The sequence below is a fragment of the Oncorhynchus gorbuscha genome, linkage group LG17 (genome assembly GCF_021184085.1).
Source record: "Oncorhynchus gorbuscha isolate QuinsamMale2020 ecotype Even-year linkage group LG17, OgorEven_v1.0, whole genome shotgun sequence".
In the NCBI taxonomy this organism is placed as follows: domain Eukaryota; kingdom Metazoa; phylum Chordata; class Actinopteri; order Salmoniformes; family Salmonidae; genus Oncorhynchus; species Oncorhynchus gorbuscha.
Window position 1 is genome coordinate 27,831,623 of NC_060189.1, and position 71,829 is coordinate 27,903,451.

The 71,829-nt window shown below is 42.0% G+C and overlaps 4 protein-coding genes across 16 annotated transcripts in view; 1 reads left to right on the forward strand and 3 right to left on the reverse strand.

The window, feature by feature from the left end:
• Positions 1–4,890: 4,890 nt before the first annotated feature.
• LOC124001721 (zinc finger FYVE domain-containing protein 21-like) lies at positions 4,891–11,416 on the reverse strand. 4 transcript variants are annotated; one of them, XM_046308733.1, is made up of 8 exons: positions 11,227–11,414; positions 8,332–8,382; positions 7,962–8,130; positions 7,453–7,528; positions 7,170–7,261; positions 6,749–6,802; positions 5,645–5,775; positions 4,891–5,464 (listed from the first exon to the last, which is right to left on the reverse strand). In XM_046308733.1, the coding sequence occupies exons 1-8, from the start codon at positions 11,350–11,352 to the stop codon at positions 5,429–5,431; spliced, it is 735 nt and encodes a 244-aa protein (XP_046164689.1). In that variant the 5' UTR covers positions 11,353–11,414; the 3' UTR covers positions 4,891–5,428. The 4 variants fall into 4 exon arrangements, with proteins under 4 accessions (XP_046164689.1, XP_046164687.1, XP_046164691.1 ...); XM_046308731.1 differs by having other exon boundaries at positions 4,891–5,775; positions 11,227–11,416; XM_046308735.1 differs by lacking the exon at positions 6,749–6,802 and having other exon boundaries at positions 11,227–11,411.
• A 5,062-nt stretch (positions 11,417–16,478) lies between these two features.
• Positions 16,479–60,382, reverse strand: LOC124001719 (kinesin light chain 1-like). 10 transcript variants are annotated; one of them, XM_046308725.1, is made up of 16 exons: positions 59,924–60,377; positions 39,607–39,877; positions 39,106–39,336; positions 38,915–38,993; positions 29,880–30,108; positions 28,705–28,792; positions 27,979–28,080; positions 26,826–26,999; positions 26,579–26,678; positions 26,293–26,345; positions 25,774–25,841; positions 25,573–25,681; positions 25,168–25,332; positions 21,060–21,190; positions 19,389–19,455; positions 16,479–18,523 (listed from the first exon to the last, which is right to left on the reverse strand). In XM_046308725.1, exons 2-16 carry the CDS (start codon positions 39,874–39,876, stop codon positions 18,458–18,460), a joined length of 1,932 nt encoding a protein of 643 aa, XP_046164681.1. In that variant the 5' UTR covers position 39,877; positions 59,924–60,377; the 3' UTR covers positions 16,479–18,457. The 10 variants fall into 10 exon arrangements, 7 of the variants coding, with proteins under 7 accessions (XP_046164681.1, XP_046164682.1, XP_046164680.1 ...); XM_046308726.1 differs by having other exon boundaries at positions 25,195–25,332; positions 59,765–60,377; XM_046308724.1 differs by having other exon boundaries at positions 59,765–60,377.
• Positions 60,383–61,298: 916 nt separating this feature from the next.
• Positions 61,299–68,678, reverse strand: LOC124001204 (cytochrome c oxidase assembly factor 8). The gene is made up of 5 exons (XM_046307827.1): positions 68,388–68,678; positions 62,683–62,880; positions 61,950–62,013; positions 61,752–61,842; positions 61,299–61,450 (listed from the first exon to the last, which is right to left on the reverse strand). Exons 1-5 carry the CDS (start codon positions 68,532–68,534, stop codon positions 61,333–61,335), a joined length of 618 nt encoding a protein of 205 aa, XP_046163783.1. The 5' UTR covers positions 68,535–68,678; the 3' UTR covers positions 61,299–61,332.
• Positions 68,679–69,010: 332 nt separating this feature from the next.
• bag5 (BCL2 associated athanogene 5) overlaps positions 69,011–71,829 on the forward strand; it is a 16,692-nt gene continuing 13,873 nt past the window's right edge. The window contains exon 1 of the mRNA XM_046307823.1: positions 69,011–69,197. Coding sequence (XP_046163779.1) covers positions 69,175–69,197 — 23 coding nt within the window. The 5' untranslated portion in view covers positions 69,011–69,174. The remainder of the gene's footprint in view (positions 69,198–71,829) is intronic.

Below are 71,829 nucleotides of genomic sequence, written 5' to 3' on the forward strand. Positions count from 1 at the left end.
CGGTCTGTTCTATGTATGCAATTTCTATGCTTCTAGTTCTTAAAACAAAAACAAACTATGCAATCGAGTAGCGCAGAGTCATAATACCCATAAAACTTAACGGTCAAACAAGGAAATGGTTCCAAAGGGGATGAAATTGTAGACCAGATAACCAAAAGAGCTTTGAAATGAGATATGATTGATATTAATAAGGTGAGGCCAAATGTAAGATGAGAGCCATTTTGATAGACGTGTGGCAGAAGAGATGGCACTCTGAGCCCAAGGGCCAGCATTTATATGCCCTCCAAAGAAAGGTCAGTAGAACAATATTCAAAAGTCAGATTAGGAAGAAAGTTTGCTCGATTGCATCTAGGACTTTGTACATTGAATTTGTCATTACATCTGGTTGGCAAGCTTGTGAATAGTTTGTGTCTGGAGTAGTCGATGAAACCGTGGAGCATGTGATGTTATATTGTAAGTATCTTAAAGAGAGGGAAAGATTGAAGTGCAGGGTCATTGAGGTTGGTAGGGATTTTGAGAATGGGGAAGGGTCTATTAGAAGTACTGAGTTGGGTAGGAGGATTTAGAAATGTGGAGCTAATGATGTAAACAGTGATTGACCACACCCTCCAGCACAGTAGGTGGCGGCATGCACCTTTAACGTTTGTTTGCGGACTACCATTATATCATAGGAGGAACTGCTTCCAATCGTTTTTCCACCATTCACTTTTCCCATAGGGGATTTTAGAAACACTTTCGTGTAGTCTTACCCTGGCATGACGTTTTGATAACCGTGTAAATCTCTAGGACAAAGTGACTCAAGTGAATCAATATATTCCCCTACAAAATGGAATGCTAATTAGCTAAGTTTTGTATTTTTATTTAACTAGGCAAGTCAGTTAAGAACAAATTCTTACTTACAATGGCGGCCTACACCAGCCAAACCCGGGTTAAACACGAGGCCAATTGTGCGCCTCACTAAGGGACTCCCAATCACGTCCGGTTGTGATACAGCCTGGATGTAGCTATCATAAACAAGTACAAATGCCACGATGGTCTGGACGAGACTGCCGGATCAAAGGTAAGAATCTCTGGATTAACTAATTTTAGCTCAATTTAGTAATGAATAAATTGCCAAAATTCTGTGAACTGTCCTGTGCAAGTTTTAAATAGACACAATACCTGTTAGCAAAGGTGTCAGCTAGAAATGACGTGCGGGAGCGTGCAGGGATTTGTAGTCTTGCATGTCTACTTTGATGCTAATTAGCATTTCCATCAGAATGCACTCCCAGGAATCCCAGTTCCACAATAAATGTTGGTTTTGTTCGATAAAGTCCATTTGTCCAAATACCTCCTTTTGTTCACGCGTTTGGTAAACAAAGTCCAGGCAAAAGTTCAAAGTTCAAAAAGTTATATTATAGTTCATAGAAACATGTCAAACGATGTATAGAATCAATCTTTAGGATGTTTATAACATAAATCTTCAATAATGTTCCAACCGGAGATTCCTTTGTCTTCAGAAATGCAATGGAACTCAAGCTAACTCTCACATAAACGCGCGTGGCCAGCTCATGGCTCTCTGGCAGACCTCTGACTCATTCCCCTCTCAATCACAGTAGAAGCATCAAACAAGGTTCTAAAGACTTGACATCTAGTGGAAGCCTTAGGAAGTGCAATATGATCCCATAGACACTGTGTATTCGATAGGCCAAGAGTTGAAAAACTACAAACCTCAGATTTCCCACTTCCTGGTTGGATTTTTCTCAGGTTTCCGCCTGCCATATGAGTTCCGTTATACTCACAGCCATCATTCAGAGGGTTTTCTATCCAAATCTACTAATATGCATATAGTAGCAACTGGGACTGAGTAGCAGGCAGTTTACTCTGGGCACACTTTTCATCCAAACGTGAAAATGCTGCCCCCTATCCCAAACAGGTTAAGTATATCTATAATTCTGTGCATAAGTTGTCTTTTATCAAAGTTTGAGTATTTCTGTAAATTGATGTGGCTCTGACAATTCGCTGGATATGAGGCACATTACTGACCATAAAGCGCCAATGTAAACTGAGATTTTGGGATATAAATATGAACTTTATCAAACAAAGCATACATGTATTGTGTAACATGAAGTCCTATGAGTGCCATCTGATGAAGATCAAAAGTTAGTGATTAATTTGTTTCTCTATTTCTGCGACTCCTCTCTTTGGCTGGAAAATAGCTGTGTGTTTGTGACTAGGCTCTGACCAAACAATCATATGGTGTGCTTTCGCTGTAAAGCCTTTTTGAAATCAGAAACAATGGGTAGATTAAAAGGTTTATTTTTAATTGTGTATTGCACTTGTGAATGTCTGAAAGTTACATATTTCGAAAAAATATTTTTGAATTTCGCGCTCTGCCTTTTCAGCGGAATGTTGTCGAAGTGTGCCGCTAGCAGAACGCCTAGCCATAAGAATGAAGGTTAAAGAAAGTGTGCTTTAATAATTTACCAGATTTTGCTAACCACTACATTGGACAAATAAAGAATCAAGAAAAAAAAATTGGTTTCAATATTAATTACTGACCTTTCATTTAATAATGCACTTTTCATTGTCATGGGTTGTGATTTGTAAATACAAATGTTACGTGAAGATACCTTTACAAACACTTTCATTTATTGAGTTAACAATAAGAGAACATTGACACACAATTAGAAACTGTAATATAATTACTATTAGGTCAGTGATTGTAAAAAGGGAGACCATAAAGTGCAGTGGTACTTCATAACTTCTGAATGTATCAATTTGACAATGCCATTTAGTGCAAAACTTCCAATTTCAACTTGAATGAACACAATGTAGAGAACAGAAATAATCTAGAGTCTAGCCATCTCAAATACTGCTGCATCATGCAGCAACAGATTCCATGTCCAGCATCAGGGCATTCAAATAGGCCTGTAGATCACGTCGGGAACCATAGGGCAAGGATGTATAAAAGATTACACAATTTCAAATAATAAAATGCATCCTAGAGAACATCCTTGTGAACTAAGCAAAGACTACAAAAGGTCCTTAGTGAATTACCATATTAATGCCATTTCTTGACACACAATGCCTCAAACACATCCAGCAAACACCATTTCAACATGCCTCTTACCAAATTAATACAATTGATTAAGGAGTGTAGCCTTCTTATGTGAGCAGTACTCATGTCAAATTGTCATTTTATCCAAAATGGTAAAACCATAGAATTACCACTAACTTTCTAAATTTGGTCAAAAATGAAAACCTCTTAAGTATTTTGTTTGGTATGTGAAGCATAATAAGCAAACAAAACTGAAGAGTAAAAGTGTTGCTTCACACTTTAGTTTACCCTTATATTAAAGGGCTAGTTTGTTGAGGTTGTGCAATTCATTTAAGCAAAGCCAGCCAACATGAGAACAAAATGTTTAAGTCATCTTGTAAGAAAAAAAAAACAAAGTATACAAGTGCTACAAAAACTATAAATACTTTAGCAGTAAAAAGTACATACACAGCATGTGTTAAAATAGGAATATTTAACAAAATAGTTTATACAAAAATCCAATGCATGGGATTCAATTTAAAGCATTTCATAAACTGTGTATACATACATATACACTACTGGTCAAAAGTTTTAAAACACCTACTCATTCAGTTTCTTTTCGGACTTTTCTACATTTTAGAATAATAGTGAAGACATCAACTATGAAATAACACATATGGAATAATGCAATAACCCCAAAAGTGTTAAATAAATCAAAACTTTTTATTTGAAATATAGCAACCCTTTGCCTTGACAGCTTTTGCAAACTCTTGGCATTCTCTCAACCAGCTTCATGAGGTAGTCACCTGGAATGCATTTCAATTAACAAGTGTGCCTTGTTAAGTTAATTTGTGGAATTTCTTTCCTTGTTAATGCGTTTGAGCCAATCAGTTGTTTTGACAACGTGGTGGGGTATACAGAAGGTAGCCTATTTGGTAAAAGACCAAGTCCATATTATGGCAAGAACAGCTCAAATAAGCTTAGAGAAACTACAGTCCATCATTACTTTAAAAAATTCAAAACGTTTCTTCAAGTGCAGTCACAAAAACCATCAAGCGCTATGATGAAACTGGCTCGCATGAGGACCGCCACAGGAATGGAAGACCCAAAGTTACCTCTGCTGCAGAGGTAGAGTTAGAGTTACCAGCTTCAGAAATGGCAGCCCAAATAAATGCTTCAGAGTTCAAGTAACAGACACATCTCAACATCAACTCTTCAGAGGAGACGGTGTGAAACAGGCCTTCATGGTTAAATTGCTGCCAAGAAACCCATACCAATAAGAAGAAAATACTTGCTTGAGCCAAGAAATGAGCAATGGACATTAGATCAGTGAAAATTTGTCCTTTGGTCTGGAGTTCAAATTGAAGATTTTTGGTTCAAACCGCCATGTCTTTGAGATGCGGAGATAATCCGTTTACCCACACCGCATGTGTATTTCCCACCGTAAAACATGGAGGTGGTGTTATGGTGTGGTGGTGACACTGTCTGATTTATTTAGAATTCAAGGCACACTTAACCAGCATGGCTACCACAGCATGCTGCAGCGATACGCCATCCCATCTGGTTTGGGCTTAGTGGGATTATCATTTGTTTTTCAACAGGACAATGACCCAACACACCTCCAGGCTGTGTAAGGGATATTTTATCAAGAAGGCGAGTGATGAGTGCTGCATCAGATGACCTGGCCTCCACAATTCCCCGATCTCAACCAGATCAGCATATGTAGGAACTCCTTCAAGATGGTTGGAAAAGCATTCCAGGTGAAGCTGGTTAAGAGAATGCCAAGAGTGTGCAAAGCCATCAAGGCAAAGAGGGTGGCTATTTGAAGAATCTCATATACATTTTGATTTGTTTAACGCTTTTTTGGTTACTACATGATTCCATAAGGTGTTACTTCATAGTTTGTCTTCACTATTACTCTACAATGTAGAAAACAGTAAAATAAAGAAAAACACTTGAATGAGTAGGTGTTCTAAAACTTTTGACCGGTAGTGTATTTCACTAGAATCAGTGAATAATCTGTCAGCACTGAAAGCAGAGCATAGACAGAATATATAAAGAAACTTCACTTGAACTATGTGTCACAGACCCTACAAGATGCTTTTAAGGTAATTTGTCACATTAATGGTGGTGAGGGGAAAGGGTTATGCCAAGTGTCTTATGTCTATTATAGCATTACATAGATGGCAGTATTAGGATGGGTTATTGGCCAAATAATTCAAGTGAAGTGTGGCTAAAGTCTGCTGTCTACATTTAGAGAATGAGAGACTTAAGGGTAGGAAAGAAAACACTTGGTCTGTGCCATCTCACTCTCTAGTCATCTTAGCAATGAAAGGGAAAAGGGGGATACCTAGTCAGTTGTACAACTGATTACATTCAACTGAAATGTGTCTTCCGCATTTAACCCAGTCACTGGTCCCGAGCTTCATACAGCAGTTTGGCACCCTGTTAGGGAACAGATGTAGTACAGGCAGAGCTATACAAAATAACTATTTCAGCCATATACACACACAGTACGCAATGGCGGGTCTGAAGCTTGGATATCACACCATACAGTCCAGTAACATTTTAAGTCAAATATAACATTCCTATTAAAAAACAAGCCAGACTGTTATGGTGGTGTACCTTGTGCATGGCAGCAAGCCATGAGGAGGTGGTTTTCTTGTCCTCTGCTGCCTCCATGCGTAGCTGCTTGGGGTCCTGAGAGCCCATTGGTTTGTAGTGGAGCAACATGCCACTGGCCCTGCAGTTTCCACCTGGATACAAAACACAAAGTTAGGCCAGGTTCAGTAACACACTCACTATACTTGCATAGACTCAAGGCTTGAGCAAAGATTGAAACCAAAACAGCTACCGGATGTTCAAACTAATGAACTTTGTGAGAAACGTACATAATAACAAACAAAATGATAAAGAAACCTAGCAATAGACTTAACAAAATGAGAACTTACAGCAAGTGTACAAAACATTAGATACACCTTCTCTTTCCATAACAGACTGATCGGGGGAAAGCTATGATCCCTTATTGTTGTCGCTTGTTAAAATCTACATTCCAATCAGTGTATGAAGGTGAGGAAACTGCTTAAAAAGTTGTGCTTTATTAACCTTCGAGACATGGATTGTGTATGTGTGCCATTCAGAGGGTGAATGGGCAAGAAAATATTAAAGTTCCTTTGAACGGGGTATGGTATTAGGTGCCAGGCACACTGGTTTGAGTCTCAAGAACTGCAACGCTACTGGGTTTTTCACGCTAAACAGTTTCCCGTGTGTATCAAGACTGGTCCAACCAAAGGACATCCAGCCAACTTGACAAATGTGGGAGGCATTGGAATGCTTTCAACACCTTGTAGAGTCCATCCTGATGAATTGAGACTGATGAGGGCAAAAGTCAATGCAACTCAATATTAGAAAGGTGTTCCTAATGTTTTGTATTCTCAATGTACATTTGCTATGGTGTGCCCTAATGAACATGATCCTGGTCACAGGCAGAGGGGCAATGAGATTCACTCTGGGTGTATAATCACACACATTATATCCCCCCCATGGAAGCATGCATACCACAAGGATTTTAAGAATGTTGCCTTTGTTCTACCACTGATATCAAATGCATGTACAATGATGGCAAAGGCATCCTTATCAATAGCAGGGCCACAAACTCTGCAGGCAGATGAAGATAAGATGGGGACGAATAAGGGAGAGTGGGGGGCAAGGGAATATAACAGTGCTAACCTTCAGAGAAAGACTGACTGTCCAGCAGACTGGTGTAAGTGTGAATGTCATTCTCTTAGGCCAAAAGAAGAAGGGCCAGGCCGCCCAGTGGCAGGGTGAGAGGGAGAGAGTGTTAATAATATAGCAGAGGAAACAGTCATGTACCAACACCAACTTACTGTACTTACCATGCTGTTGGATCAGTTATGGGGTTTCAAATCAATACAATGACGAGACAAAGTAATCAGAATTTTACTGTGGACTTATGATTACACTTCGGGTCATAAAGAGGAGAGAGCTAGTTCCTCCACCCACAGGAAGCCATAATGTCTCTTGATCAATAAGCTTTTAACAAGCTGCACTGTATCACTGCTGTACTCTCGTACTGAGGGAGATAAAGCCAGGCTGTGTTAACCAGAGGACATCTGATCCAGAGCCTTACCTTCGGGGGTGGACTCCTCTGTCAACACCTGCATACTGGAGATCCGAGACAGCTCCACCTCAAAATGGCTCTCCCCATCTAAGAAGAGGTACCTGAGGAGAGGGAGAAATAAAATAGCAAGAGAGGAGTTGAGACAAAGGGATGTACTGAAAGTCTTTCAGGTGAAAAATGTGTATTTTTCTAGTGGTTCTATCAAAGCATGTACTTTCAGCATTAACCTAAAAAACTCCATTCTAGATACTTTTCCTGTGTGCCTGTGTGAAATATAAAACACTCACGATACCTGTGGTTGTTGGAGAGACGACACGTCATGGTCTCAGACTTCTCGGAGGTGCCCAAAGTGACAATAAATGTACCACCTGAGTTTGACAAAGTAGTAATGTTACCAATGAGTCAAATCAAAAAAGCATGCCAATCAAAAATCACTAAGAATCCATCAAACTGTAGATACTTCCCAATCCACTGGTGTTATACTAAGAATACAGCATTGATTGACCATGCTTACAGGACCCCATTAGTCCAACATGCTACAAGGCTTTGATTACAGTCCCCCCTCCCCACAGTATGTCCCTGCCACTGCAACCAGCCCCTGCCCTGGATCTCATCATGCCGCTAATGGATTTTTCATTACGAGCCTGGCTGGGTGATGCAGTGTAGAGGAGTCTATTTAGAACCACACTGGCTAGCCCGGCTCACTAACCACCCTATACACACACAGCTGTTAATTAACATAGACAGGTCTGTGTGTTTGGGTGTCCTCCTGACACGATTGATTCTTCCCTTTAAACTCACCTCCCATTAGCACTTTAAGCTGTTTGTCATAGAACTCCATTTCCTTCTGGGAGACCCGGCTGCACTCTCCACACTGCCGGACCGGGTCAACGAAGCACATCCGGGGAAGAGTCACCTTCTTACTGCAGCACTTATCACAGAAACACCGGCCACACCGTCGGCAGTGGTGCTGAACAACAGAACGGGAAGGAATGCAGAGGGAGTGATGAGGGTAAAGAAGGAATGCACAGTCCCATACATTTCAGAGATCTTAACTGTGCAAAAGTATTTAAGGGCTACAAAAACATTTTGGGTCCACAGTCAGGTAAGGCCTAGGCCTATAACTTGTAATTTATCTGATATTATGGGATCATAGTAAAGCAAGTCAAACCTTTCTTGTAAGGAAGTCAAATTTGTTGGTGCACTGCATACAGCTTGGGCACTGTAAGAGGAACAGGACATTAGCCAACTACCAAAATGGATGACCAAAAGACCTCTCCCTTCCAATAACATAATCATCACAAACCTCACAGTAGCATAAACCCAGACTGTAAGGTAACAATGACTGTTTTAAAGTAACTGTCCAATGAAAATATCACTTTTTAAAAAAGTTAATAACTCATACCCAAATAATGTTGTTGACTCATCATTTACTCATATGTGGCCAAAGCAGAAATTGGAGGAAAACCCCCCCAACTCAAACACATATCTCAGACAGATGTTTAAAAAAATGCTTGCTATTTCCTCAGGAAGAGCTGGCCAATCATCAGTCTACTTACATGAATTTTTTCATGACATGAGCAACAGAACAAAAGTAGAAAAATACTAAGCGCACACTTCAACAACTAAACAAGTTAAAGTCGAGCAGTCATATATAAAAGAGGGAGAACATTTCAGCGAGACAACTCAAAGGCGAAATCCATTAACGGCAAGATAAATGGAATTCACTGCCCTTGACAATCAACCGATCTGTCGTGGATGATGTTGGCTTTCGCCGACTGGTCGAGCACCGGTACACACTATTTTTCAGATGTTGCCCTACCGGAGTTACACAGTATTGTTATAATGCACATCTATGAGCTACTTGTTATGGGCGTCACTGGTATTAGCTTCTCGACTGACATTTGGACCAGCGATGGTCAGCCCCATGAGCATGCTGAGTCTGACAGCACAGTGGGTCGACGAGGATTTCGTACAGAGGAAAGTCGTATTGCATGTTTAAGAATGTGCCGTTTCTCATACCGCTGCTGCCATTTCAATGGCATTTGAGAACATGTTTGAAACTTAGAAACATGAACACCCTCCTAGCGCCATTTGAACAACTGACTTGAGAAATAAGCTCAACTGCATCTGCAGCAGACGTGATACCTTCTGTCATGGCATTGAAAGGCCTGCTCAACAAAACTGCCGACAGACTGTGGGGTTAAAACTTAGAAAAGTACTCGAGGCTGTGAACAAGCGATTCGATGCAGACAAGAAACAGGTTTTACGTGAAATGTTACATACACAGCTGGACAATATGGAAATGGACCGAAGAAAAACACACAGAAGAGAGGCCGGACAGAGCTGAAGCTTCACTGCTTGACATGTATGATGAAATCCTGGTTGTGAATGAAACGACTGAACAAATGAACAACGAAACAGCACAGCAAGTAAGTGAAAGAAATAGGTTTTGATTATGATTTACTGGCAATTGGGGCATGCGGAAATGCCAACAAAATAACTTGTTGGTCAGTGTGGTGTGTGTGTAACCTTTATTTAACTAGGCAAGTCAGTTAAATTCTTATTAACAATGACGGCCTACCCCGGCCAACGCTGGGCCAATTGTGCACCGCCCTATGGGATTCCCAATCACAGCTGGATGTGATACAGCCTGGATTCAACCCAGGGACTGTAGTGACACCTCTTGCACTGAGAAGCAGTGCCTTAGACTGCTGTGTGTGTGTGTTAACTATTTAACTGTACTAGAATGCTTAAAAGGCTGTTGAAATTGTAAATATCGGTATCATTCTTTTTGTCAAGGAAAATACCAGAATAGGCCAAAAATGTCATATTGGTGCATCCCTAATTCCATACTGATTTTTATTGCAATTCAATGTTCCAAACATATTACTCACCATATTTCATGAGAAAACAAGTTTTGATGTCATGGAAATAAGTGCTGAAAACTAATTGTCATCCTATTTAAAAAGATGGAGAACATGCTATTTAGAAAAAAATACTGGTGTTTTGGTCCAGGTACAGCTAAATAGCACAAAAATAATTGTTATTGCCAATACATCAAATACCTTTGACTAAAACAATCCAGAGTAACTGTTTTGATTCCCCCCCATTAGTATTCAACATAGTTAATTACCATTATCTGGAGGGGGGGGGGAATGAATTGTAGTTAATTAATCGATCATATTTCATAGAAATGTGGAAACACTCAAAAGTTACTTTAATACCACCACATCTTAAAGCTGTGACCATTCAAACACACATAGGTGTAGAGTCAGTGATGTGTGAAGCTGCTGGGATGGATTACTGTAGTCCATCACACAGCCATGTCCCAAACCCATCCCCCACATTCATTCACGCACACCCTCCATTGTTCCCTTTCTTTGACATTCTCTTGCAGTCCAAGGCAGCATCACTGACAGTAAACAGTGCTTTCAAATGTAGACCCATGATCATGGACCACTGGCATGTGTACATCTCGCAGAGAAGGCGAGAAATAAGGTTAAGCTAACTTGCCGTCATATGAACAGCAATTACTTGCCGAGGCAGGTGGCAGCTTTTGTTCTGGATTTTGGCAGACCCTGTTGGTGTTGCAAAATACTGTTAGCTAACGTTAGCTCCTGTAACGTTAGTGATGGCTCCATGTTGCCTACTTTAGAACGTTAACTGTGGCTAGCTACCGGTAGCTCTTGGCATTTACAGTTAGCCAACTGCAGAGCACTGTTTAAATGAAACCCCGCTATTTCTACAATTATCTTCTTAAAATTAGATTTTAACCTAACCCTAACCACACTGCTAACGTTATCCTTATACCTAAACAAATTTGTTTTCATTATTTATTTTACAATAGACAATTGTGACTGTGGTAACTAGCTAGTGACAACCCTACCAGATTGAACAATGAGTCTGGTCTACTAACTTGGGTTAGCTAGTTATACAAATATTTGACCCTACTGTACTGACAGTGGCCAGCAGCAAGCAAGTATGCAACGCCCAGTTCAGGGGCCAAGTCCGTTTGTCTAAGCGGCGTTGCCCTCTTGTTATTTCAGCCCTAATAGTCACTTACCTCTTTGTCCGGGACCCACTGAGGTTCATCTAACGAAAAAGGGCTGTTAAACGCTCCATTCTCCGGGACCATTCGAAGTCCACTTGGGCTTCGAACCAATTTCTTGCCATCAGGCACTGAAGACATTTTTCCACAACCAGCAATTATAAAAATAAATTAAAAATCCGCCCATACGCCAAAGACACGCCCATTTAATTGATTGACATAGCCGTTATCCAATATAAAGACGTGGAGTAAAATCACGGATGTCATGTGATGAACTGTGTTGTGTTTTATATCAAAATGTGGGTTGGACTTCGCTGTCCATGAGACGAGAACAACATGCTCTCGTGTTTGTCTATAAAGCACTTCTGAATAAGCTACCTTCTTATTTATCATCACTCATCAATATTATAATTAGAATTCCTAAAACCAGGTCTCAAGCATGGATTACACTTGAGGCCCATGCGATTTCCACAGAGTTGGGTAGGGCTGCCTTTTCCTGTTACGCTCCTTGCCTATGGAATAGCCTGCAGACTAAATTTAAACTTGAGACTCTTGTCCCCCTTGCCCATTTTAAATATTTATTGGAGGACTTTTTTGTATTGCTTGTAACTGTTTTGGGTAATGCAAGTTATTGTGTTGTTAGGGAATAACCTATGTGTAAATGTAATCTGTTGCTGTATTTTTTTGTGTTATCTGTGATCGTTTTGTTTGTCTTGTGTAGTTGCTTAATCATTGTACATAAACTGTATGTGTAAACATGTATACGCAGGGCCCAACTGTAAAATAGACCCTGGTCTCAGTCTGTGTTCCTTGTTGAAATAAAGGTACAAAAGTTAACTGGAACAAACGCAAAGTGATGTTGTTTGGCTTTATGACGCCAACCATTGGCTGTGCCAGTCAAAAAAGTCCTGTTTTTGCTCATGAAACAATGTCTTTGCAATATAAAATCCTACATGCTCTTTTGATTATAAGAGATACATTCAAACAATAAATAAAAAAGCAATTTACGGTTTCTATGCCTGTAGTTTTCCATGTGGGCCAATCAGTGAATTCTGAAAAACTATGCAAGGATTGTTCCATGGGGTGTGGTTTTTGGGCAATCTAGAATCCGTTTCTTTTCTTCCATTTGTTATAGTGTTCTAACGATTCATATGTTATTGTTCTTAGTGCCATCCGTTGAAAACAGACATGTGAAAATATTCTGGGGATAAGCATGGGCATGTGTGGCGAGTTGATATGTAAAACTTGGCTATTCAGATTTTTATTTGGCCATATAGTCTGTTAAAAATAAATGAAATATAAAAACTTTGGGAGCCATGCATTCTAAAGATGTTTATTCTATCAGTAAGATTCATGGGAAGATTGTTCTATTTAATTATATCTGCTTTCATGTTGTTGATTAATGGGATAAAGTTATCTTTATATATATGTTGTTTGTTGCCGTCACTTACTAAGCATCCTAAATATTTCATACTTTTTGTGGTCCACTTAAGGGATTGCTGTAGATCATTATTTTTTCCCCCTTATTGACATTATTTCAGTTTTTCCCACTCTAATTTTATTTACTGAGATTTTAGAGTATACTGAGTATACTGAGTAGAGTATACTATACACTTCTTAAAAGGTGCATTGAGTTTTCAATATTAGTCAGTTATATCAGAAGATCGTCGGCAAATAAGTTTAGTTTATATTTATGTTTACCAACACTGATACCTGTTGCGTTGTTTGGGTCCTGTCTGCAAGCAGTTCAAATGCCAGTGCAAACAAGGAGGGGAAGAGAGGACATCCCAGTCTTGTGCACTTTTTTTAATCAGATAATTTATTATTTGTGTATATTTTTGCTTTAGGATATTTCTATAATAGTTGTATATGAAATGTATTATTTCAGCTGTAAAGTTAAAGGCTTCCAAAGTTTTGAATAGAAAAGGCCATTCAAGACAGTCAAAAGCCTATTCGGCATCAACAGCCATTATTGATAAGTCTACATCTTGTTTTTAAGCATATTTTATTATACTGAAACATGTTCTTGTATTTGTTTGTAAGTGCTTATTTTTAATAGATCCTGTTTGATTAATATATATCAAGTCTGGTAAGACTTTTGCTATTCTGTTGCTTATGAGGTTTGGTATTTTACTGTCAATTTAGGAAAGTTATGGGTCTGTAATCTGCAGGGGACTCCAGATTTTTATGGTTTTAATATAACTGGTTGATACATGGAACTCAGAAGCACTGAATTGAGTGACATGTGTGTTGTCATTTGAGTATACGGCCTCTACTTTGTCCCAGGCTGTCAAATAAAATTCTATGGGAACGCTGTCCATACCTGGTGCTTTTCCCCCGGTTAATGTTTTAACAGTCTCTAATATTTATTTTCGGGTGATTTCTATTTTAGTGATAATTTTTTGTCTGCTGATAGTTGCTTCGGGGTTAATGAGCCTAAGACGGCTGTAGGATCAGTCCAACTGTTGTTTAATTCGGATTTATATTGATTTTCATAAGGCTTTTAAGAATTTGATTAATAGTGTTGTTTCTAATTAAAGCATTTGTATCCTTATCTTTTCAATTTATAACAAGTTTATCGTGTATTCATGTTGTAAGGGCTGCTAGGTGTTTACCAGGTTTATTTGACATTAAATAGTATGCTTTATTTGAGTTTAACCTGTAGCTGTTGGCTCTCTTCAAAAGTAAACTATCATATTCCTGCTTAATTTCCGACATTGTATTTTCTTCTACCTTGTAAATAATTTGTTTTTGTTTTCTAAGATAGTGATTTGTTTTTCTTTAATTACAATCTCTAACTTGGATTAAATTATCATTCCCCTAATGTATGCCTTAAAAGCATCCCAAATTATGTCTGTCCTCTATATCCTGTCAGTTAGTGTACTTTCTGTTGCTGTAACTAAGCATGATACCAGAGAATGATCCGATATTACTATGTCCTGGATTTTTAAAACTCAGTATATTGTTGAGTGCATTTTCGGAAATAAAAATGTAGTCACTTACTGAATCGGTTTTCTTATACAAATATATATAAACAAAGGAGTAGTCTTTTGTTGGGAATAGTAATTTCCAGGTGTCTTGTAAATTATTTGTAGAGATCACATTTTTCAGCCTCTTTGGAGGCTCCTTAAATGTGCCTTTTTTTATTGCTATGTCAGTTGCCGAATGTGTGATTTAGGTCTCCTGCTAAAATAATAGTTCCTTTCTGGGTTTGATATACTGTAGCTTGAAATCTATCTAAAAAAAAGTATAGCTAGAAAAGTGTAACTCTTGCAGGAAGACCACAACTGCTTACAATCTCTTTAAATGTTCAATAATTTTATGCTTTTTTTGCCATCATGGAGCCCGTGCAGTTTCCATGTAATATGGAGTTGTTGGCGTTTACTTAAATAGAATCAAAGTTAACCTTGTCTGTTCCGTACATCTTTGAAGAATCAGATAAACTGTTTTATCAGACCTGTCAAAAGAGCACGGTGGACATCTCATGGATATGGGAGTCATAGTATGAATACATAGTTATTGTATACATTACATATATAGAAAGTGTGAATAAGTAGGCTGAGGACACACAAAAAACATAAAGCAAGTTCTTTGTACTTTGAGGCACTGTGCCTTTTTAGGGCTTTTAAGCTCCAACTCCTCTCCTAATGTACCAAAGATTTGTGGGTTATGTCATTGTAGATACATTGTAAATAAACTCAGCAAAAAAAGAAAACGTCCTCTCACAGTCAACTGCGTTTATTTTCAGTAAACTTAACATGTGTAAATATTTGTATGAACATAACTCTTCGATGACCATGGCAGAACACTGACATTCCTGTCTTGCGGGAAAAATCACGCACAGAACGAGCAGTATGGCTGGTGGCATTGTCATGCTGGAGGGTCATGTCAAGATGAGCCTGCAGGAAGGTTACCACATGAGGGGGGAGGATGATGCTGTGACACACCACCCCAGACCATGACGGACCCTCCAATTCCAAATCGATCCCGTTCCAGAGTACAGGCCTCGGTGTAACGCTCATTCCTTCGACGAGAAACGTGAATCCGACCATCACCCCCGGTGAGGCAAAACCGCGACTCGTCTGTGAAGAGCACTTTTTGCCAGTCCTGTCTGGTCCAGCGACGGTGGGTTTGTGCCCATAGGCGACGTTGTTGCCGGTGATGTCTGGTGAGGACATGCCTTACAATAGGCCTACAAGCCTTAAGTCCAGGCTCTCTCAGCCTATTGCGGACAGTCTGTGCGCACTGGTGGAGGGATTGTGCGTTCCTGGTGTAACTCGGGCAGTTGTTCTTGCCATCCTGTACCTGACCCGCAGGTGTGATGTTCGGATGTACCGATCCTGTGCAGGTGTTGTTACTTGTGGTCTGCCACTGCTAGGTAGATCAGCTGTCCGCCCTGTCTCCCTGTAGCACTGTTTTAGGCGTCTCAGTACAGACATTGCAATTTGTTGCCCTGGCCACATCTGCAGTCCTCATGCCCCCTTGCAGCATGCCCAAGGCACATCTACACAGATGAGCAGGGACCCTGGGGCTCTTTCTTTTGGTGCTTTTCAGAGTCAGTAGAAAGGCCTCGAGTGTCCTAAGTTTTCATAACTGTGACCTTAATTGCCTACCGTCTGTAAGCTGTTAGTGTCTTAATGACCGTTCCACAGATGCATGTTCATTAATTGCTTATGGTTCATTGAACAAGCATGGAAACAATGTCTAAAGCCTTTACCATGAAGATCTGTGAAGTTATATGGATTTTTACAAATTATCTTTGAATGACAGGGTTCTGAAAAAGGGACATTTCTTTTTTTGCTGAGTTTACATTGGAGACTGCCACTTAAATACTGTTGTCAGTGTGTAATACCTTGTTAATTAAATGTAAGTATAGTGGCTGGTGGGGCTCTACTTGGGGAGCTTGGGTCCACCGAAATACTGAAGTGAGATGAGTGGAGGCACCACACATACTTCAGGGAAGTGTCTGATGTACTCCCAGCCACCTCATCCCAAACAATCCACCTGCATTCTAATATTGTATATTTTTTCTATTTGTTCAAGACTCATTCAAGATTTTAGATTCCCTAAAACATGATCACTTTTGAAGTGTTTGTATGATGATTACAGATTACAGGGTATTTCATAGTCGTTGGATTTAATGAAAATCCTGTAGGGGGCGCTGAGAGAACAATAATTCTCCTGTGTTTCTCCTTTCTCCACTGCCATGCTCTGCTCCGTGACCATGCTCATTTATCAGACCAAAGAATGATAGAGAGACTAAGAAAAACATTTGTATAGTTTTATTCAAACAATTTATACCATATAATATATTTTCTCAGGACAAACACTTCACCACAGTTCAGGCTAAAGGGATCCAGCCAGCACAGCAGTCATCCTAAGCGAAAGGGTCTGGAAGTTTGGATAGTTACCAATTGTGTTCCTATTGACAGTCTAGCCCAGGACATCGCCAAACATACTCAAGCCCAACCCCAAACAAAAAAAAGTGAACTTGGAAAGTCTGGTGCATTGACCGTGTCACAAATAATAGGGTGATGTCATCATTAACATTTCCCAGCAGTGTTTCACTAGTTCAGGGCGTGTTGTCCTTCTCCATGATTCTGTGCACCACCTCAAGTGACTCAGAAGCTGCGTTCACACTGCCAGCCTAATTCTGATATTTGTTTTATTTACTGGTCTTTTGACCAATCGGATCAGCCCTGAAAAAGATCTGATGTGATTGGCCAAACTACCAATTTGTGGAAAAAAGGTCAGAATTGGGCTGCCTGTGTAAACGCAGCCATTGTACCACTGCTCATAGGATTACTTGCAAATTACTCACTACTCCATGGTTCCCTCTGCTCATGACAACTTGCTTGTTTATCATAAAAATAGGTCCTGTTCCTTGGATAGTGTAACCGGTCTGGTCAATTTAACCCTAATTAGTCATGTTTCACCCCTCTTTAAGTCATCCTGGTGAGGGACTGGGGAAGTTCCTGGGTCTATGATGTCTGAAGTCAAATGTAACAGTCACCTTCCTTACATAAGAGAATGCTATCACACATCCCCATCAACAGACCACATTAACAGTCCACCCAACAAGCAATCCAAACCCATGTCAGTAGGATCGTGACTGTGGACCTAAAAAAGGCACGCTTCGGAAACGAGCAAACGTTAACTTGAAAGTTTTGAGAACAAAGTAAAACAATGTAAATGTGGGAGTGACAGCAAGTCCTATAATGGATCAATAAAAACATTTGTTGAATTTTTTGGTTGGATATTTAAGTCCAAGTACTTCAGCTTAATTTCACTCTTTATACATAGTCTTACTCTTGATTCAACATACAGAAACAGATTGGTACAAATTAGTAAACAATGTCTTTACTCCAGATTGTAACAATATTTTTGTGCTATTACTGGAAAATGCATTTGATTGTAACAAGTTCTTGTGTTAAATATCTAGTGCAGTCAGTGTATATCAAAACTAGCTTCGCTAGCCATCTTCTGTTCTGTGACAATCCTGAGAAATCCACCAGATATACTTAATGTGCCAACAGAACGATCCTGACTCATAACTTCACATACATTTAGAGCAGTCTCTTGAAATTGCAGTAACATCATGAAACTAGAAGCAGAGCTATCCATTTCAAGACCTCTGATACAAAGAAATAAGATTCCCCAGATCAGCATAGGAAATAAAATAAACCATAATTTACACAACCCAAATGTAAAACATAAAACTTAATACAACAAGCACATCTAGCACTTCAATAAGAACACACAGGACATGAATTTGGATGAAAGGGGGTAAGACAGCAGAGTTAAGTACCCTATTGGGACCTCCTGAACTGCTCACATATTCCATTCAAGTGATAACCAAATGATTTAGATCTGTGGAGGTAAGGTAGGACAAAGCAACCACACACACAGAAAATACAAAAATGAACATTCTCTCATTTGAGCACTTAACTATAAAATATAGGTGCATACTTACATCCACACACACGCATTTACACTTGACTTAGCGTTATACATTTGTCGTTCATTATAACTAATCTCATGTTGTTCGACATATATTGATAGAAAAAAAGAGAAAACATTTAAATGAAAACACCTAAGCAAACCAGTGATGAGATCAAAGTGCAATGAGATTGTGAAACCTACGTACTGCAGCCAGCTGTATACCTACAACATGGAGGGGGTTGTTTAGGAGACTGACCCCATGACCTCTGTCACTTCTCCACTGGAACATTCTGAGTTCCGACCTTCAATGCGCCAGGTCAGTGTGGCTGGCACTCAGGTCACGACTCTTTCTCAGATGATTATTTCGCTCCTAGAGTGGGCAGCAGAGAGGGCATAGGGTTCAGAATAGGTTGAAGAACTAAAGGGAAACAGTTCATGTACACATTACAGACAAAATATCCTTCACATTTCCATGGAGAAAAGGTCTGTTTTGCTTGAATATGGAATACAGACATGAAGGGTTCATGATTGATTACTGTTGAAGTATTTGGGGGAATGTAGTATACAATATAAATGAGATGCCAATATGCTGAAATCTGGTGCACTACTGTATTCTGCAGTCACACCCTTATGGCAGAACCAATATCCCACCATGTAGAATGGTACCATGGTCCAGTGATGCATATTCTCAAAGAAATCCAGTCATATTTATCGTGGTGAACAATCGATAGCAGTCAGTTTATAAAAGGATTAACATTGAAGTCAATTCATGTAGAACGTTGCAAGTAGAATTGTGAATGGTTGCTGTTGATCATCTGGTTACAGACTACTATACCTGGTTCACATTAAGTCTAATTTCCTCATTGCAGCCACATAAATCAACTGTCAAAAGGTATCATTTCCTACATCTACCGTGCACATCATTCATTACTGTGAGTTGTGACTAAGGGCTTATAGATTAGTGTACACACGATGAGAAACATGTTAGTCATTACATTAGTGACCAGTTTCTGAGATGACTGCACAGGTGGACAGGGGCAAGGGACAGCTTGACCACAGATCACAACCAAGAGGACCATTGGGGAATTGTTGTTTCATAAAGTCTCAGATAGTGTGTAAGAAAGAGGGAGGAAGATAAACACAGGGGATGGTGAGGGAGAAGAGACCCAGAAAAAAAATGGGTAAAGATTGAGTGACGTGAAAGATGGAGCGAGAGAGACAGTTAGGCTCCTTACTTGGTAGAGGTCTCCGGTAGCCTTGTCCACCACGTTTAGAACACCCAGTGAGCTGGCTCGCTTCATGCTGCACCCAGAACAGTGGCATGCAAGGAGATGTCAGTGAGAGCCGGGTTGAGGGGTCAAGAGTGAGGAGAGGGACATGTGGCCCATGAAAATGGTATGTGGTTTAATAACAAAAATGAGACTCACTCACGGGTTAGTTTCCTCAGACAACGCCCCGACACAAATACATAAAGCCATCTCTACGAGCTAAATCATAACATATGGGTTAAAGGACACACTTAACAAAATTTGAAGAGAGTATGACAACAAATTGATTAAAGGGAGTCGTATTCGGTGCCAAATTCATTGAATTCTATTGATACAGCGCTCTACTGTCTCCTGGATTAGAAAGGTCATCATAATGGGGTTAAATCGTCATTGATAAAGAGTTAGGAACGTTAAAATGGTCTGAGGGATAGAAAGAGCAGAAGAGAGGAAAACGAGTCAGAAAACAGAATGTCAACAAACAGATGAGGCATGCAGTAGCCATTTACTTGGAAAAGTTTATTAGTCAGAAATAAAAACACAGCATAGATATGTATTAGAATAATAAAGTAAAACTAAATGTCCATGCAGACAAAAATAAATTCACCAAAAAAACACTGATATTTGCACCTTGTTTTGAAAATGTAGTTTAAAAATTGTGAAAAAAGGAAAACAAATCAAATATGGCTTTCATATGCAGGCATTTCAAAGCAGGCAATTAGTAGTTGTTTGGTCATCTAGAGCTTTTAATCATTCTCTATTTAGTCCTGTCTCTAGGCCAGATTGTCTCTCACAGCTGATTGAGAGTACTCTGTGTACACATGGCCGCGGGAAGTTGTTTTGCGTTGTGTGTATGTGAGTATATTTTAATAATGGCCTAGTTCACAATTTTTGTGGAAAAACAATTATTATTATTTTTAAAGCAGATGTTACTTTTTATACAAATTATAAGGACATAAAATAGAGAAGCTCACTGCTGACTGAGGCACTAGGAGTCAGAGTCCTCTGTAGTTTCAGAATCAGTCCGACTTGCTCTGCCTGTCAGCTCAAAGCACTTCCCTCACTGGACATATCCACACAGGCACTGTAGTCTGGAATAGTACCCTGTTTCTAGAGCGTGACATTGAGCCAGTAAAAGAGTCTGTACCAGTCACAGTATGTGGCATTCATAGTGTATGAAAGTGAAAATGCACAAGTAACAGGCTCTTGAATGTGTTAGTTAGTGCAACCCCCAGTAGTTCATTAGCTGTGTCAAACAGGACTCAGAGTTACACCAGAGTAAACCCACAGCAGAGTAGAGATCCCTCCAGAAGCAGGGTGGCTTAGTCTTTTCTGGGGCTCCCGAGTGGCGCAGCATCCCAGTGCTAGAGGAGTCACTACAGACCCTGGTTCGATTCCAGGCTGTATCACAACCGGCCGTGATTGGGAGTCCCGTATGGTGGAGCACAATTGGCCCAGCATCATCTGGGTTAGGGTTTAGCTGGGGTAGGCCATCATTGTAAATAAGAATTTGTTCTTAACTGACTTGCCGAGTTAAATAAAGGTTAGATACAAAAAATATTTGTTGTATTTCTAAACTTTATTGTAACCTCTATTTAACTAACTGTGCATGAAGGGGTCAAAGGTGAGGAGAATAGTTACCCAGAGTTTTTGGGGTCCCACTCCCGTGTGCTGCTGCCCTTCAGCTTGCGGACCAGTTTCTCACTGCTGCGGCGAATAGAGGCACGGAGTTTACTGAAGGAGCCGCTCCGCTTCAGAGAGCCGGAACCGTCCTGATGAGAGAGGTCAGAGGGTTACTTTCACACTCACATCTTGCATACACACAGATAGAGACAAACATGCATGCAGAGTTGCACAAACCAACACACTCAGTACAGATATGCACGCACGCACACAATCAAAATACAGAGAATTGGCTCAGCAACTTCTTCTGTCTGCATATGTGATGGACTGTGCATGTGCTTGTTTTTGCATGTGCATCCGATTAGACTCTCTGTTGAGACAAAACATGTCGACCTCATCCGTGCGCTATTCAGAAATGATGCTATAATGAAATTAGAGAAGCCCTTCAAAAACATCGTATAAAGTTATGCTCACAATAGTTCTCTTGGGTCAACAGAGCAGAGCAATGTAAATTCCTTCTAAAGGTTTTCATGCTTTATTCATTCAAGGTAGCAATATCCATCCTGCTATGTTTGATCAGATCTTGGAGTAACAGCTTTTCATCCTCTGTGGTTATTCACACAGCTCTGACCCCTAACCTCTGACCTGTCCACTAGGACACCACCATGGAGAAGAGAAGGAAAAGGACGGGTCACTTTACCATGGTCCCGGAGTTGACCTCTACCATCAAGATTTAGACACACACACACACACACACACACACACACACACACACACACACACACACACACACACACACACACACACACACACACACACACACACACACACACACACACACACACACACACACACACACACACACACACACACAAAGAGGCTACAGGCAAAGATGTGGGTGAGCAAAGACTTACATTTTATTAGAAGTTAAGAGATACATACTATAAGAAGCACAGACAGGACAGAGTAGATTAGTAGGAGCCATGAAGAGAAGTGTCCAGATTCCCCTCTGCAGAGTGAGGCATGTCCCACTCCTCTGTCCTATACCCCCCCTCTACACTCCCCACCCCCTCCCACCATCTGGCTCTGTATACACAGGAGCTGCATTGTCTTCTGACACTCCCTCCTGATCAGGACATGACAACACCGTTAAGTTTGACATCAATAGGACCATATGGAGCATAGGATCAAACACTACTAAAGAAACTCGACAGCAGCCTAGAGCCACCACGGTACTCTGAGGGAGCATACAGGATGATGATAAATGCCACCAACTCATAGAATTCACAGTATGTTAGTTAAATCACTACGAGCAAAAGCAGACCGGTATGCATCATTACTTCTAGTAAATGCTGGAAACGCAACACCACACATACCCCACTGAGAGATAGAACAGATAGAGTGAGGAGACAAGAGTATTTAAGTACAGAAAAGAGCAAGATAAGGTAATGGCAGGAGGCAGGAGTGGCTTGGTTTGGTTCTGAGACATAGAGCCCAGCCCCCCTGGTCCCATTGACAGTGGATAGGAGGATAGAACTAGGGACAGCTTGGCCCAGTAGAGTCACCAGACAGACAGCCCAGAGGAGGAGAGAAGAGCCTGAAGAGAAGACACAACTGCAAAGCTGGAGGGGTGGCAGGCGAGCTGGCGTCCGTCATGCAGAAGACAAGTACTTAGAACCACAACAAGGCATCTGGGATTATGCCTGCCGGTCAGACAGCGTGAAGAGCGGGAGGGAAAAAGAAAGAGAGAGGGAGACAAATTAAAGGAATACCAAGAGAGGCAGAAGAGGGTATTGAAAAACAGAGATGAAGATGAGGTAGAGTAAAGTGAGAAAATGAGGAAGAGAAGGAAAGCAGAGCAAGTCAGACAGACAGCAGAGGTCAGCCAGTGTTTCCCCTACAGAGACAGTATTTCTCCAGGTAGGGCTGTGGCGGTGCTTTACAACTGCAGAAGGCATCAGCGCTCAAAATTAGCAACAGCTAAAGAGATTTATAGGGCAAAGGAAACTATAAGCAACCACACAAATCCAGGGACCAAAGGTAAAGTAAAAACAGTAGCCTAAAAACTAATTGAGGAGTGAATTAAATCAGTCCTTATGGCACTTGAATCCCTTATCAAGTGCATCCAACTGATGCAAAGGCAGCATGGATTTGGAAATGCTCATATGACCTCAGAGCCTAAATGGTCAGTTAAAGTATCTCTCAAAACACTGAGGTCCTAGCCAGTATGAGCTAACCAGTGTCCTGGTCATGATGGTAAATTCGGTAGTTGTGTAATTTGGAAAGTGAATGAATAGAACTATAGTTAATGAATATAACAGGCTCAATTCAGCCGATCTAAAAAACTGTGAAGTTAATCCACAAAACAACCAACAATGTGACTACAACCCCAAAATAAACTAAAACGACTGCCTGTGTGTTCTAACCCAGTTAGGTTTCTATAATAAACATGAGTCAATTCCCTGTACGAAGCCATCAGCCATTTTCCACTGCCAAGTTCAGAGGACCTGAGGCTCATCCATGGGCAAATCAAATCAAAGCTCCGGAAAACCCCAAAAAGACGACAAACAAAAGGAAAATAGGACTAAAGTGGGTGACACCCAAACAAAGCAGAAGTGAAGGGGGTGTTCTTGGAGAGATACTGTGTCTGGGGAACAGTCTGTCTTCTAGCACACTTCAATCATACTTACACACACACACACACACAGTAGTACAGGTTTTACTCAGAGAGGAAACAACAAGTTAGCCCACCACAGCACTGCATGCACAGACAAAAGGATGCAGACAGTAAATACACACTCAGAATCAGCTAGAATAATGGGACAGATTGTACAGGTTGAATGCTGTCCCACCACTCTGGCTGGTAATAACCTGCCACTGGATGCAGAAAAAGACAGCAGGGGTACTGTATCACAATCATCATACATGTTTAAGTCTGTCCATCCATCCTTACCAGTATGTACTATGTGCACTACACACCCCACACACAATGGGCAGGAGAGGCACATAGAGTACAGACAGTACAGTAAACACAAACACACATGATGGAAGTGTCAGAGGGACATTGAAGATGTACAGTACAGAGCCCACATGCATCAGTAGTGATGAGAACATGAATGAGTCACCATGGCGACAGAGGTGTTGTTTAACACACAGGTTAGTGTCTGACTGAGACAGTCCGATAGGTGAGCAGTGCAGTAGAGAGCACAGGTTACAAATGTGCCTGAGCCCAGTCTCCCCGGAGCCTTGAGCTGAGGGCACACCAGGCAGGCAGGGGACTCCAAGGAGGAGATGCTGATTGGTTGTCTTAGGCACTACGGCTACTGTTGCTATGGGAGCAGGGTAGTTCTGAATAGCAGACTACGGCAGAGAGTGTGGTGTGATTTGCAAACATATGCTGTGACCAAGAGGACTTTACTGCAGTAATCGGATAGAGCCAGTGAGAATAGCATACAGTTGTCAGACTAATGCATGGAAAGGACGAGTTTGTTGTGTGCAATATACTGTTTGCTGAAAACAAAATAGAACCATACAAAACATATGGCTTCTATACTAGACACAGTAACTTGCTGGCACAAAGGTCTGATAAGTAATTTTATGTAAGCAGCTTGAGTATTCACTCAGTTGAGGACTATAAGCATGAGTGTAGACTAGAAGCATTAGTGTAGAACAGAGGAGGTGATTATAACTACAAACTGGCCAGACAGTCAATCAGCATTATAACCTTAGCTATCACGCAAATAATATGGAGTCATATAGAATCTAGGACATTTACCACTGGCAACTCAGTCCTCATCAAATAATTGACAAGTTGTAGAGGATATGCACTTTAAGAGTAGGTATGAAATAACTTTAAATGTTCAGTAATATCCTCCTTGACAGAAGCCACTGTTCACTGCTCATTATTAGATTAAATAAATCATCAATTGTAATGTATAATCTTAACATTGATCATTTCAAGAGACGTTTTCAAAGCAAATTGAGAAATCAGACGAGATATTAATCACAAAGCCAATCATATCAAATATTTCCATCCCAATTGGGCTTTTCTCTAGGAGGATCTAAGGGGTGTGTCTGTACCCCTTCCTACTCACTGTGTGTGGCCTGGGCTGTGTACTGTACTTACCCCGTTCCACTCCACGCTCATACTCACTTCCTCGCCCCCGTCCGGGCCACTCTCATACTTGACCGTGGCGTCGGAGGTCAGGCTCTCACGGCTCCACTGCTTCTCCCGCGCCTCTGGCTCACTCAGAACATCCGCCACACGCTGTTTGTGCACCGTGTCCAGACCCTGGCCATGTGGACAGGAAACGCACACACACACTTTCAGTGATCAACATCACATCATGTGTTGGATTTTGTTATGGATTGGTTTACAACAGATGAAAACCAAGACCTGCTAGTATTTCAGTTTAGACAGCTGGACCAACGATTCTCCTCCAGTCTGTTCACATACCCGGTTTCACATGACCCTGGGCTGGCAAATCTATTATTCAGGCAGGTAGGTGGCAGAAGAGGACAGTGGTCACACCTGTTTTCTGGAACGCATAGCGGCCTCTTCTAGGGTCTCTGCCGCCTCAAATTTACCCTGCCGCTTGTAGAGGGCGCCCAGGTTCTTCAGGGTGGTGGTCACTGTGGGGCTGGGGCAGACATTATAAAACACATCATGAACTAATGTAATCACATACAGGACCATAGGCATACCACTATAGTTTCCATACTTAATACTGACCTGTCTACTTTACAGGCTTTGTACCAGCCTCCATACTCTCCGAACGGGGAGCCGTCCAGCTGCTTTCCCTAGAGATGAACCACCACATCCATCAGCTGTCAGGATTTAAGGACTTGAAACGCTAATGACAGAAATCTACCACCATAGTAAAATGGTTGGTCATTAATTAACAGCCTAAATATTCCAGCTAATTCTTGAAAAATGACACGGAACCATGAAAGGAGATTTGGATTACACCAGATATGAAAATATGAAATTAGCTGATTTGAGAGATCGTTAATGCGGCACCAAAATACATGAGTGTTTAGTGGTGGTAAATTGAGAGATTACGGTCGGTCACGATTTCTTCTTCAGCCGTCTAAATCGATAAACCTTTCACACCGTGACGGAAACACTTTCCCCTGTCAGTTGTGAAAGTTAATCCACAGCATCAGCAGTGACTAATACCATGGCTCTTAGTGAAAGTGGACTCTCCATCATCCACACCACACACACACACACACACACACACACACTCACCTTGCTCTGTTCCTCTCTCTCCTCCGCATGCATCCAAATGGGTTTGTTCTCATCTGCAGTCAGAGACAAACAACAACCAACCATCAGACACACGCAGGTCAAAAGAAAATATTGACTGACATTCAGGCAGACAGCAGGGTATGGTCTGGCTCAAACCATTAGAACAATCAACTGAAAGGTCATTGTTGTTTTCAGAAGCTTTTCAACTAAAATGATGACAGCAGCGTGAAAACATTCACCTTTACATCAAACGACAGACGATACTTGATTGCTGTGTGTGTCTTACCGTCTACAGAGCCAAACTCCCTCTCATGTGCACGGGTAAGGATCTCTTTGTACAGAGTTTCAGCCTGCTTGAACTTCCCCTGCTTCAGGTAACAGGACGCCTGTGAGAGGATGAGAGAGACCGAATATGAATATGTAAGAATATGACCTTCAAAACGTCAGAAACTCTTCTTCTCATAACTCATTCTAAAATGTGCAGTCATCACACAAAGCCAGTGATCTCTTAACCCCTTATGTGACCCTCTCACCAGGTTGTTCTTGGTCTTGGCCACGTTGGGGTCATCAGGGCCCAGTTTGGTCTGGTAGATCTCCAGGGCCCGCTGGTAGTAGTACTCCACCTCCTCGTACTTGCCCTGGTTCTGACACAGCAGGGCCAGGTTGTTCAGCTGCTTGGCCACATCTGGGTGGTCCTTACCCAGAACCTGGGCAGGAGAAGATGGGGGGAGGCCATGTTAATATAACAAAACAGTGAGTAATAAAGCAAGAATGGTTCACGCTAATCAAAGCATCTCAAAGTGAAAGGATGAAAAGGGAATATTTATAACAACAGAAAGAGACCCCATCACCATTAATTTGGATAGAATAATAGTCTCAGTTCTGTCCTTTATGTGATCTGGCTGGACCATTAGACAGGCGGGTGAAGTCATAGCATGTTACTGGGGAACTTTTTAGAGAGTCCCTCCCTCCTCCTCCTAATCTTCATCCCTAGGGGATAAACCAAGGACTGAGGCAGCTCACACAGTGGGAAAAGCGCTTGCTATTAAAAGAGAGAACTGCAGGAAAATTCCTCCTGCATCAGCAAAGCCTTCTTCCTTCCTCTGTTGCCGAAAGCTGGGTGGCATATCTCTAAGCTCAAGAGAGAGAGCTTTATCATCAGTTTAAGAAGTGGAGAAAATAAATAAAATGTCTCCGCTGTCCTTAAGCTCTAGCACAGACGACATCACAGAGGAAGTAGACGTGTCATTCTTAGCACAGAGGGAGAATGAGAGGAAAAGGCACAAAGGGAGAGAGTGAAACAGAAAGGGAGATGGATAAATAGAGACCCTGCACTTTGCATCTCCAGGACTGCTGAGCTTCTCATGTATAAGCATCCCATTTTGTGCAGCCAAAAATAATGAACCCTCCCAGGACTTAACTCTCTCCAAAGTCACAGTTCCTCTTTGAACAACACAAAGCTATAGGGAGGCTTGGGAGGAGGGAGCGAATGCAGGGGAGAACATATAGACAGAAAATAAGTATAAAAAGTTGTGTTTAACTAAGAGGAAAACTTTCGAAGGAACAGCAAAGTTCTTTGAAACTTGAGCAAGATATATTTGGAGAGGAGCGGGAATCAGGAGCGTTCTGCAGTGTTAGCACTCCATTCCCACAATGCCTTGTAGTGACCAGCGCCCTCTGACCCACCTTCTCCCGGATCTCCAGAGCCCGCTTGCAAAGTGGCTCCGCCTCTTTGTACTTCCCCCGTTTCCCGTAGAGCACGGCCAAGTTGTTGAGTGTAGCAGCCACCTGACACACACACACACACACACACACACACACACACACACACACACACACACACACACACACACACACACACACACACACACACACACACACACACACACACACACACACACACACACACACACACACAGAAATAGAAAGAAAACACTCTTAGGACAGCCTTAAATCATCTGTGCATGTATAATTGACTGTCCACAAAGCTCAACCACGGCAGCAGAGTGCAACTGATCTGGTGAATTTAACCAATTAGAGGTGTAACCGACAGATGAGAGGAAGACAAAGAGGGGAGGCACGAAGTGATTACTGCTATTTAATTATATCCCAATCAGCAGGATGAATCTCCACCACGTGCATTTCACTCAGACCACCAGACCACTGAGACCACAGAGGGACCCACAGTGACCTTTGATTTAGACTAGGGTGGTCTGGGGCCCACATGTGACAGACACGAGGGGGTGATAGAGGGCCTAACCTCTGCTGCTCTGAGTGTGCACTGAGGGAACTGGAGGTCCAGGGAGAGTCAGAGTCACAAGCCTGTTGAGGTCGGCACAGTTAGTGGACCTTCCTGGCTGGCTGGTTACAGAAATACTGCTGAGACACAGAGTGATGAGAAACCACACTCACCGCTGGATGGTCCCTGCCCAGAGTTTTCTCCCTGATCGCCAGAGCGTCATTCAGCAGGTTGGCTGCCTCTTTATATTTGTTCTGGTCCCTGATAGAGGAGAGAGAAAAAGAGAGAGGACTCATAGGGCATGTTACCGTGGTTTCTCTGACAGTGAGGCCTATTACCACAGGGCAGTGTTGTAGTACTTAAGTCCAGGACTCTGACTTCATTCGGACTAAAGTCGTGAGTTTCATATTGTTGGAAAGCTACTTGTATAAATGATTCGGACACCACAGACTCGACCTCGAGGTTTAGTGACTTGACTACATCACTGCCACGGGGTCTCAAGTACAAGTTTGACAACATTGGGGATCATAACCAAGTCTCTCCCCACATAAATAACAATTTTGTCCAACACAACGCTTTGTTATGGACGAATGTTTTGTCTTGGATAGACCCATATTAAGTATTGTCAGGTTTAAAAACATGCATTGCAATCAATGATTCTTCCCATTTCCCAGAACTAGCAGCTGACAATTCTTACTATACAAGCTGACATCTTGTCGAATCAGGATCAAACATACACCAAGTGTACAAAACATTAGGAATGACATAGACTGACCAGGTGAATCCAGGTGAAAGCTATGATCCCTTATTGATGTCACCTGTTAAATCCACTTCAATCAGTGTAGATGAATGAGAGGAGACAGGTTAAAGAAGGACTTTTTGAGCCTTGAGACAATTGAGACATGGAATGTATGTGTGCCATTCAGAGGGAGAATGGGCAAGACAAAAGATTGAAGTGCCTTTGAACAGGGTATGGTAGTAGGTGCCAATCGCACCGGTTTGAGTGTGTCAAGAACTGCAACACTGCTGGGTTTTTCACGTTCAAACGTTTCCCATGTGTATCAAGAATGGTCCATCACCCAATGGACATCCAGCCAACTTGACACAACTATGGGAAACATTGAAGTCAACGTGGGCCAGCATCCCTGTGGGAACGCTTTCGACATCTTGTAGAGTCCATGCCCCAATGAATTAAGGCTGTTCTGAGGGCAAAGGGGGTGCAACTCAATATTAGGAAGGTGTTCCTAATGCTTTGTTCACTCAGTGTATATTGACTATAATTGATCCACAGCCAATACCAACCACCACGACCCACCTCCCCACCCCAGAGCCCCTTCCCCAGGCTGACCTGTAGACCAGGGCCAGGATGTTGAGCATGGTGGCCACGTCAGGGTGGTCGTGTCCGGATGTTTTTTCCAGGTCCTCCAGGGCCTGTTTGCAGAGGGGCACGGCCACCTCGTAACGGCCCTGGGAGGCGTACTGGATCACCAGGTTGTGAAGGGTCCTGAGGCGAGCCGGGATCTCATAGCCTCCCTGCTGGGCGGCGGCTGCTGCTGCACTACCGTGGGGCTGCTGGACTGGAGACACACAGAGGAGGAGGGGGACGGGCGAGGGGTTAACATAACATAAACTATACACACACACACACGCACGCACAAAATGACTGGTAGAGTGGAGAAACTGAGACACTGTACAGGCACATATGAAGTATGTTGGGTCGGGAAACAATTCAAATTACATTACATTTAAGTCAAATGTCTCATATCACTGCATGAGAGATTGTGTGAAAATATGTATGGTTGAGGTGTGTGTGTTAAAAGCAAGAGGTCTGGAAACCACCTGATTGGGTTTCTCATTAGAGGCCCACAGCTCTGTACTGACTCTAAAGGAGGACCAATGGGCTGAAGAAGCAGTGGTCCTCTGCAGTAATAACCCTCACCACCACACACAAAGTACCAAAAATGTCTCTCCAGTAACAAATGATCCCAGGTGTTCCATAGAGCTAAGAGTGTTGGCAAGTTCACGACAGGAATGACAAATTCTATCGACAAGCATGGAAAAGCTAGGGCTGGCACAATTACTGTGTAACCGACGGTTATGGATGAAGGCCGTCATGACAATAAAATAACCGTCAAAATAAATATACACACACAGGGTCATTCAGAAAGTATTCACACCCCTTGACTTCTTCCACATTTGTGTTAAAATTGATTAAATTAAGATTGTGTGTGTCTCTGGCCTACACACAATACCATGTTTACAAATGGATTAAAAATGAAAAGCTGAAATGTCAATAAGTTCTCAGCCCCTTTGTTATGGCAAGTCTAAATAAGTTCAGGAGTTATAAGTTGCATGGACAGTGTGCAATAGTAGTGCTTAAGATGCATTTCGAATGACTACCTCATCTCTGCACCCCACACATACAATTACAGTATTTGTTAGGTCCCTCATTTGAGGAGTGAATTTCAAACAAACATAGATTCAACCATAAAGACCATAGAGGTTTTCCCATGCCTCGCAAAAATGGGCACCTATTGGTAGATGGGAAAAAATGTAAACAGCAGACATTGAATACCCCTTTGAGCATGGTGCAGTTATTAATTCAACTTTAGATGGTGTATCAAAACACCCAGTCACCACAAAGAAACAGGCGTCCTTCCTAACTCAGTTGCGTGACAGGAAGGGAACCGCTCAGGAATTTCACCATGAGGTCAATGGTGACTTTAAAACAGTTACAGTTTAATGGCTGTGATAGGAGAAAACTGAGGATGGATCAACAACAAAGTTACTCCACAATACTGAACTAATTGACAGATTGAAATGAAGGAATCCGGTACAGAATCAAAATATTCCAAAACATGCATCCTGTTTGCAGCAAGGCAGTAAAGTAATACTGCAAAAACTGAATACAAAATGTTATGTTTTGGGGCAAATCCAATAAAACACATGACTGAGTATAACTCTCCATAATTTCAAGCAAAGTGGTTGCTGCATCATATTATGGGTATGCTTGTAATCGTTAAGGACTTGGGAGTTTTTCAGGATACAAAAGAAACGGAATGCAGCTAAGCACGGGCAAATTCTGCCTGGTCCGATGAAACCCGGTTCCTATTGTGTCATGCTGATGGCAGAGTCTGGATTTGGCATAAGCAACATAAGTCTATGGCCACATCCTGCCTGGTGTCAATGGCACAGCGGTGATCTAATGGTTGTTACAGGAAGGCCATAAAGATCATCAAGGACATCAACCACCCGAACCACTGCCTGTTCACCCCGCTAACATCCAGAAGGCAAGGTCAGTACAGGTGCATCAAAGCTGGGACCGAGAGACTGAAAAACAGCTTCTATCTCAAGGCCATCAGACTGTTAAACAGCCACCACTAACATTGAGTGGCTGCTGCCAACACACTGTCATTGACACTGACCCAACTCCAGCCATCATTTTAATAATGGGAATTGATGGGAAATGATGTAAATATATCACTAGCCACTTTAAACAATGCTACCTTATATAATGTTACTTACCCTACATTATTCATCTCATATGCATATACTGTACTCTACATCATCGACTGCATCCTTATGTAACACATGTATCACTAGCCACTTTAACTATGCCACTTTGTTTACTTTGTCTACACACTCATCTCATATGTATATACTGTACTCGATACCATCTACTGTATGCTGCTCTGTACCATCACCCATTCATATATCCTTATGTACATGTTCCTTATCCCCTTACACTGTGTATAAGACAGTAGTTTTGGAATTGTTAGTTAGATTACTTGTTGGTTATCACTGCATTGTCGGAACTAGAAGCACAAGCATTTCGCTACACTCGCATTTAACATCTGCTAACCATGTGTATGTGACAAATAAAATTTGATTTGATTTGATTTGATGGTGTGGGGAATATTGTCCTGGTACACGTTAAGTCCCTTAATACCAATTGAGCAACGTTTCCATGTCCAAAGAATTCAAGCTGATCTGGAGGCAAAGGGGGGTCCGACCCAATACTAGATGGGTCTACCTAATAAAACGGCCTTTGAGTGTATGTATATACATGTCACGTTCTGACCATCGTTCATGTGTGTTTTCCTTGTTTTAGTGTTGGTCAGGACGTGAGCTGGGTGGGCATTCTATGTTTGTGTCTGGTTTGTCTATTTCTATGTTTGGCCTGATATGGTTCTCAATCAGAGGCAGGTGTTAGTCATTGTCTCTGATTGGGAACCATATTTAGGTAGCCTGTTTTGTGTTGGGTTTTGTGGGTGATTGTTCCTGTCTTTGTGTTTGTGGCACCAGATAGGACTGTTTTGGTTTTTTCACGGTTCTTGTTTTGTAGATTGTTGTACTTTCATCTTTATTAAAGATGCACAAAACTAACCACGCTGCATTTTGGTCCGCCTCTCTTTCCCCAGAAGAAAACCATTACAATACAGTGCCTTTCGTAAAGTATTCAGACCCCTTAACTTTTCCCAGATTTTGTTACATTACAGTCTTATTCTAAAATGGATTAAAAATAAATCCTCAGCAATCTACACACAATACCCCATAATAACAAAGTGAAAACAGGTTTTTAGAAATGTTATGTATTAAAAATAAAAAACAGAAATACCTTATTTACATAATTATTCAGACCGTTTGCTATAATTGAGCTCAGGTGCATCCGGTTTCAATTGATCATCTTGGAGATGTAACTACAACTTGAGTCCACCTGTGGTAAATTCAATTGATTGGACATGATTTGGAAAGGCACACACCTGTCTATATAAGGTCCCACAGTTGACAGGACCCTGGACACAGCCGGGGGAGTATCATTGTAACATTGTGGCAACTCGTTGGACTAGTTAACTGTAAGGTTGCAAGATTGAATCCCCAAGCTGACAAGATAAAAATCTGTTGTTCTGCCACTGAACGAGGCAGTTAACCCACCGTTCCTAGGCCGTCATTGAAAATAAGAATGTGTTCTTAACTGACTTGCCTAGTTAAATAAAGATTAAATAAAAGGTGAAAAAAAGATAATACAACTCTACAAAATTGGTGTCCAAAAATACTGATTGTTATGAAAACTTGAAATCGGCCCTAAATAATCGGCCATTCCGATTAATCGGTCATCCTCTACTGGAGACCTGAAAATAGCTGTGCTGCAACGCTCCCCGAACAACCTGACAGAGCTTGAGAGGATCTGCAGAGAAGACTGGGAGAAACTCCGCAAATACAGGTGTGCCAAGCTTGTAGAGTCATACCCAAGAAGACTGGAGACTGTAATCGCTGCCAAAGGTGCTTCAACAAAGTATTGAGTAAAGGGTCTGAATACCTAAATCTAATACGTTTTTTAAATTAGCAAACTTCAAAATTATTATTTTTTACAGTTTTTGCTTTGTCATTATGGGGTATTGTGTGTAGACTGATGAGGGAAAATAAACTATTGAATACATTTTAGAATAAGGCTGTAACCTAACAAAGTGTGGAAAAAGTCAAAGGGTCTGAATACTGTCCGAAGGCACTATATATTTATATTATTTTTGTGAGGAACGAACAGCTAACTGAAGACGGGACTGCCGGGCATTCGTGCGGTTGAGCCTGTTCTGGTTGTGTCACGTTCGTCATAACGAGGAGACCAAGGCGCAGCGTGAGATGAATACATTCTTCTTTACTTAAGCGAAGAACACCTAACAAACAAAATAACAAAATGAACATGAAGCCATAAACACGAGTGCTGACATGCAACTACACATAAACAATGACCCACCAAACCAACATGGAAAATGGCAACCTAAATAGGATCCCCATAAACAGCTGCCTCTGATTGGAAACCAATTCAGGCCACCATAGACCTACATTTACCTAGACATACTAAAACTCAATAGAAATACAAAAAAACACTAGACAAGACAAAAACACACATACCACCCTCGTCACACCCTGACCTGACCAAAATAATAAAGAAATAAAAAATAACAAGGTCAGGGTGTGACAGTACCCCCCCCCCCCAACGGTGCGGACTCCCGGCCGCAAACCTAAACGGGAGGGGCTGGGTGGGCATCTACCTCGGTGGCCGCTCTGGTTCTGGACGCCGCCCCCGTTCTTTACACTGAGTCCGCTCTTGTAGCACTGACCCGTGGATCATTGTCGGAGGCTCTGGACTGCGGATCCTCGCCGTAGGCCCCGGGCTGGGGACCCTCGCTGGAGACCCCGGGCTGGGGACCGTCACTGGAGGTTCCGGACTGTGGCCCGTCGTTGGAGGTTCCGGACTGGGTACTGTCGCCGGACGCTCTGGACTGGGTACTGTCGCCGGACGCTCTGGACTGCCGAGGCGCACTGTAGGCCTGGTGCGTGGTGCCGGCACTGGTGGTACCGGGCTGGTGACACACACCTCAGGGCGAGTGCGAGGAGCAGGAACAGGGAGTACTGGACCCTGGAGGCACAATGGAGGCCTGGTGTGTGGTGCCGGCACTGGTGGTACCGGGCTGGTGACACGCACCTCAGGGCGAGTGCGGGGAGGAGGCACAGGATAAACTGGACCGTGGAGACGCATTGGAGATCCAGAACATAGAGCTGGCTCAATACGTCCTGGCTGGATGCCCATTCTAGCCCGGCAAATGCGAGGAGCTGGAATAGAGCGCACCGGGCTAGAATAGCACACTGGAGACACCATGCGCATCTCTGCATAACACGGTGCCTGACCAGTTACACACTCCCCACTGTAAGCACGAAGAGTTTGCTCAGGTCTCCTACCTGACTCAGCCAATCTCCTCGTGTGCCACCCCCAAAAAATATTGGGGCTGCCTCTCGGGCTTCCGTGCTATCGTCGCTGTTCCTCTATTCTCCTGTATTTCTCCTCGTAGTATCGCCGTTCCGCTTTCGCTGACTATATCTCCTCCTTAGGACGGCGATACTCCCCCGGCTGTGTCCAGGGTCCTGCTCCATCTAATATCTCCTCCCAGGTCCATTTCCCCATTAAGCACTGTTCCTCCTTTTCACGCTGCTTGGTCCTTGTTTGGTGGGTTTTTCTGTCACGTTCGTCATAACGAGGAGACCAAGGTGCAGCGTGAGATGAATAGATTCTTCTTTATTTAAACGAAGAACACAAAACAAAATGAACGTGAAGCTGTAAACACGAGTGCTGACATGCAACTACACATAGACGATAACCCACAAAACCAAAATGGAAACCTAAATAGGATCCCCAATCAGAGACAACGATAAACAGCTGCCTGTGATTGGGAACCAATTCAGGCCACCTTAGACCTACATATACCTAGACATACTAAAACCCCATAGATATACAAAAAACATAGGCAGGACAAAAACACCTAGACAATGCAAAAACTAAACCAACCACCCTTGTCACACCCTGACCTAACCAAAATAATAAAGAAAACCAAAATAACTAAGGTCAGGGCGTAACAGGTTGTCAATAGTTAGCACAGCCACAAAGTCATGATTATGGCTAAACTCCACCTATTTCTACAAAGGAACTTCTTAAAATCTTAATTTAAACTTAACCATAACCACAATGCTAACCTTATGCCTAACCTTAAATTAGGACCAAAAAGCAATATTTTTTTACAATATACACAAAGGTTTTAGAACACCACAGGTTTTTCTTGATTTTACTTTTTTATACATTGTAGAATAATAGTGAAGACATCAAGACTATGAAATAACACATAGGGAATCATGTAGTAACCAAAAAAGTGTTAAACAAATCAAAATATATTTTATATTTGAGATTCTTCAAATAGCCACCCTTTGCCTTGATGACAGCTTTGCACACTCTTGGCATTGTCTCAACCAGCTTCACCTGGAATGAGTTCCCACATATTCTGAGCACTTGTTGGCTGCTTTCCCTTCACTCATATAACCAATCCTGACATTGTGGCTGTGGTAACTTGTGACAAACTGCCAACCCATTATTGACTTGAATGGGAATTCCTGTTCTATTCATTCTATTTCTATGGCAGCACATGCAGTCAGGAACGGTTATTACAGTCATTAATTACTTCATTTGGCTGGCCAATTACGGTCATCAAAAATTCCATGATCGTCACAGCCCTAGGCAAAGCCAAACATATCCAATAGACGTGAAAAGGTAGCGCTGCTTGGCAAAAAGGTCACTCACAAACACGTCACTTGTCATGGTCTTTTCACTTCATATATGCGAGGACAGGAACAAACGTTCACTACACTGTAACTACCTAAAAAAAACTAGCTATGCTCCATCTACACTACATGAACAAAAATGTGGACACCTGAACATCTCATTCCAAAATCATGGGCATTAATATGGAGTTGGTCGCCCTTTGCTGCTACAATAGCCTCCACTCTTCTGGGAAGTTTTTCCACTAGATGTTGGAACATTGCTGTGGAGACTTGCTTCCATTCAGCCACAAGCATTAGTGAGGTCGGGCACTGATGTTGGGCGATTAGGCCTGGCTGGCAGTCGGTGTTCCATTTCATCCCAGAGGTGTTCGATGGTGTTGAGGTCAAGACTCTGTTCACGCCAGACAAGTTCTTCCACATCAATCTCTGCAAACCATTTCTGTATGGACCTCGCTTTGTGCACGGGGCATTGTCATGCTGAAACATGAAAGAAAGGGCCTTCCCCAAACTGTTGCCACAAAGTTGGAAGCATAGAACCGTCTAGAATGTCATTGTATGCTGTAGCATTAAGATTTCCCTTCACTGGAACTAAGGGGCCCAGCCCAAACCATGAAAAACAGCCCCAGAAGACAATTCCTCCTCCACCAAACTTTACAGTTGGCACTATGCATCCGGGCAGGTAGCGCTGTCCTGGTATCCACCACACCCAGATTAGACTGCCAGATGGTGAAGCGTGATTCATCACTCCAGAGAACACGTTTCCACTGTTCCAGAGTCCAATGGCGGTGAGCTTTACACCACTCCAGCCGACGCTTGGCATTGAGCATGGTAATCTTAGGCTTGTGTTCGGTTGCTCGGCCATAGAAACCCATTTCATGAAGCTCCCAATGAACAGCTATTGTGCTGATGTTGCTTCCAGAGGCAGATTGGAAATCGGTAGGGAGGGTTGCAACCGATAACAGACAACTGTTATGCGCTACAAACTTCAAATTAAGACCTTTAAAAAAAAGGGTTTATACAATAGTCAGCGGTCCCATTCTGTGAGCTTGTGTGGCCGACCACTGAAACGTTGTTGCTCCTATACGGTTCCACTTCACAATAACAGCACTTACTTTTGACCGGGGCAGCTCTAACAGGGCAGAAATTTGACAAACTGACTTGACGGTAAAGGTGGCATCCTATGACGGTGCCACATTGAAAGTCACTGAGCTCTTCAGTAAGGCCATTCTACTGCCAATGTTTGTCTATGGTGATTGCATGGCTTTGTGCTCGATTTTATACACCTGTCAGCAATAGGTGTGGCTGAAATAGCCAAATCCACTCATTTGAAGGCGTGTCCACATACTTTTGTAATCCTAGTGTAGCTGGAGACAAGCAATTAAACCATCTCCACCACTGCAGTGAGAGGGACCTAAGACAAGAGTATTTCAGGGAGGTATCAGTCAGGACAGGAGAAGAGTCTAATCCACTTCACACTACACAGACAGACATAGAGCCCTGTCTCAGTCAGCTCTGCTTCATGTGGGGGCAGGATTAATGTGAGCGCACTCAGGAGCATTTGACGCTTGCCTCCCCCGCATTCTGGAGAGCTTCCTGGCACGACCCACTCTTTCCTTTGATCCTCTCTTTCGTTCCCTCTCGCTCTTCAGATTGTGCTCATTAAGCAGGCAGAAACTTGGAATAAAATAAAGTATTAACAGCCCAATACAAACACAACAAAGGACTAGAGAGATCCTGCTCCTCTCTCTCTCTCCCTCCGCCATATCCCTGTCTGCATCTTATTAGCTCTCTATGTGGTGGAGCAATTACTGGAGATGTACCCTTTAAATCCCTGCAATATGTTACTTATGCAGATGAATGATGCTTTTTTACCCATTTGCTGGAAGTGGTTCTGTGTAGGATCATTATACGATATTGTACGTAGGACCCCTTTGCTTAAATTTGTCAATAAATGCCCAGCTTAGTGGGGAGTGGGTGTTGTCCCTCTGCCTGAGATCCTCTCATGTACATGCTGGTTGCTGGAGTGAACCCAACCTGGTGACTGTGTGATCTGGCTCACTGGGTCCATTTCCATTTGTCCTGCCTCCACACTCAACCAGCTCTGACTAATAGCACTTTAAAGCTCATAGTGATACATACTTTCAGACCAACAGGAGGAGAAATGGACTAGTTAATGTGTTGGAGGGAGTGGGAGGGAATGTAGGAAGTAGGAACAAGGAGAGGCAACGTGAGGTGAGGAACAGAGAAAGACATGGGTACAAGAAGAAGACTCACTGCCTGGAGGTTGGTCATCCTGGTCGTCTGGGAACAGATCATCCAGATTCTCTTTACTGGAGTCAGAGTCCTTCTCCTCCTAACAGAGGAAAACAGGGAGGAGAGATGATTGTTATTGTCATTCAGTGTAAACCAGGCAAATGAAATGCGGTGGTGTGAGTCAGTCTGTGTGTGTGTGTGGGTTAACTCACCGATGGCAGCAGGTCCTTATCGTACTTCTTCAGCTGGTTCATGAACTCCAGGTGTTTCTTCTCCTCCTCCAGCTGAGCCACACTCTGCTCGCTCTTCTGCAGCTTCTGCTGGGTGCCTGCCAGCTCGTCCCTCAGCCACTGGTTCTCCTGGCACAGCCGGCGCACCTGTGCCCGCAGCTTTTGCTTCTCTGACTCCACCGAGCTCAGGTGGCCCGACAGCGCCATCATCACCTGGACCAAACACAGCGAGGGGGTTAGGGGTGAGGCAACTGGGCAAGAGGTCCAAAGGGTGCGGAAGAACACTGAGAAGACTAGTAGTAAATCATTCATGGATAATCCTTGGTTGTAGTCTGATTTACTGACACAGGTCATTTAGGTGGTAGGTGCCTGTGGGTTATCCATCTAGCTGTCTAAATTGAATGTTCATTAGATTAGATCCCAGAGGGCTCTAGCTCTCCCCCAGCCTGAGGCGTGTAGCCTAGACCTATACAGTGTACTAACCTGTGCCTCGCTCAGGCCCAGCTCCAGCATCTCCAGGGACTTGCGGATCATGAGGGACTTCTCCTCCACCAGGACTCCCTGGTCATCCTGCTTCAAGCAGTGCAGCGTGTCCAGAAGGCCCTCCAGGATGGAGTTGTGTTCCTGCTTTAGAGCCTCCAGGCCCTGGATCACCTGCTTGGTCCTGGAGATGATCTCATCCTGGGACAGCTTCTCCCCAGGGTCCTCCTCCTCCTCCTTCACACACACCATGGCAGACATGTTCTCACGCATCCTGTAGCAGTCACACAGAAGAGGAATGGATTTAGTTAAAAATGTAGAAGTATGAATACCTTAGCCTTCTATTTCACTGTTGCTAAATGCATATGCATATCAGTTTACTCCTGGCTGTATCCCAATGTGTTACAGACTAATAAACTTCTGCTTGATCTTAACTTTACATTTACATTTAAGTCATTTAGCAGACGCTCTTATCCAGAGCGACTTACAAATTGGTGCATTCACCTTATGACATCCAGTGGGACAGTCACTTAACAATAGTGCATCTAAAACTTAGGGGGGGTGGGGTGAGAGGGATTACTTAACCTATCCTAGGTATTCCTTAAAGAGGTGGGGTTTCAGGTGTCTCCGGAAGGTGGTGATTCCATCCTCACAGTTGTGCGGCATATTACATTTTATCATCAGACATCCTTTCCAGCATCCAGCCTACTCTTATCTATTGAGCATTTCTTAATCAATATGCGCCTCAGTGTACCTGTTTCTGTGTGATAAAATCACTAGGTTTATTGCATAAAGTGTGCTTATCAACCAATGACACACATGCAAGCAGGGCTTTTGAGAAAAGAAAGAGGAGTGCCTGGGCGATGTATTGGAAGACCTTCTGCTCTGACTGCTGCCTGTCTGTCAGTTTAAACAGAGCCTAGCTGAGGTGTTGACAATGTAGATATGCCTGGACAGATCAAGCGCTTGGGTCTAGAAGGTTCTATCTACATTTTTGTCAAAATGTAGTTATTGACATAACCTTGTTCTGTTCAATGTTCTCTTCCTTTACTGAACAAAAATATAAAACTCAACATGCAACAAATTCAAAGATTTTACTGAGTGACAGTTCATAGAAGGAAGTCAGTCAGAAATAAACTCATTGGGCCCTAATCTATGGATTTCACATGACTGGGTAGGGGTGCAGCCATGGGTGGGTGGGCCTGGGAGGACATTAGCCCACCCACTTGGCAGCCAGGCCAACCAACTGGGGAGCCAGGCCCAGTCAACCAGAATGAGTTTTAACCCACAAAAATGGCTTTATTACAGACAGAAATACTCCTCAGCAACCACCCCCCCCCCAGACGATCCCACAGGTGAAGAAGCTGGATGCGGAGGCCCTGGGCTGGTGTGGTTACATGTGGTCTGTGGTTGTGATGCAGGTTGGACTTACTGCCAAATTCTTGAAAAGCAACGATAGAGAAATAAACATTCAATTCCCTGACAACAGCCCTGGTGGACATTCCTGCAGTCAGCGTGCTAATTGCACACAGCGCTCCCTCAAAACTTGAGACATATGTGGCATTGTGTTTTGTGATAGAACTGCACATTTTAAAGTATCCTTTTGTCCCCAGCACAAGGTGCACCTGTGTAACGATCATGCTGTTTATTCAGCTTCTTTTTTTTTTGGAATTGTTAGTTAGATTACTTGTTGGTTATCACTGCATTGTCGGAACTAGAAGCACAAGCATTTCGCTACACTCGCATTAACATCTGCTAACCATGTGTATGTGACAAATAAAATTTGATTTGATTTGATTTGATATACCACATCTGTCTATTGGATGGATTACCTCAGCAAAGGAGAAATGTACAAAATTTGAGAGAAATAAGCTTTTGGTGCATATTGAAAATTACTGAGATCTTTTATTTCAGAGCACGAAACCAACACTTTACATGTTGTGTTTATATTTTTGTTTAGTGTATTTTCATCATGAGCAAAATCTATTGCTTTCCTACTGAAAGTTGCAAAGAAATTGTGATCCATTTAATAAAACACAAGAGACCAGATAAATTAATAAAAGTATCAGGACCAACAGCATCTAGGGGACAAAACTTGATACATTCACATTCATTTATGGTAAATAATACAAGCGACTTAAATAGTAATTTTTCTGAACGGGAGGGAAAAACCCCACCATTTTATTCTTCATGTCTTACTCATTGTTAGGTTAGAATCGTGGTCCAAATCGAATGTTAGGTCATATATTTATTTAAGATATGAATCCTGTAAATGAAAATGGCCAATTTGGGTACAATTAATTAGCTTAATTTCTCAGAGATCAAATTATATTTCAACAAATTGTTTCAGGAACGCTGATCTTATCCGTTTCTAACTACATAAACGATTTCAGAACAATCTGAGATGGTGCGTGTCAAAAATCCTCTTTCTTGTGTTTTTTGAGGTGGAATGACTCATCTTAGTCATGGTCCTACTCATCACCAAATGGATTGACCTGGGGTCCTCTTCATTTTAGCCAATCACTATGGTACTAAAATGAATAAGAAACACTATGGCACGTTTATATAAGGCGCTATTCACTGATAGAAACTGCCAACAACAATGGTAAATTAAAACAACATACACCCCTGGAGTCGTAAAACACACATGAAACTAACAAACACCATCTCTCTGTATCAAACTTCCAAGTAGAAATCATTGCTGCGCAGTCTACATTTGTTATGCTGCGGGCAGTCAGACACACAACTTTGGGATAAAAAACGTTTTATTTGGAAACGGTCGTCTTTCCGCGTTAGCCTTCCTATTGTATTAAAAACACCTCTGTCGCTTTATTCGCACACTCAGCATTCGCCGCTTCAAGTTCAGGAGCCAACCTCTTATACAGTATATGTGGTCTCAATGAAACTGGAAGCATAGAAATAGCGCACATAGAACACATCTAGCGCTTCTTAGACTTGCTTTCAATGAGAATGACAGATTTATAACTCATACTTCTATAGGTATTTGGTCAGTTCGCCCAAAATGTTACATTATTGCAGCTTTAAATTTTACGCTATAGTTTACTACAGTGTCTGTAAATAAATATTAATAATAGATAGAAGTGGAGGGCGCTCAACCAACATAAGTCGAGGTGCAATCAAAAATATATAATTGAAAGGAGCAACACACACATACCATGTTGAGCGAGTGTTGCCCTTTTCAATAAATGTTGATTACCCATTTACTTGTCTCTGCCTGCAAATCATCACACTCCTAAAAAGATAGGCTATAGCCCATCTTTCCTCTCCTAGTTGGGCGTGCGAGATCAGTTGCGCAAGTGTTCTCAATTAAATAGAGTAGGCCGATGCATGTACGGAGAGGCACGGGGCAGTTATCTTTCCAAGGAAATTAACTTTCTAAATTAGAGCCTGGTTAAAGATCAGGTGTTAGGGATCAGGCAAAAGTAGTGATTACCGATATTGCATTTCGCTACACTTGCAATAACATCTGCTAAATATGTGTATGTGACCAATACAATTTGATTTATATCTGCCAATATATTATTTTTTAAAGAGGTGGAATGAAATATACATAAAAAAATATTTTACAAATTGTGCTCCAATAGATTAACAGACACACTAAATTATGATTTCTTAACCAAATATAAAAATACACACTACTGGTCAAAAGTTTTGGAACACCTACTCATTCAAGTTTTTTTATTTATTTTTACTCTTTTCTACATTGTATAATAATAGTGAAGACATTAAAACTATTAAATAACACACATGGAATCATGTAGTAACCAAAAACAAAGCATTCAACAAATCAAAATATATTTTATATTTGAGATTCTTCAGATAGCCACCCTTTGCACACGCTTGGCATTCTCTCAACCAGTTTCATGCATTTCCATTAACAGGTGTGCCAAGTTAAAAGTTAATTTGTGGAATTTATCTCCTTCTTAATGCGTTTGAGCCAATCAGTTGTGTTGTGACAAGGTAGGGGTGGTAAACAGAAGATAGCCCTATTTGGTAAAAGACCAAGTTAATATTATGGCAAGAAAAGCTCAAAAAGGCAAAGAGAAATGACAGTCCACCATTACTTTAAAGGCATGAAGGTCAGTCAATACAGAATATTTCAAAAACGTTGAACGTTTCTTCAAGTGCAGTCGCAAAAACCATCAAGCGCTATGATGAAACTGGCTCTCATGAGGACCACCACAGGAAAGGAAGACCCAGAGTTACCTCTGCTGCAGAAGATAAGTTCATTGGAGTTAGCAGCCTCAGAAATTGCAGCCCAAATAAATGTTTCATGGAGATCAAGTAACAGACACATCTCAACATCAACTGTTCAGAGGAGACTGTGAATCAGGCCTTCATGGTCGAAATGCTGCAAATAAACCACTACTACACTACACCAATAATAAGAAGAGACTTGCTTAGGCCAAGAAACATGAGCAATGGACATTAGACTAGTGGAAATTTGTCCTTTGGTCTGGAGTCCAAATTGGAGCTTTTTGGTTCCAAACGCTGTGTCTTTGTGAAACGTGGTGTGGGTGAATGGATCATCTCCGCATGTGTATTTCCCACCGTAAAGCATAGAGGAAGAGGTGTTATAGTGTGGGGGTGCTTTGCTGGTAACACTGTCTGTGATTTATTTAGAATTCAAGGCACACTTAACCAGCATTCTGCAGCGATACGCCATCCCATCTGGTTTGGGCTTAGTGGGACTATCCTTTGTTTTTCAACAGGACAATGACCCAACACACCTCCAGGCTGTGTAAGGGCTATTTTACCAAGACAGGGAGTGATGGAGTGCTGCATCAGATGACCTGGCCTCCATAATCCCCTGACCTCAACCAAATTGGTTTGGGATGAGTCGGAACGCAGAGTGAAGGAAAAGCAGCCAACAAGTGCTCAACATGTGGGAACTCCTTCAAGACTGTAGGAAAAGCATTCCAGGTGAAGCTGGTTGAGACAATGCCAAGAGTTTTAGTTACTACATGATTCCAAATGTGTTATTTCATAGTTTTGATGTCTTCACTATTATTCTACAATGTAGAAAATGGTAAAAATAAAGAAAAATCCTTGAATGAGTAGGTGTTCTAAAACTTTTGACCGGTACTATACATTACAAATATTTTATTTATGGTTTACAGGATATCCATCAAAAAGCAACTACAACTACATGACAAACAGAATGTGGACACGTGCTCGTCGAACATCTCATTCCAAAATCAAGGGCTCCCTTTGCTGCTATAAGATCCTCCTCTCTTTTGGGAAGGCTTTCCACTAGATGTTGGAACCTTGCTGCAGGAACTTGCTTCCATTCAGCCACAAGAGCATTAATGAGGTAAGGCACTGGTGTTGGGCGATTAGTCCTGTCTGGCAGTCGGCATCCCAAATAATCCCAAAAGTGTTTGATGGTGTGGAGGTCACGGCTCTGTGCAGGCCAGTCAAGTTCTTCCACATCAATCTCAACAAACCATTTCTGTATGGATCTCACTTTGTGCACAGGGGCATTGTCATGCTGAAAATGCCACAAACTTAGAAGCACAGAATCACCTAGAATGTCATAGTGGTCCTGTAGCTCAGTTGGTAGAGCATGGTGCTTGTAACGCCAGGGTAGTGGGTTCGATCCCCGGGACCACCCATACGTAGAATGTATGCACACATGACTGTAAGTCGCTTTGGATAAAAGCGTCTGCTAAATGGCATATATTATTGTATGCTGTAGCGTTAAGATTTCCCTTCACTGGAACACAGGGACTTGCCCGAACCATGAAAAACAGCCCCAGACCATTATTCTTCGTTCACCTAACTTTACAGTTGGCTTCATGCAGGTAGCGTTCTCCTGACATCCTCCAAACCCAGATATAACTAGATGGTGAAGCACTCCTGAGAACGCGTTTCCACTGCTCCAGAGTCCAATGGCGGCGAGCTTTACTCCACTCCAGCCAACGCTTGGCATTGCGCATGATGATCATAGGCTTGTGTGCGGCTGCTTGGCCATGGAAACCCTTTTCATTGAAGCTTGCCTGGAGGGTTGTTAACACAGTGTCCAAAGAAGGGCCAGAAGTATACAAAATGGTTTCGTCTGCGTAGAGGTGGATCAGAGACTCACCAGCAGAAAGAGCAACATCATTGATGTATACAGAGAAGAGAGTCGGTCCAAGAATTTAACCCTGTGGCACCCCCATAGAGACTGCCAGAGGCCCGGAAAACAGACCCTCCAATTTGACACACTGAACTCTATCAGAGAAGTAGTTGGTGAGCCAGGCGAGGCATTTGAGAAACCAAGGCTGTCGAGTCTGCCGATGAGGATGTGGTGATTGACAGAGTCGAAAGCCTTGGCCAGGTCAATGAATACGGCTGCACAGTATTGTTTCTTATCGATGACGGTTAAGATATTGTTTAGGACCTTGAGCGTGGCTGAGGTGCACCCATGACCAGCTCTGAAACCAGATTGCATAGCGGAGAAGGTATGGTGGGATTCGAAATGATCGGTAATCTGTTTGTTGACTTGGCTTTCGAAGACCTTAGAAAGGCAGGGTAGGATGGATATAGGTCTGTAGCAGTTTGGGTCAAGAGAGTGTCCCCCTTTGAAGAGGGGGATGACCGTAGCTGCTTTCCAATCTTTGGGAATCTCAGATGACACGAAAGAGAGGTTGAACAGGCTAGTAATTGGGGTGGCAACAATTTCGGCAGATCAAGAAATGGCCCAGATTGTCTAGCCCGGTTGATTTGTAGGGGTCCAGATTTTGCAGCGCTTTCAGAACATCAGCTGACTGGATTTGGGAGAAGGAGAAATGGGGAAGGCTTGGGCGAGTTGCTGTGGGGGGTGCAGTGCTGTTGACCGGGGTAGGGGTAGCCAGGTGGAAAGCATGGCCAGCCGTAGAAAAATGCTTATTGAAATTCTCAATTATAGTGGATTTATCGGTGGTGACAGTGTTTCCTATCTTCAGTGCAGTGGGCAGCTGGGAGGAGGTGTTCTTATTCTCCATGGACTTTACAGTGTCCCAGAACTTTTTGGGATTTCTGCTTGAAGAAGCTAGCCTTGGCTTTTCTAACTGCCTGTGTATATTGGTTTCTAGCTTCCCTGAAAAGTTGAATATCACTGGGGCTGTTCGATGCTAATGCAGAACACCATAGGATGTTTTTGTGTTGGTTAAGGGCAGTCAGGTCTGGAGAGAACCAAGAGCTATATCTGTTCCTGGTTCTAAATTTCTTGAATGGGGCATACTTATTTAAGATGGTGAGGAAGGCATTTAAAAAAATAACCAGGCATCCTCTACTGACCAGGCATCCTTTCCCCCTTCTGATGACCAGGTGGCGAATCGCATCTCTGCATGTCTGGCAGACATATCAGTGTGGATGACGGATCACCACCTCAAGCTGAACCTCGGCAAGACGGAGCTGCTCTTCCTCCCGGGGAAGGACTGCCCGTTCCATGATCTCGCCATCACGGTTGACAACTCCACTGTGTCCTCCTCCCAGAGCGCCAAGAACCTTGGTGTGATCCTGGACAACACCCTGTCGTTCTCAACTAACATCAAGGCGGTGGCCCGTTCCTGTAGGTTCATGCTCTACAACATCCGCAGAGTACGACCCTGCCTCACACAGGAAGCGGCGCAGGTCCTAATCCAGGCACTTGTCATCTCCCGTCTGGATTACTGCAACTCGCTGTTGGCTGGGCTCCCTGCCTGTGCCATTAAACCCCTTCAACTCATCCAGAACGCCGCAGCCCGTCTGGTGTTCAACCTTCCCAAGTTCTCTCACGTCACCCCGCTCCTCCGTTCTCTCCACTGGCTTCCAGTTGAAGCTCGCATCCGCTACAAGACCATGGTGCTTGCCTACGGAGCTGTGAGGGGAACGGCACCTCAGTACCTCCAGGCTCTGATCAGGCCCTACACCCAAACAAGGGCACTGCGTTCATCCACCTCTGGCCTGCTCGCCTCCCTACCACTGAGGAAGTACAGCTCCCGCTCAGCCCAGTCAAAACTGTTCGCTGCCCTGGCCCCCCCAATGGTGGAACAAACTCCCTCACGACGCCAGGACAGCGGAGTCAATCACCACCTTCCGGAGACACCTGAAACCCCACCTCTTTAAGGAATACCTAGGATAGGTTAAGTAATCCCTCTCACCCCACCCCCCCTAAGTTTTAGATGCACTATTGTTAAGTGACTGTCCCACTGGATGTCATAAGGTGAATGCACCAATTTGTAAGTCGCTCTGGATAAGAGCGTCTGCTAAATGACTTAAATGTAATGTAAATGTAAATGATGAGATCAATATCCTTCCAGGATATCCCGGCCAGGTCGATTAGAAAGGCCTGCTCAGGGGGGGGGGACAAAATGGTGCCGTAGAGAGAACACGGTGTTTCAGCGAGCTCTCGTGGCATTCGTAAATTTATATTCTTACATTAATCTCCTAGCTTGAAAAAGTGGTAGAATTGGCTAAATAAGTTACCATATAATTAGTCTTGACGACTATTTCGCAAAAATCTCCGACAACATGCCCAATAGAACTACTAAGAAGTCGACCAAAACCACCACCCCTGTGGATGTGCATGAGGAGCTAGCTAACGTTAGCGAAGCTAACACCATTGCGGACCCAGGCACAATGGACCTGATAATTCAAAAGATGACTGATAACTAAAGTGATCGATGCTAAGATAAGAACGGTCTTGGAAGCAATAGCAAGCCATTCAGCTGAAATACAGAGCGTTGTGAAACGTATTGTTGAGGCGGAAGGAAGAATTGCTGCAGTGGAAACTTCAACTACATCTATGGACGCTAAGATAAAAGCACTTGAGAAACACGTGTGCGAAATGGCGGAGCACATTGACGACTTGGATAATCGAGGACGCAGATGCAATATTCGTGTTGTGGGACTCCCGGAAAATTCTGAAGGGACACGTTCAGTAAAATTCTTTGAGGAATGGATCCCTGGCTACCTACAAATGGACACTAAGGCTGGTCGTGTGAAGCTGGACAGAGCCCATCGCTCTCAAGCACCGATACCGGGCCCCAATCAGCGCCCACGGCCGGTGGTTATAAAGTTCCACAACTTCACCGACAAGCAGCGCGTCATGGATGCAGCTAGAAACATCGGCTCTGTTTGTAGTCAACATAAAGGTCCAAAGGTCTCATTCTTCAATGATTACTCCACAGCGGTTGTACGAAGACGCAAAGCATTTGATGAGGCGAAGGCTCGACTCAGGAGAATGAAGATGGACTACGCACTGTTGTACCCGGCCACATTGAAGATTATGGTCAACGGATCACCTAAAAAGCTCTACACACCTGAAGAGGCTGCTGCGTTTATTGACTCTCTCGGGTAAATAACTTTAAGCTGCACCTCCACAGCATTGAATAACTTTGCTTATTTTTGGTTGAATCTGATCATGAAACAGTGGTGTGAGTCCTCACGTACTCCGGCTCAGTAATATTCGTATCTTGATTATTTTTCTTGCTAAAGTAATAGCCACTATAGCTCAGGCTGAGATATGTGTGAATCCATATTGGTGCCCAGGCTTGGTTTTAGGTGGAAGAGCCTCAATCTTCTTCTATTGATTTTCTTTTCCATATATATAAAGGATGAGGCTATTGAGCGGCAATGCGGACTTAAGAGTCTACATTGGAGAGTTGAAATCCCCTGTATGTTAGCTAGTGGGAAAACCCCCTTTTGGATTTTTACATGTTTAATTTTTGGGTTTAGTATAGTTCGAGTTCAGGGTTCATATTTTTTGTTTATGCTCAGTGAGATGGAGGAGAGTTCAACACATGGAAAAAGGTACCACCCCACTTTTACAGTAGGATCCAGTCTGAATATTGAATGGTCAAGATACAATGGCAGATAACAGACTGCGTGTATGTACGTGGAACATTAGAGGGAGCCATAACCCCATTAAGAGGAAGAAAGTATTGTCTTTTTTGAAAAAAGAAAATATTGATATTGCCCTGTTGCAAGAAACCCATTTGGATGATAAGGAGCACCTGAAATTACAACAAGGAGGGTTTGGTCAAGTGTTTTTCTCATCATTTACATCCAGAAGTAGAGGTGTAGCAATTCTGGTGAAAAAGAACTTACCACTTAAGGTCTTGAATTGTGTGAAAGATAAATTTGGTCGCTTTGTTATAATTAATGGTACTTTACAAGGGCAGAACATTTCCATAATGAATATTTACTTCCCCCCTGCTCACCCCCCTGATTTCCTCACTAAGGCATTTCTAGACTTTTCAGAATTAAACTCAGACACTGCAGTGGTTGGAGGAGATTTTAACTGCTTGTTGAACCCCCTTATTGATAAGTTTCCCAGCGGTATAGCTTCACTCTCTCCTCAAGCTAAGTCACTTAAAGTTATTTGTGATGATCTGGGGTATGCGGATGTCTGGAGAGCTTTCCATCCCTCCAACAGAGAGTTCACTTTTTTTCTCTGCACCTCATGGATGTCAGACTAGAATAGATTATTTTTTTATGCCCAAGACATCTTTGCAGTCTGTTTTATCTGCTAGGATAGGAAGCATAGTCATATCTGATCATGCTGAGGTGATCCTGGACATAAAACTCAACGGGGCATTCAATCGGTCAAGACATTGGAGGTTGAACACAACCATTCTTAAAGACCATACATTCACATCATATTTTATAACAGAGTTTAAAGCATTTTTCTCTATTAACTCTCAATCAACAGATAACCCCTCGCTCCTTTGGGAGACCTGTAAAGCGTATGCCAGGGGTCTGATTATGTCATACACAGCTACTAAGAGACGGAAAAAGCGGGAAAAGCAAAAAATGTTAGAGGGTGAATTAGGAACTAAAGAGAAGGACTACATTAAAACGCCCACTCCTGCCCTATTAAAGGAAATATCAGTCATTAGATCAACGTTAGACTCTCTCCTAACACAGGACGCTGAAAAGAAAATGAGATTTGTCAGGCAAAAGCTATATGAACATGGCATGGTACTTGGCATACCTAGCTAAAAAGAGGGCTGACTCTCAGTCAATTGCTACTATTACTGATTCTGATGGTAATCATTTATATGAAAATAAATTGATAAGTGACTCATTTAAGAAATTTTATACAAACCTTTATGCCTCAGAACTGCCAAAGGATGCACCGAAATTAATGGAGAACTTCTTTGGTAAGATTGAGCTCCCTACTATCTCCGAAGAACAGAGGTCCCTCCTTAATGCCCCTATTACCAAGGAAGAGATAATGTTCGCAATTAAGAATCTGCAAAATGGTAAGGCCCCAGGACCAGACGGGTTTTGTAGTGAGTTCTATAAAGAGTTCCATGGCCTGATCCTTGAGCCATTGCGTGATATGTTTAACCACTCATTTTCAAATGACCAACTCCCTCAAACGCTGAGAGAAGCCAACATTTCACTTATTCTCAAAAAGGGAAAATGTCCAGAGTCTTGTTCCTCGTACAGACCAATTTCCCTTCTGAATGTGGATAGAAAATTGCTTTCTAAAATTCTAGCCACAAGATTAGAGGACTCATTGCCACTAATTGTGAAAGGAGACCAAACTGGCTTCATTAGGGGCCGTAAGTCATGCAACAACGTCAGGCGGCTTCTTAATGTAATTCAAGCCTACCAACAAAGTGCTGTGGATGGTCTTGTGCTCTCCCTAGATGCTGAGAAAGCATTTGATCGTGTGGAGTGGTCTTACCTATTATTTGCTCTAAATAAATTTGGTCTGGGGGACAACTTTATAAAATGGGTGAAAGTTTTATATGATGATCCTCAGGCTGCTGTCCTTACTAATGGGCTACGGTCAAATAGCTTCCCTATACACAGAGGTACCAGACAGGGCTGTCCTTTATCCCCCCTCCTCTTTGCACTCGTTATGGAACCACTGGCCGAGGCCATCAGGGTAACGCCTGCTATACAGGGGCTGCTCATTGGTGATGTTCACCATAAAATAAGCTTGTATGCTGATGATGTCCTGATATTCATCTCTAGTCCCGAGACTTCAATTACATCTCTTATTAATATTATTGAATTATTCAGCGGATTCTCAGGCTACAAGATTAACCTTACTAAGTCAGAGGCTATGCCACTTGGTAGCCTGCATTCTGTACCTAATACTTCTCCCCCCTTCCCTTTTAAATGGTCTCCCTCAGGTTTCATGTATCTGGGTATATTTGTAACTCCTAAATTCCAGCTAATGTACAAAGACAATTTTGTTCCTTTGTTTGATACAATAAGACAGGATCTGGAGCGCTGGAACTCTCTCCCCATTTCTTGGTTGGGTAGAATATCCCTCTTGAAAATGAACGTTTTACCTAGACTACTTTACCCAATCCAAATGATCCCAGTATTACTCTCCAATAAGGTAATAAAGGATGTAAATGGATGGCTAAGTTCCTTTATATGGAGTAAACGCAAGCCAAGACTTAAGATGGCAATATTGCAGCTGCCAAGTTCTATGGGCGGCTTGGACCTGCCCAATATCAACTTCTATCAATGGTGTGCCCACCTTTGTTATATTTCTGACTGGATCACAAATGATGACTCCTCTATTTGGTTAGACATTGAGACTTCTCTTTCAAAATACCCCTTACAGGATCTTTTATTTTTCAGAAGTTTCAAGTCTGTAGAAGAACACTGCAATAATCCAGTTACACTTAACACACTCAAAGTATGGAGGTCAGTTCAACGCTTCCTGGGAAGGTCCAAACTAACCTCTGCTCTTACCCCAATTCTTAACAACCCAGATTTCAGCCCAGGATTGCTGGATGCTGGCTTTAACTTACGGCTTAATAAGGGCATACGCAGGCTAAACGACTTAATTGCTGATAAGATTTTGTTGTCATTTGAGCAGATGGTCGAGAAATATCGACTCCCAAAGCAGGACTTTTTCCGCTTCCTACAAGTAAGACATTATATTCTGGAGAGCACCACCTTAATTGGTAACCCTGATGTGTCTGTCATTGAAAGAATGCTTTTTTTCCTCACAAAGGAAAATGTCTGTAAGTCTGTTTTATGATACTTTAAGGTCCTTTTCTGCTGTCAACACACAGAGGGTGAAACAAGTGTGGGAGAAAGAATTGTCTGTTACTATTGACGAAGAGATGTGGGAGGACATTTGGAGATATGCAAAAACAATATCTATATGTAACCCTACTAGAGCGATCCAATTAAGAATAATACACAGATTGCATATATCCCCAAATCGCAGACATGCTTTTAGCCCCACTTCCTCTTCCCCTCAGTGTCTTAAATGCAAAACTGATACAGGCACCCTAACACATTGTTTATGGTCATGTACCAAAATACAAAGATACTGGTCTGGTGTCCTGCAAGAAATTGAAAAGATCCTAGGGGTTGATCTAGAATTGGACCCAGTTTCTTTACTGTTAGGTCTCCCTAGTAGGCATGTTACTTCTGTCTGTAAAAGGAGGCTTTACAACATCCTTACCTTCGCAGCAAGGAAAAACATCCTTTTACAGTGGATTAGTGATAAGGTTCCTTCTATTAAAGACTGGCATAAGATACTATTTGAATGGGTGACTTAAATGTAATGTAATGTAATGGGTGCCTCTGGAATATCTGACATGTACATTGCATTCTAAAACAGACCAGTTCTACAACGTATGGGAACCTTATCTAAATTATCTAGAACCTGAGGTATCAGCTATTATGCTGCAAGGATTCTCTTAGAATGGCGGGGATCTATGTATTTCAGAACTACACTGTACGTTCCATGTGTGGAACCTAACCTCTTGGTTTAAACTGAGCTTTTTTGTTAATTTCTGTTTGTAAGTTTGTTTAAAATGTATGTATTGAGAGACGCAATGATGGTGATGGGGTGAGAGAAGCACAGAGCGGGAAGAGGAAAATGGTGTGCGTATGTATGGGTGTGTATAGGTGTGTATGTATGTGTATGTATGTATGTATGTGTATATATATGCACGTAGATATGGGTAAGTGGGGGCTGTCTTTCTTTTTGTTCTGTGCGCTTTGTCTCTGTTGTATCTCTTAATATGGGTGAAAATTGTGAAATTTCAATAAAAATACTGTTACAAAAGAAAGGCCTGCTCGCTAAAGTGTTTCAGGGAGCGTTTGACAGTGAGTGGAGGTTGTTTGACCGCTGACCCATTACGGATGCAGGCAAAGAGGCAGTGATCGCTGAGATCTTGGTTGAAAACAGCAGAGGTGTATTTAGAGGGCAAGTTGGTTAGGATGATATCTATAAGGGTGCCTGTGTTTACGGCTTTGGGGTGGTACCTGGTAGGTTCATTGATAATTTGTGTGAGATTGAGGGCATCAAGCTTAGATTGTACGATGGCTGGGGTGTTAAGCATGTTCCAGTTTAGGTCGTCTAGCAGCACGAGCTCTGAAGATAGATGGGGGGCAATCAGTTCACATATGGTGCCCAGAGCACAACTGGGGGCAGAGGGTGGTCTATAGCAGGCGGCAACAGTGAGAGACTTGATTTTATAGAGGTGGATTTTTAAAAGTAGAAGTTCAAATTGTTTGGGTACAGACCTGAATAGTAGGACAGAACTCTGCAGGCTATCTTTGCAGTAGATTGCAACACCGCCCCCTTTGGCCGTTCTATCTTGTCTGAAAATGTTGTAGTTGGGGATGAACATTTCAGAATTTTTGGTGGTCTTCCTAAGCCAGGATTCAGACATGGCTAGAACATCCGGGTTGGCAGAGTGTGCTAAAGCAGTGAATAAAACAAACTTAGGTAGGAGGCTTCTAATGTTAATATGCATGAAACCAAGACTATTACGGTTACAGAAGTCATCAAAAGAGAGCCCCTGAGGAATAGGAGTTGAGCTAGGCGCTGCAGGGCCTGGATTCACATCTACCTCACCAACAGGGCCAGTTGGATAACTCTCTCGGGTAGATAACGTCGGTAGTCCAGTCACGAAGGCCCGGTGGGGCTCCGCATCGGCAGTAAAACGGGTCCGGATAGGTGATTGTGGCCCAGGAGTGGCTGATGGAACTCTTCAACTGGCTAGCTCCGGAATAATTGATGTTTGCGCCGGGATCGACGTAAGCCAATAATCACATGGATAGCAGCTAGCTAGCTGCGAGATCCAGGTGTAAATGTCCAGAGCTTGCGGTTGAAATCCGGGGATAGAAAAATAGGTCCGGTATATTCTGGTCTGAGTCATGTTGTACAAAACTGCCGATAGATTTGAGCTAAAGGATAGCTGATGACCACAAACCGTGGTTAGCTGAATACTAATGTTAGCCACTAAACTGGCTAGCTTCTGGCTAGCTTCTGGCTAGCTTCTGGTTAGCTTCTGGTTAGCTTCTGGTAAGCTTCTGGCTAGCTTCTGGCTAGCTTCTGGTTAGTTTCTGGTTAGCTTCTGGCTAGCTTCTGGCTTGCTTCTGGCTAGCTTCTGGCTAGCTTCTATTGTGGATTTCAGATTTGAGGTAATTAAAGACTTTTTTTTAAATTGGTGAGGCGGGTTGCAGGAGAGTGTTTTGAAGTTGAGTTTTTGGAAAATAAAATATATAAAAGATAGGTGTAAATATAGGCGAAGAAAGGTGTAAATAAAGGTGTAAATATATATACGGGACACGACGAGGACAAAGGACGTCTAACTGCTATGCCATCTTGGGAAACAGTGAGCTTCTGTGAGCTTGTGTGGCCTAGCACTTTGCGGCTGAGCCGTTGTTGCTCCTAGACGTTCCCACTTCACAATAACAGCACTTACAGTTGACCGGGGCAGCTCTAGCAGGGCAGAAATTTGACAAACTGACTTGTTGGAAAGGTGGCATCCTATGATGGTCCCGCGTTGAATGTCACTGAGCTCTTCAGTAAGGCCATTCTTCAGCCAATGTTTGTCTATGGAGATTGCATGGCAGTGCATAAAATTGTATACACCTGTCAGCAATGGGTGTGGCTGAAATAGCAGTGGTGTCAACATACTTTTCCTTTCCATTGTACACTATATATACAAAAGTATGTGAACCCTTTGGAAATACCTGAATTTCTGCATAAATCGGTCATAAAATTTGATCTGATCTTCATCTTATCTCCAATTGCCAAAATTATTATAGCCTAATTAGCATACAACTGTCTATACATAAATCAATAAAAATAATTCACAACAGGCTACTAAAGCATGATTTGGACACAGCGGATCATTAGCTTCCTCTAAGGTGTGGATTGTTTTTAATTGCATCGCCTACAGTTGGATGGAATGGCAGCACGCACAATTTGGGAAGCGTGCATGGCAAATACCAAATAGATGACTGTAGAGTAGCGACTTTCAGTGAAAAGTAGGCATATCACATTATTTAAAAATTCAATCACAGGAAAATATAGTTTGGAAAACAAATGGCTATTGCTGTAAAGTGAAGTCAATTAAAATACTAATCTGTATTTTAGTTAGCAAAATTCTGAACTTAATTGAGCGAAAAACATCTTATTGGCACCGACAGAGAGCATCGGCCGTATCCCCGGTGAGTGCTCACTGCGCATATTCACTATTTAGGCTATCATTGATGGGTCAGTGCCACTTAAAAGTTTGTTATTTGGATAATAATTTCCTCCTCCAGTTTAGATGGACGTAATATTATATTTGTGTCTCCCCTTATCGTAGTCTTATCATGGTTAACATCGTTTTTATTGATCTGTTTGTCAGTGTCAGCGGAGCAGGATACTCTGTAATTTGTCATATTAAAAAAGATTATGACTGGAGAGATGAGCAGAAAGTGAAGTAGAATTGCATTAAATGTGTTTCTCCCATGCAAAGAAAACGTATCTGATATAGCTCAGGCCTCTACGCAATACGCGCTCAGCCATGCATGTCTTTTTTGCGAGACAGTGATTGAATTATATTATTAGTCTAAGTTATGACTATACAATCTACTCATCAAAATACGAATATTATCGTATAAAAGTCTACAAATGCAATGTTGCATGGAATTATTTTTTATAAAGGTGAACTTATGGTGAAAATGTGCTTCGCCAAACTTGAAACTGACGCGTCGGCTATGCATACTGTCCGTTATTCGTCTTTTTGGCTGAGGAAAAGTAAAATCGATAGTTATACTAACATCTTCAAAGTGCGCGGTAAGGATTACACGTCATTGCATCCTCGATTTGCATGTTCTGTTAAGATTACAGGCAAATCCTTGCATCACTGGTTTTAGTCACACATTTCAATTTAGCTAGTTAGGTAATGTTAACTACTTATGTCATCATTAATGCAAGCACATGGCCTGAATGATCGATCTGTGCCAACTTTCTTGCTTTTTGCAGATTGCATATTTTAGAAAACTAAATAAGCTAACATAATAGGCTCAGACAGTAAGTGTTCTTTATCACTTTGGCGCCAGTCCACTGTCAGCACATAAGTAGCACAGACTGCTTGCTTGCTAGCTAACATTAAGTAAATGAGAATGTCATGAGGTCAGAGTTGCTTGCTTGGTGAAGTGTACTTTTGATTATTTACTTATTTGAATAGGCTGACTGTAGCAAACCAGTCACTGTCAAACCACCATGACCACTCTCACACGTTGTGACATAGGGCTTAATAATTATGTTCAATGAACATCTCGTAGAGCGCCCTCTTCAGGCAACCATTGAACTTATTTTTTGAATGGCTGCAAATGAGCAGACGGATTTGTTTATTCTATGTATATTTAACGGATGTGAAACGCTAGCTTAGTTAGCGGTGGTGCGCGCTAAATAGTGTTTCAATCGGTAACGTCACTTGCTCGGAGACCTTGAAGTAGTGGTTCCCCAAGGGCCGCGGCTTTTGTGGAGCGATGGGTAACGATGCTTCTTGGGTGACTGTTGTTGATGTGTGCAGAGGGTCCCTGGTTCGAGCCCGGGTATGGGCGAGGGGACGGTTTAAAGTTATACTGTTACATATATAATACTGCTACAAATATTTATGTGAAATGCTAATAGCTGCCGATAATATCGGTCAACCGATTTATAGGCTCTATCCTAAATATGATTAGGCTATAGTTTACTACATTGCATAGAAATAAATATTCATCACCCATATTTGTCTCCATCTGAAAATCGGCCAGCTCTTAAGAGGGATGGGTCCGGGACCAGTTCTTGCGGGAGCCGGAGGGAGTGGGCTGGTGCGGGAGGGAGCTGAATTAAGAAATCAGTCCCATGCAGATCTCTATTTACATGGTCTAGTTTTTGTTAGTTTCTTCTTATGAAACCCAGAACAAAAAGCACCGTAGGGAAGGAGAGGGAAGTATTTTGATGTTATCGTTTGAAATGTAAATATATGGCTTGAAGCGTAGCCCGGGGTGCTCTCAAAGGGATGTTAAACTCATTCAAGCACTTCCCTGGAGCACTTCCCTGGAGTCAGGTTTGTGCTGTTATGGAGATTCAGAGAAGCGGTGGGATCCTCAACCGATTCCCTGCCCAATACTGCAGAACAAGCTGTTGAATGGATTTAAGGAATGAATGAATACAGTAGCCTATGTCTAGAATGCAAATAGACCACAGGTGACCAACATAAATTTTCGTCATACTAATTGGGTATCAAAGCTGCTTCTGTATGAGCCAAAGTGAGAGAGCTGCCCAGAAGGCACCTCCAGACCTGTCTGCATGAAATCATCAACAGTTCCCACCACCATCATCTCAGAGTCTCAGTCTTAAGGTTTTAAATGTAAAAACATTTTTTGCTTTAGGATGTCAACATTTTTCTTGCAGCAAGTTAGGTGACAGTTAAGATTATGCACACACACCCTTACTCATTACCCAATAGGCACAGAAAGAAAAGAAATCTGCAGAAAAGAGGAACTAACCAGTGCTTGTACAGACATTCTTGCATGAAGATGTAGATATTGTAAGACTACTCAGAGGGTTAGTCAGCGATGTGAAAGCTGATAATCATCAACTATGACTCAGGAACGAGGTTGCTGGGAGAAACTTCTCCACCCAACCAGACACCACACAGAGAGAGTCAGCAGAGAGTCACGTCTCACGCACAACACAGCATCCACATTTTAACGTTATAGACGGCAGCTTCCTCTGGGTCTGCAGCATGTGTGTGTGTGTACGCCCACCAGCCAGAAACATATTCACCTCAAACCAGAAATAACCACAGAGTGAAGTCTGAACCACCAACCAGGGGAAAGGGAGCAGAGACCTGACTGTTGGCATGCCTCCCCTACTGAAGAGCAGCCTAGTATAATTAACATTCACTGCCACATTTAAGCAGGGCCCGACTTTCAAACCCCCAGCTGTCAGCCCAAATACACTGGTCTCAGTATCCCTGGCCAACACAGCGTCTGAATCCTCCTTTCTGAGTAACTTCACCAAGGAGTGGAGCCGAGACCATGCTTTGTTGACTCTAGCTCCGACTACAGCGACTCACCTAAGGTCAATATTTTTTTCAATAAATAATAACAATAATAATATATAAAGAAGCCCACCTTGTACCTATGCTTGTCCTCTGTAGTTGTGTGAAACTTCCTTTATAATGAAGTGGAGTTTAGTACGATACCCCCTCATGAACATAGGCACGCTTTCAGAGGGCACAAGAGTCCTCCAAGCGATAGAACATTGGGATGGCAGGTAGCCTAGTTTAAAAGGTTGCTAGATCGAATCGCCGAGCTGACAAAGTAAAAATCTGTCGTTCTGCAGCCTGAATAAGGCAGTTAACCCACTGTTCCTAGGCCGTCATTGTAAATAAGAACTTGTTCTTAACTGACTTGCCTGGTTAAATAAATTGAGAATTTCAGTGAAAACCATCAACACTAGGCTAGGCAAGCAGGCATCGAAATAAAAGTAGCTCTGGGTGAGAACAAACATGTATGGATATTTGGCCAACTGAACTGGTGTTTTCAGTAAGGTCCCCTTCTCAGTTTTCTAGTGAACAATTATATGAATTGATCAACCTGTAGAACCAGTTCAGTGTCCTCAAACTTACCTAGCCGCAGTTCAGCCTAGTGCGTGGTTATTACTGGTTAATAACGTTATATCAGCTAACGTTAGCTAGCTAGCATAACAAGCTTCCTCAATCGTCCTAGCAACCTAATCTCATGAGAAGTCAATAACAAGTGTCAACAAGAAAACATGTGTCAGATGAATTACAAATACTGACTTGTGTGAATTTAACAGAAAAATATTGTTTTAGACGAAATCTCGGCATCAGTCCGTAGCTAAGCTAACGTTAATTAGCTGCCAGTGACAGACTCCCAGTCCCAGGTAGTCAAACCTTACCGTTCTGTTGGACATCCGTTGCCCAACACAGTACAGTGACGAGTTAGTCCGACTTCAATGCAGTTTCCGATTGAAAACACTGAAAGTTTGTATATATTCTGAAAGAACAAGTTAATTTTTTTGGTAGATCGACTTTGCGAGAACAGAAACGAAGCTCACCGTCTTGTCTCTTGCGCTGTTCTTCCTGACTGACCAGAGGTAGCTGTCACGGCTTTATTGCTTATCGCAGCATAATCGGTGACTAGCTAGCTACATGTACGGGAAGTGATATCTGAACCAAAAAATTATTACATGATCTTCCATGTTAAATAGACGTTTCATTTAACTAGGTCTTATATCTCTAGAAACACATTTGTTGGCTACTGAACTGCTGGGCGAAAATGGCGTTACCATAGTTTCTAAACTCAAGAGGCGCAACATCGCGAGACTTTGGGAACGCTTGCGAAACAGACCAAACAGCCCAGGCCGGGGTTCGAGAAGTCAATAAGAGAAGTGAAAAAAAAACCTTCCTTAGTTGTTAATCTTCTAAAAATATAAAAGGCACAACCTAAATTCGAGCCAATGTATTACGTAGTTAAACATTATATTACTCCAACCTCGTGAAAGTGATAAACTGACAGGTTCTCCTTTTCGTCAAAACAGCTTTATATTGAAGGAGTGCCTTTGATTTAACGGCCAACACATGCGCAGTTCGACGCTAGTAGACCCGGTGACGTGTCTACGCATGAGTTTAGCTAGCCAACGTCGCCGACAAGCGTGAACGGGGATTTCTTTTGGAGAAGCAGTTGTAGCCTATTTTCACACTATACTGTCTTTAGCGTCACAAGTCCTCGCGCCCCAACTCCCCTTCATTGATCATGATGTCATCCAGTTCAGATTAAACTGGCAGTGACACTGACATTTATTGTGATAGCAAACTCAAGAGATTTTAGATGGTTTCTATACCGTCTCTGGCTAGCATCACTGATTATATCACGTGAGTGATTTCATTTACTTCAGGTCAGGTTTATTTAGAGTAATACAGTATTGCCATCAATTTGAATGAATGATTGTATGCACAAAAGTGCTGTCATTCAATCAAAACCACAATATAAAACTGGGTGGCAGGAAGCCTAGTGGTTGCTAGTTCGAATCCCTGAGCTGACTAGGTGAAAAATCTGAGGATATGCCCTTGTGCATGGCACTTTACCCTAATTGTGCCAATGTCACCATCAATAATGTCTGAGCCCTGGGTGTGACGCCACTCTCTGGGGGTGTCTCAGGGGGAGAGGGATATGCAAGAAATTAAAACTTTTACATTTCACACCACACACATACACTTGTACAAGTTACACACTTGCACATATGTGAAACAGGACAAATATAAGCACCCCCCCATTTATTAGATGTCTAACCCTCTTCTGTTCTCTTTTCATTCCCGATCCTAGAACAAATGACTGGGTTAGTAAAAGTATTATCATGACAGGTGGGGGAGTGTTGTGGGAGTTCCTCACTCAACTGTTGCACCAAATCAAATAAAAGACAAACACTAAGGTGAGAGAATAGAAGATAAAGTATTTAATGGAGTATCATGTGGTAGGGCCACTTTTCTTCCAGCCTCTTCTCTCAGCAAGCGTTCTCCAGACGCTGTGGAAAGCCACTCTGCCCATAAGCAAGGTGATTGTGAAGTTACGTCTGTACCAATCCCTGTCAATGAGATGTAGGGAAGGAAAAGAAACAACAATACCATGATAAATAGGAGAGAACTCATTATATTCACAGAATGGCTTGCTTATGCGCATACTAGTTTTACATATACAGCAATGCCTAGTTAATGCCTGGTTAAATAAAGGGTCAATAAAAAAATGTTGACTCTGAGCATGAGTTATATCACATTAATTAATAATGATATTTCAAGACCTGCTACCCCCCCATTAAACAGTAGGAAGATACAGGGCATCCTTTTGCACCTGTTTGATGAACTGTAAGCAATAGTTCCCAAACTTACTTATTGTAATTGGCATGTCTTATGCAGTTTTCATCCAGGAAATGTTTGTAAAAGACTGCCATTTCTTCACTGTTTAAAGCCCTTTTCCTTCCTGAGAAAATATAAGGAACACTAAACATTAAGACACATTCCAACCACCCCCCCTGTCATCCATCAGTTTGATATCCTTCATAATTTCAAATCACAATATCAGCTAACCTTTCTCATCTCTCTCAGTCAAGCCTTTCTCCTTCAGTTGTGAGAGGACGAAGGCATCCTTCTCCTAAATGAGAAAACAGAAATAGCCTTTGAACACAAACAAAGTAAAAAAATAATAATTTAAAAAATGTCTACACTACTACAGTACTGGAAAAAAAAAAAAAATATATATATATATATATATATTTACCTCAATATTTCAGATCAGTGAAGTGCTGCCCTCTGGTGGACAAAATGTGTTGTCTAAATTCTAACCTATGAACAGCCCTTAGCGGTGCTATATTGGCCATATACCACAAACCCCAGAGGTGCCTTATTGCTATTATAAACTGGTTACCAATGAAATTACAACAGTACAAAGTCATTTTTTGCCATACCCATCATATACGGTCTGATATACCACAGCCTTCAGCCAATCAGCATTGAAGGCTTGAACCACCCAGTTTATAATCTATTATAGCTAACTCAATACACATTTACTGAAGGGTTTTTGCTTAGCTTGGCAGTTACAACTTCGATTACATTTCATTTTGGGTACAATGAGGCTTATGCTAGCCAGAGACTACTGAAATTAAGTAAAATCAACAAGAAAAATCACAGAAAAAGTGTATAAACAACAGCTGAGCTAAGTAGTAAATCATTTGTGATTGCACTACTGCTTTAGGTGTCTCTGAGATGAGTCAACAGATAATTAAGGATACTGTTGAGTAAATGGATAATTAAGGAAGCAAACCTTGTTGAAAGTGATATTCTGATTGGTCCAGAATGCATGGTTCCAATCCTCCGTCTCTTGCCTCAAGGTTCTAAGCTGCTTCTCCAATTCAGTCTCATTCTCAGGGATGTGGTATATGATTGGTCGCAGGTTTGACAGCCTGTGAGGGGGACCAACCCAGTCATGCTTAGATTCAGCAGCTGGGATGAACTGGGATCTCTGTTTAAAAGAAAAAGAAAACATCCTAAATCATGTTACTTCTATAAACAGACAGTACACAGCAAAGGGGATGACACATAGGATGTATTTTAACCATCCCCTCATATCAATTCAATATTTAAAGCCAGGCAATGTTCTTATTAAGGGGGTTTGGTTATTAGGCGACAGTATAGCCTGGTAGCGCCTTGCATCATTTGAGCTTAGTTTTATGACATCATTATACAGTACCAGTAAAAGGTTTGGACACACATACATTGTAGAATAACAGTGAAAACAAAACTATGAAATAACACAAATTGAATCATTAGTATCCAAAAAAAAAGTGTTAAATCAAAATACATTTTAGATTCTTCAAAGTATCAAGCCTTTATCGCAGTGCTAGCTGTGCCACTAGAGATTCTGGGTTCAAGTCCAGGCTCGGTCGCAGTCGGCCGCGACCGGGAGACCAATGGGGCGGCGCACAATTGGTCCAGCGTCGTCCGGGTTAGGGGAGGGTTTGGCCGGCCGGGATGTGCGCGATGGGACGACTAGCGACTCCTGTGGCGGGCTGGGCACAGTGCACGCTGAAACGGTCGCCAGGTGCACGGCATTTCCTCCGACACATTGGTGAGGCTGGGTTAAGTGGGCATTGTGTCAAGAAGCGGTGCGGCTTGGTTGGGTTGTGTTTCGGAGGATGCACGGCTTTTGACTGTCGCCTCTCCAGAGTCCGTACGGTAGTTGCAGCGATGAGACAAGACTAACTACCAATTGGATACCACGAAATTGAGAAGAAAACGGATTAAAACATTTTTTTTTTTAAAGGAGCCCCCCTTTGCCTTGATGACAACTTTGCACACGCTTGGCTTTCTCTCAATCAGCTTCATGAGGAATGCTTTTCCAACAAACTTGAAGGAGTTCCCACATATGCGGAGCACTTGTTGGCTGCTTTTCCTTCACTCTGTGGTCCAACTCACCCCAAACCATCTCAATTGGGTTGAGGTCGGGTGATTGTGGAGGCCAGGTCATCTGATGGAGCACTCATCACTCTCCTTCTTGATCAAATAGCCCTTACACAGCCTAGAGGTGTGTTGGGTCATTGTCCTGTTGAAAAATACATGATAGTCCCACTAAACCAGATGGGATGACGTATTGCTGCAGAATGCGGTGGTAGCCATTCTGGTTAAGTGTGCCTTGAATTCTAAATAAATCAGAGTGTCACCAGCTAAGCACCCACACACTATAATACCTCCTCCTCCATGCTTGTGTTTAAACCACTTTACCAAATTCTAAAGCAATGGTACTCCCTACATCGTTCTCAGATTATTACCAATCCCACAAGGCATGACTCCAAACACCCAGAAAAGGCTACAAAGAAAAGGCTATCCTTACAAAGAATCCTAATCGCGATCACTGTTTTACAGCTTGTTTTCGTAATGGCTGCTCAGTAAAACTACCTGTCCTAGACGCTTGCTAATAAATAAAAAATTTAATGAGCAAGCCTTCCCTAATGACCTGGCCACTGTAAATTGGTATATAATCAGCTTTATCCCCTCTGACGAAGACGCTTGTACCTTATTTTATATTTTCCGTGGTATTGTTAAAAAAACACACCCCCATAAAGAAAATGATAATTAAAAACAGGTTCATCCCCTGGTTCGAACGACTCCCCTTCAAGAATTCCATTTGGATAAAGGATCGGCATACGCTAGGGCTGGGCGGGTATACCGTATTTTATGATATACTGGTATTGATGCAGGGACCGGTTTGGGTTTTTACTTTACCGTCTATACTGGTATTTGAATGTTTGGTTTGTTAAATGTGATACGCCATGTGTAATGTTAATTTGTATAGTTTACTTCGCTACTTGAGTCATCTCTCTTCGCTCTCTCTCTGTGCTACTTTCCACACATACCTAGCCACGCCCCGTCACTCAAGGAGCGCATTTGTTGTTTCTCAACGAGATACTTGCGTTCAGTCTGCATGGTCAATGCAGCACATGCAACAATGTTGATGACAATGCCGTTTTCACTTTGCTTCTTAGTTGATTAATATTATCGTTCTATAATGACACTATTCGTTTATGTTTCTTACATCAGTAAACAGCTAGTTTGTATTTTCTTAGCTAGTTGCCGCTAATTGCTAGCCGCTAATGCTAATAGCTATCTAGCTAGCTAATACATTCACTGAGTAAAAGCAAACGTAGCTAGCTACTACAACCTGATAATACCAGTGATGGTGTTGACCTAAACTAGCATTTTTGTGCAACAGTATCTTCTAAATCAAAGAGGAATATGTTAGCTATATGAAGTAGCTAAGAGAAAACATGCAAGGTAGCCAAAGCTTATTGGGTCCCCTAGGAAACACGTATCAACAATTTAGTTCCTACCCTGTCACAATAACTCCTCCCTGGTATTTTAATTCGTTTTCATCTCAAACAGTGTATTCAAATTTCCCACCATTTTATTCTAACTATAGAATTAGAACAGTAGTTATATTTCCTTGAGTCCAACAGTTTTGCTCTAATTTGCAACATTTGGTTAAAAATAAATCCTAGATTATTTGCCCATATCGTGCAGCCCTATGTGGCAGTGTGGAAATGATCTCAATTGAGCAGTGGTGTAAAGTACTTAAGTAAAAATATTTTCAAGTACTACTTAAGTCGTTTTTTGGTATCTATACATTTGACTACTTTTACTTCACCACATTCCTAAAGAAAATACTGTACTTTTTACTCCATACATTTTCCCTGACACCTAAAAGTTTGTTACATTTTGAAAAAGCTTAGCAGAACAGGAAAACGGTCCAATTCACGCACGTGTCAAGAGAACATCCCTGGTCATCTACTGCCTCTGATCTGGAGGACTCACTAAACACAAATGCTTGGTTAGTAAATTGTGTTGGAGTGTGCCCCTGGCTATCTGTAAATAAAAATAAATAAATATGGTGCCATCTGGTTAAGGAATTTAAAATAATTTTTACTTTTGATACTTACGTATATTTTATCAATTACTTTTGATGCTTAAGTATATTTAAAACCAAATACTTTTACTCAAGTAGTATTTTACTGGTTGACTTTCACTTGAGTAATTTTCTATTAATGTATCTTTACTTTTACTCAAGTATGACAATAGGGTACTTTATCCACCACTGCAGGAAATGCAGAAATGGTAAGTGCTGAAATTAGTTTGGGTTGAAGTTGAATTGAACAGTATAAAACAATCAGAAAGGAGAAAGACTCATTGAAATCACTTAGAATGTATATGTGTTGCCACCCTAGGATCACTTACTAATCATAAAGCATATGTAAAACTTGTATTATTCAAAAACGAAAAATATACTGTCCAATTCGTTTTTTTATTTTTAAATACCGTGATATAATATTTTGGCCATATCGCCCAGCCCTAGCAAATCAAATTTGATTTGTCACATACACATGGTTAGCAGATGTTAATGTGAGTGTAGCGAAATGCTTGTGTTTGTAGCACACACATACTCAGGCTGACTGGCTCTCATTCAGGCAAATGAGAAATAAGTGCACTTGGGTTAGTTCTAGAAAACAGTTAGACCTGGAGAATAAACCCTCCTCCTCACAGCTGCCCATGTCCCTTAATGTTGAGGATGTGGTCATTACTGACAAGGAGTACATGGCTAAGCTCTTTAATCACCACTTAATAAAGTCAGGATTCCCATTTGACTAAGCCATGCCTCCTCGCCCGTCAAACATTTCCTCATCTCCCACCCATTCTAATGCAACTAGCCCTGATGCTCCTGCCTCGCTACAAAGTTTCTCCCTGCAGGCAGTCACTGAGTCCAAGGTGCTAAAGGAGCTCCTTGAACTCCTTTAAAAAAAACATCTGGGTCAGATGGTTTAGACATTTACATTACATTTAAGTCATTTAGCAGACGCTCTATCCAGAGCGACTTACAAGACCCTTTCTTCAAGGTTGCTGCCCCTATCATTGCCAAGCCTCTCTCTGACCTTTTTTTTAACCCGTCTCTCCTCTCTGGGGAGTTTCCCATTGCTTGGAAGGCAGCCTCAGTGCATCCTTTATTTAAATGAGGAAATCAAGCTGATCCTAACTGTTATAGCCCAATTTCTATTTTGCCCTGTTCATCAAAAGTGTTGGAAAAACGTGTCAATAATCAACAGACTGGCTTTCTTAATGTCTATAGTATTCTCTATGGTATGCAATCTGGTTTCCGCTCCGGTTATGGATGTGTCACTGCAACCTTAAAGGTCCTAAATTATGTCACCATTGCCCTTGATTCTAAGCAATGCTGTGCTGCTATTTTTATTGACTTGGCCAAAGCTTTTGATAAAGTAGACCATTCCATTCTTGTGGGCCGGCTAAGGAGTTTGTGTCTCTGAGGGGTCTTTGGCCTGGTTTGCTAACTACCTCTCTCAAAGAGCATAGTGTGTAAAGTTAGAACATCTGCTGTCTCAGCCACTCTCTGTCAGCAAGGGAGTACCCCAAGGCTCGATCCTAGGCCCCACACTCTTAATTTACATCAACCACATAGCTCAGGCAGTAGGAAGCTCTCTCATCTATTTATATGCAGATGATACAGTCTTGTACTCAGCTGGCCCCTCCCCAGATTTTGTGTTAAACGCTCTCCAATAAAGCTTTCTTAGTATTCAACAAGCATCCTCTGCCCTTAACCTTTGTTTTGGAGATGTTCAGAACAAGGTTATGTGGTTTTGGTAAGATTAATGCCACTCTCCCCACTGGTGTGATTAGTACCTCTGAGGGTGTAGACCATCCTACCCATGCTAGATTACTGAGACATAATTTATAGATCGGCAGGTAAGGGTGCTCTCAAGCGGCTAGATGTTCTTTACCATTCGGCCATCAGATTTACCACCAATGCTCCTTATAGGACACATCACTGCACGTTATACTCCTGTGTAAACTGGTAATCTCTGTATACTCATTACAAGACCCACTGGATGATGCTTATTTATAAAACCTTCTTAGACCTCGCTCCCCCCTATCTGAGATATCTACTGCAGCCCTCATCCTCCACATACAACACCCATTCTGCCAGTCATATTCTGTTAAATATCCCCAAAACACACATATCCCTGGGTGTCTCCTCTTTTCAGTTCGCTGCTGCTAGCGACTAGAACGAGCTGCAAAAAAACAAACACTAAAACTGGACAGTTATCTCCATCTCTTCATTCAAAGACTCAGTCTTACTGACAGTTGTGCTGTGTTGTCATGAGTTGCTGCCATGCAGTTGTCGTCTTAGGTCTCTCTTTATGTAGTGTTGTGGTGTCTCTCATCGTGATGTGTGTTTTGTCCTATATTTTTAATCCTAGGAGGCCTTTTGCTAGGCAATCATTGTAAATTATTTGATCTTAACTGACTTGCATAGTTAAATAAAATGCATACAAATTCTCATCAACCAACATTAGCAAACAATACTTCTGGAGGTAGGTCTCTGAAACTCGGACCAGAGACGTGCAATAAAGAAACACATGAAATTAACTCATTGATGAGAAACTAGCTAGTGAGTGGCCCACGCACCTTCACTGAGTTCCCTTGCTTTGTTGGTTCACTCGAACTGCACCGACGACTGGCGTTCGCTGATATGCGCCGCATATGCAATGGACCTAAAAGATTACAAGGACATAGTGACCTCCGCAGAAAATATCCTGTCGTTTTGCCAGTCATTTCAGGGCCTCTTCTACAATGTATTTTACAGCATCGTCGACATTCTAGACGTAAGTAACATGAAAATAGCCACTGTTTAGTTCGTCTGTGACCAACTTGCAACGCTACCACGTGACAGAGAACGTTCCATGTACTTCCTGTATTTAAATTAGGTTGGACGACCAATGTATATCACAACGTCTTTCTGTTTACTTAGTCAAACATTTAACATAACCATTTGTCTGCGGAAGCGCGAGTGTAATTTATTAGCATTGTCCACATGTGTATTTAATGTAACGCCCAACACGGCTTTCATATATATCTCTTTTGGCCAGCCTGTCATTCTTCGTTTTTCCACGATATCGACTAGACAGGCTACAGTTAGTCAGAATTGTCCAGAATGTACTTTTTGTATCAGGTTATGAGAATTAACCTAGCAGTTTAGGAGTATTAGGTTAAGGATATGAAAAGGATTTGGGTTAACGAAAATGCTACATTTTTTACAACTTTATATATCAATTTGACCTTAACCGTATACCATCTAGCCGTGATCGCATTCGCCTTGAAAAAAAAGCTAGTAGTAGCCAGCTACCTGGTAGCTAAATATCAGATTGTGGTTGTGCTTGGTAATGTTTAGCATTATATCGATCTTTTCCCTATTATGGCTGTACGTTGGTTATGCAGGTAAGCATGAGGACATGTAGCTTATCATATTTTCCTGAAAAATTATAATAGGAGCTATCCCTATTATTTCAAATTGATTTATTTAGCTAACACCGTTAAGATATCTACAACGTAGATAGCTAGCTTACATGCTAGCCTACATTTAGCTTGTACCTAAAAGACAACAAAAAATTACACCACAGTAATGTTTTCATTCATATGTGTAGATTTATTGCACTTTGACTGACATGTTATGTTCTCAGAGAGCAACATTGCTGTCAGGGGACAGATGAGGTGACTGGGAGTCCTTTGTTGACCAGCGGTGCACTTGTTCCAAAGAGGATCATTGTCCTCTCCAACATTTGGAGCCCCGTTAAAATTCTACAAAAAGTAGCTAGCTACAGCTTTCCTTTCCCCTTCCATCACTGATTAGAACGTCAAAATAACTGGACAGGTAAAAGTAATCTGGTGGAGCCGGTGTGTTGACATGTCCAATCATGTGTCATCAGTCAGTGATTACTGAGGAAGGAAAGGTGCACTTTAAAGGAATTGTAATGATGCCTTTGGACTTTTGAAGATAGAGTTAGCAGTTTGACATCATAAAAGCGGGCGACTTCCTGCTCAGAATTACATGAATATGTTCAATAAGAAAACAGATTTGGCAATGTTGTGCACTACTGAACACAATCCATGAGTGGGAAAAAGACTCCATGGTGACTCAGATGGAGGTCTTATAGGCCTGTAGATGATGCTCATTTGAGATGGGAGCTAGAAGGTAACAGTCTAGGAACATACAGAGAAGGAACTGTCGGATGAGTCAAAATACCCCCGGAACGAGCCACACTGGGAGCCAAATTTGAAATACAATACATTGTATACATGGAGCAGAGTGAAAAATTCGCATTTATTTTTTATTATTTTTTTTAATGTATTTTCGGAAGAACTGTGGTCACCATTCATGTAATACATTAAATATATAGTCTGCATAAGACTGAATTGGGGAGTTATTTCATAGTTTTTTCACAGGTAGGCCTACATTATTTTCCCATTTCAATCTTTTACCATATTCTTGGAGTGATTGTTATGGGCAGAGCAGACCATCAAATATGCATTTAAATATTTTTATATGCAACCTGGAATTAAATTTAATAGCACCAGTGCTTCTACAGTGAAACATCTCACATTGGTGCCATTTGTGAGTGATGTTAGGCTACATTGTATCGTTGTTTCTTCTTCAGAGTGCACTGGCAATAACAATTTCATTTCACAGAGACAACACGGGTTCTTCAACTTTAGCACTAGCCAATATCCACACATTTTTGAATGATCTGAATGAAGATGATGGTGAAGGGGGTGATTGAATTTACAATATACAATTGGGGTTGGCCTCTAACCAATTTGTTCCTGAGCTTGTAGCTACTCGGTGGGCCAGAACATATAGCCTACTATCTGCCCAATTCATATCCCCACACTACACATTTAACACATGGTTAGTGGGATAATCAATTAAATGACAATGTGATCATTTCGGTCTGATTACAGTGGTTAATTCACCAATGTCTCTATTAATAGGCCTTTACCTACTCTATTAAAATATATTAATCTTAAATGTATTTCTCCAATGCCAAACCAGTGTGCCTTAGTTGCAACGAAACTGTTGCTGTTTGCAAATAATTCAATCTGAGATGTCATTATGAATCTAAGCATGGTACTTTCAGAAGTTGATTTTCCACCCCAGACATGAGGCCAAAGTCTGACACAGAAAGCTCGTAGGCCTATTTAAGGAGTACATGGTGACAGTATTTTGAGGAAATAGCTATAGTGACAAATATATTGATAACATAATTACGTCTCAAACAGGTGTGGTGGAAAATTCTCACCAAGTTAGAGAGACTTTGTTATTTCTTCAAACAATCAATCTTTATTAATAACAATTGCAATAACGAAGCAGGTTAGTTATGCACTCTGATGTGTACGGCCAAGAGTTTCGATGACACGTGTGAAGCCTTATATAGATAAACTATCTTATGCAAGCATATACAAAACACGTCATCTTGGTATGTGTATGTGTGTGGAGAAAGAGACAAAACTAGGGTAAAAGGTACAGATGTGAATTGGGCGTCTCGTTCTGTGGCAACAGCTAGTTATTCTAGTGCATCTAAATCTTAAAGGGGGTGAGAGGGATACTTATCCTATCCTAGGTATTCCTTGAAACCCCACCTCTTCAAGGAATACCTAGGATAGGATAAGTATCCCTCTCACCCCCCCCTTTAAGATTTAGATGCACTATTGTAAAGTGACTGTTCCACTGGATGTCATAAGGTGAATGCACCAATTTGTAAGTCGCTCTGGATAAGAGCGTCTGCTAAATGACTTAAATGTAAATGTAAAAACAACAGGAAATCACTCTAGACAGTTTCTCTGAAGTAGATAAACGGTTCCCCATTTTGAAATGCAAGAAGCCATACAACCTTAAAAAGATCATTCATTGTACAAGCATTTAAGAGGTTTGACTAAAATTCCCCTTCCACAGGTAAGCCTACCTCCTCTTATTTTTTAAATAGTGGTCCAACAAATCCCTCTTGTTAGTAAATTTGCCTACTCAACTTTCAGCACCGGGCGCTGCCCATATTGATTTTTGAAACCGCGATCC

Coding starts and splice junctions, on each gene's coding strand:
- LOC124001721 (XM_046308731.1), bottom strand. CDS start 11,352: ATGTCTTCAGTGCCTGATGGCAAGAAATTGGTTCGAAGCCCAAGTGGA. Junction 8,383..11,226: donor AGTGGGTCCCGGACAAAGAG/GTAAGTGACTAT, acceptor TTCCTCTTACAG/TGCCCAAGCTGTATGCAGTG. Junction 6,803..7,169: donor AGAGGAGTCCACCCCCGAAG/GTAAGGCTCTGG, acceptor TTTTGGCCTAAG/AGAATGACATTCACACTTAC.
- LOC124001719 (XM_046308725.1), bottom strand. CDS start 39,876: ATGCGTGAGAACATGTCTGCCATGGTGTGTGTGAAGGAGGAGGAGGAG. Junction 30,109..38,914: donor GGATGACCAACCTCCAGGCA/GTGAGTCTTCTT, acceptor GTGTGTCTCCAG/TCCAGCAGCCCCACGGTAGT. Junction 18,524..19,388: donor CTACCGGAGACCTCTACCAA/GTAAGGAGCCTA, acceptor TGCCCACTCTAG/GAGCGAAATAATCATCTGAG.
- LOC124001204 (XM_046307827.1), bottom strand. CDS start 68,534: ATGACTGGCAAAACGACAGGATATTTTCTGCGGAGGTCACTATGTCCT. Junction 62,881..68,387: donor AGCAAGGGAACTCAGTGAAG/GTGCGTGGGCCA, acceptor TCTTTTAAACAG/AGATCCCAGTTCATCCCAGC. Junction 62,014..62,682: donor AGAATATCACTTTCAACAAG/GTTTGCTTCCTT, acceptor TTTCTCATTTAG/GAGAAGGATGCCTTCGTCCT.